The sequence below is a fragment of the Pseudonaja textilis genome, chromosome Z, assembly GCF_049901715.1.
Source record: "Pseudonaja textilis isolate UNSWEBS1 chromosome Z, rPseTex1.2, whole genome shotgun sequence".
In the NCBI taxonomy this organism is placed as follows: Eukaryota; Metazoa; Chordata; class Lepidosauria; order Squamata; family Elapidae; genus Pseudonaja; species Pseudonaja textilis.
In genome coordinates, this window is record NC_142008.1 from 115,401,494 (window position 1) to 115,473,582 (window position 72,089).

Sequence of the window (72,089 nt, forward strand, 5' to 3'; positions counted from 1 at the left end):
AAATAAATTATAAATAAATGGTACCACTTCTGTCTGTAAGCATACAACTGCTTTAGTATCTGGAGATCAAAATGGGTCTTCCGGTGTGTCTCCTCTTCTATGCCATTGTTTAATTACATTATAATTTGGGTGTTTTTTTTAAAGAACTCCTGAATTTTAGGAATACTGAGAGAAGCTCTCCCTCCCCTGGAAAAATTAAGGAGAAATGATGAACTCACTTTCTATCTCAACATATAAAGTAAATAATTTTGAAATGATATTTGTGCATTCAAGTTAGATGCATAACTATGAGTGGGAAGTAAAGGACAAAATGTTGGTGGTTTCAGGCTCTGAGAATGAAAATTTCTGGTAATGGAGTCATGTGCTTCTAGGTGGTAAAAAAAATGAAATGAGGGTTGTTAGGCTACCTTAGCAGATCCCTCTTTCTTTTCATGAAACTTCTGGCAGTTGCCAATGACAGTGATCAATTCACACTGTTACAAGTAGTCCTTGACTAACAACCATTTAGTCACAACAGCAGTGAAAAAAGTGACTAATTGCCATTTTACTTAAGACTGAAGCACTGCAGCATCCCCATGGTCACATGATCAAAATTCAGACACTTGGCAACTGGTATGTGTTTATGACAGTTACCAGGGCTGGGCTGCTACTTGTTCACACCAGTTAGGCAAACTAAAAGTTAATTTTAATCTGGTTTAGTAAACCGGTAGTTCTGGCAACCAGCTGGCTCCACAAACCCTGCCCTGCCCCTCCCAGGAGTCCCCACAGGGCCCATTTTGGATCACAGGTAAGTGCAGGGACTGTGTGAAGGCTTGGGGAGGGCAAAAATGGAACTCCCAGAAGTTCCAGGAAATGAGCCTGTTTCCGGCCTCTAGAGAGCCTTCAGAACCTGGGAAAGGTGAATACCCCCCGTGGCTTGTTTTCACTCCCAGGGTGGTGCAGGAGTCTAAGCCACACCTGCCATGGCCACACCCTCCCAGCAACCGGGCAGAGAACAAATTGCTAAATTATTTTAAGCCCACCCCTGACAGTTACAGTGTTCTAGGATAATGTAATCAACTTCTGCAACTTTCTGACAAGCAAAGTCAACAGGGAAGCCAAATTCACTTAGCAACCATGTTACTAACTTAACACCTGCAGTGATTCACTTAACAACTCCTGCAAGAAAGGTGACAAAATGGGGCAAAACTCACTTAATAACTATCTTGCTTAGCAATGAATATTTTGGACACAATTGTGATCATATGTTGAGGAAAACCTGTATTTAGGAGTGCAATAATATCTTACAAAATAACATTGCTGTATATGTTTGCTATTCATGCATATTAATTACTGCCATGTTCCTCCCCTGAGGAAAGTCTCATTTAACAACAGTGCTGGAGAAAATATTTTCTTTGACCAGAATGGGAAGGTTGCAACTGGCTTTGATATTATTAACTGGATCATCTTCCCAAATCAATCCTTTTGTAGAGTCAAGGTTGGAAAAGTAAATCCATCAGCTCAACTAGAAAGCCCCCTCTCTCTCTATCAACAGATACAATTGTTTGGCCCAGTCTTTTTAACCAGGTACCTTTTATTCATTTTTAAAGGAGTGATTCACTGCTCAGGCTAAAGCTGCAGTCTGAATAGTTTTCAAAGAATTACACAAATTAATGAATCAAGAAATAAAAAGCAATATGTTTGATGCACAGGACCTTTGCATAAGAAAAAGGAACTGAATTTATTTCTACCTCTGAGTTAAATAACTCTAATCTTTGAGATCTATATGATGAATAAGAGACTTTTCTATTTGCATGACTTATAATGCAGGACGCGTATATAAATAGGACGTGGGGGTTAGTGACTAAAACGCTGAGCTTGTTGATCAGAAAGGTTGGCAGTTTGGCAGTTTGAATCCCTAGTGCCACATACCAGACTGAATTCCCATTACTTATCTCAGCTTCTGCCAACCTAGCAGTTCGAAAGCATTTTTAAAATGCAAGTAGAAAAGTAGGGACCACTTTGGTGGGAAGGTAACAGTGATCCATGCCCTTTCGGCATTTAGTCATGCTGGCCACATGACCATGGAGGCATCTTCAGCTTTGTAACAGAGATGAGCACTGCCTCCTAGAGTCAGAAACAACTAGCACATATGTGCAAGGGAAACCTTTACCTTTTAAATTTTGAGCAATAAACCAAAAAACATGCTAGTATAGAATGTTTTACAACTGAGCAAAAAAGGAAAGATTCCTCAAAGATAAAAAATTTCTTAAATTCTTAACATCTAAATTCTAAATGTATTGCAGTTTCATTTATTAACAGACTCAACCTCTTTCCTTTTGCAATAATCATTGCTCCTTGGGTTATATCAAGATCACAATAGAGGGGAAGCCATTTGCTGTTACAAATGCCTTCGTTGCCAAGAAGGGAAAATTACCAACCAGACAGGTAACAATTACCATGCAAGGAGTGTTGATATTTGTTAACTCTGAAGGACAATAGGTTCAAAACACTATCTAGGCTTGCTGATATTGATGCACTGATCCATACCATCCAGGAGAAGTGGGATGATTATGATGTAACCAATTGTAACATGTCCAAAAGTTGCTTCGCCCCCCCAAAAGGCAACTGGATTTTCTTTGTTTTTCCTTGAGGATGTTTCACTTCTCATCCAAGAAGTTTCTTCAGTTCTGACTGAATGGTGGTGAATAGAAGGATTCATATTCCATACAGTCATCTAATTATTGGCACTCTTTCTGAGAATCATTAAGGCCGCTTGGAAGTTTAACTGTGCTCTAAGGGTAACTGAATAGTGCAAATGGGTGTGGAAGTTTCTTGGAACTGCTGAAAGGACTATGTTGTAAACAGGAGATAGATGGTGATATATCCCTCCCCTTCTGTAGAGAGAGGGCTGTTCAATCTTAATGTAGATGAGAGAAAGAAAACAAAAGTAGACAATTTAAAAGTGAAAAAAGATCAGTGTTTTTAGGATAGTCATTGGACAAATTCTCCCTTCCTACCACCTTTCAGCTTGCACTCATCTGAGACTTAAAAACCTCTCATCCCAATGAGTCAACAAGCTGTCTGAAAGTTTTTTGGGTGATTCTGAGAAGCTTTCTTCCAAATTAAGAGCTTTGGCTTCTCAAAAACCAGTTTGACAGTAAAAAAAAGCTGTTTACCAGTAGAGAATGTTATGTCTGGGAGGACAGTTCAAGAACGGAGGCAAGACTCAGACAGTAACTAAAGCTCTTTATTTGTGACTTCAGATCTGAGCAACTATCCCAGCCTAAGCAGCCCCTTATATAGGGCTGGCTGCGGCTAGGCAGCCAATGAAGGCGATTTGAGTTTGCCGCTCTTGGCAGGGCCAATCGCGGCAGCCCGTTTACTGGCCAATCGCATCAGTCTATGGCAACCAATAACGATCGACTATTCGCAGGCCAATCAGAGTTGCAGGCTTTCGAGCATGCTAGTCCAGAACACCCCTCCCCTCTCGGTTCCGTTTAAGGGGTGGAGTAATATAGTCTCGCAGGTAAGCAGGTCTTCGCATCTGTCTGCCCGACTTACGCAGTTCCGCTTGACCCTGTTCAAACAGTTCAGATGAACTGCTTGCTGGATCAAACAGGAACGGTGAACCGGTGTCATGGTTAGGGCTCTCCTCTGGTGCCCCTGGGGTGATGAAGTCCTCAGCCTCGCTGTTACCGTCATGGCTCCTGGGGCTCGCTGAACCTGCCTGGTTGCTGCTTCCTGGCAAAGCGTTTGACTGTCCGTCTCAGTTGCAGCTGGTGAGTGTTGCCAACCATGGTGCGGTGATCTCGGTGATAGCTCAGAATAAACAGGTGTTGGTTCTAATTCTGAGTTCACTGCTTCCCCTCCCCCCCTAGTGTCAAAGTTAGGGTCAGTGGTGGAAGATGTGGTTAGTCTGGAGCGCAGTTGGTCAATATGGTGTTTCCATGGTCTGCCATCAGTGGTGAGTAGACGGTAGGAGTGGGGGCCTGTAACTTGAGTTAGCTGGGCAGGAATACAAAGGGGATCCCCAGAAATTTTTTTTGCAAAAACAAGGTCTCCTACCTTGAAAACACGGTGCTTGCTGCTGGAACCTAGGGGCTTTTCCGGGGTGTAGGCAGGGTGCAAACAAGCTAGAGGCGATCTGAGTTTCCTGGCCATCAGGAGTTCAGCTGGGCACTTGTTGGTCATGCTGTTTGGTGTGATGTGTTGTAGGAGCAGCATTCTAGTGACTTTGTCATGGATGTTGCCTTGATCCATTTTCTGTAGGGTTTTTTTCGTAAACTGAACCATTCGTTCAGCCCGGCCATTTGTTGCAGGATGAGCCGGCGATGTGAGTGCGTGTCGGATGCCCCGTTCTGCTAAATACTGTTCAAAGGCTAAGGCAGTAAATTGGGGCCCATTGTCAGAGACCAGGACATCTGGTAACCCGTGTGTGGCAAAGAGTCTGTTCAGTTTTTTAATGACCGCCTCAGTAGTGGTTGCTTTCATTTTATTGACCTCAAGCCAGTTTGAGTAGGCATCAACAGTTATTAAGAAGGTGTGGCCTCTCGTAGGTCCCGTAAAGTCAATATGAATGTGAGACCAAGGACCCCTGGGTGTTTCCCATTCTGTTGGTGGGGCTTTAGGTGGAGCTGAGTGATTTTCCTGGCATTTGTTACAAGAGGCGACCCAGATTTCGATTTGTTTATCTATACCTGGCCACCAGGTGTAACTTCTTGCCAGCGCTTTTATACGTACGATGCCCGGGTGTCCATCGTGTAGCATTTGCAAGACCCTTTTTTGTAACTTAGTTGGTACAACAACTCGGTCTCCCCACAAAACGCACCCTTTTTGTGAAAAAAGTTCCGTTTGTCTGTTTTTAAATGGCTTAAACATTTCCTTAGTGTCGTAATCTGGCCATCCCCTCTCCACCCAGCCAAGAACTCATGCCAAACAAGAGCCTCTTTTGGTTTCAAAGGCGATATCTTGAGCCGTTAGTGGAGGCGATGGCAGTGTCTCTATTTGCAGTACCGGGAGTGTGGGAGCTGGGTCTTCCTGTGGCTCGGGTAGCGGTGAGTGGCTCAAGGCATCTGCATGGGGAATAGATTTCCCCGGGCAGGACTTTAATTGATAGTCGTAGGCAGTGAGAAATTCTGACCATTGCATTATTCTGGGGGAGAGAATGTGTGGAGTAGGTTTGTCACCTGCCAGGATCCCAAGTAGTGGCTTATGATCTGTTATAATAGAAAATGGTCCCCCATAAACATATTCGTGAAATCGTTTTATTGCAGAGACAATAGCAAGGGCTTCCTTATCTAATTGGCTATAGTTTCTTTCTGTCTTTGATAGAGTTCTGGAAAAAAATGCAATTGGTAGGATGTGGCTCAGGATGGCCCCTACCCCAAATGGTGAGGTATCACACGTGACAGTCAAAGGTAGTGTCTCGTTATACTGAATTAGTACTGCCTTTGAGGTAAGGTGGTCTTTTACTTGCTGGAAGGCGTGTTCCTCCCGACGTCCCCAAATCCAGGATGCCTTTTTATTGAGTAGTCTATGAAGGGGCTCAGCAACAGTTGCCTTCTGGGGTAGGAAGATGTTATAAAAGTTAATAAGTCCCAGGAAGGCTTGGAGGTAGGTTTTGTTTTTGGGTCTTGGGGCGTTTTTTATAGCTGCCAATTTTTTTTCTGTGGGGTGGATTCCTTGCTTGTCAAGGAGGTAGCCAAGAAACTCCACCCTTTCTGTGCAAAGCTGGCCCTTTTCCTTCTCAACCTTGAGGCCAGCGTTTTTGAACCTCTGTAGGACTGTTCTGAGACGTTTTTCTAATTGGTTTTTTTGTGGGTGCTGCTATTAATACATCATCAAAATAGGGCACGACCCTTTTTATACCTTGTAATAGTCTCTCCATCAGGCTTTGGAAGATGCCTGGGGCTACGCTTACACCAAACTGGAGCCTGTTGCATTTGAATGCACCATGATGTGTGACTATAGTTTGGGCTTCTGCAGTCTCAGGATCAACTGGTAGCTGTTGATATGCTTGGGCCAGATCTAATTTTGCGAATATTTTGCCACCCCCAAGTGAATGCAGGAGATGTTGAACAACTGGCACTGGGTAGGCACTCTGCTGTAGCGCGTGATTGAGGGTGGCCTTGTAGTCACCGCAGATTCTTATGGACCCATCAGGCTTTATGGGGGTGACAATTGGTGTCTCCCATCGGGCGTGGTCAATAGGTTCTAACACGCCCTGCGCAATTAATTTGTCCAGTTGCTCGTCAATTTTGGATTTAAGAGCAAAGGGAACTCGGCGTGGCTTTAGACGAATGGGTGCTATGTCGGGGCAAAGATTAAATGAAATAGGGGACCCCTTGTACTTGCCTAGGCTTTTGTTGAACACTTCTCGGAAATCGTGGACGAGAGCCACCTCCCAGTCATTGTCTTCAGTATGATGGATGCCAGCCATTCCGATTCCTAATGGAGCGAACCACTGAAGACCCGATAGACTTGGCCGGTCTCGGTCTACGACGGTGAGTGGTAGAATTGCCTTATGTCCCTTGAACGAGACCTGCACATGGCGGGTACCTGCGATTGGAATCCGGTTGCCTTGATAGTCTTTCAGTATGAGTCTCTGGCTGCTGAGGTCTTGGCGTCGGATGTTGGGGATTAGCTGCTTGAGTGTTCTCCGGGATACCATGGATAGTGATGACCCAGAGTCAACTTCCATGTTGCATGGTTTGTTTTCAATTGTGACCTCTACTCGGATCTTTTTAGCATCAAGTGATGATGCATGGCCGATGGCGATGGTTTGATGAGCCTCCTTTCGTCTGGGGGCGTCATTAAACCTTCGGGGTCTGCTGTACCGGTTCCACTGGTTGCTAGGGCGGTCCCTCTGCGTGGTGGCATTGCCATCGTTTCTCGTTGGACTGCTCCCTCTCCGTCTGGGGCTGGAATTTCTCTTGTTTCTGCATACCTTCGCGATGTGTCCCCATTTTTCGCAAAAACGGCATATGGCATCTAAGAATCTGCATTCGGATCGGGGATGGTTTCCCCCGCATCCGGCGCATTGGTAGTTGGATTTGCGACCCCGCTGTTCTCATTGCTCACGTTCTGACCGGAGCCTGTGGACTTCTTCTTCCTCGCTGTCTGAGGATGACTCGACGTCTTCGTGATGGGTGGTTGATGTGTACTTGTCTGAAGGTTTCCCAGCATCATTGGTGGGTTGGCGGTTTGTCCCGCTGGTTTGATGCATTCGTGCTGCTGATTTACGCATGGCTTTGGCTGCTGTGGCATCTGCTATGGCATCTGCAAGAGAGATGTCTCCCTTGGCCATGATCTTGCTCTGGATGGTTGGGTCTCTGAGGCCAAGGACGATGCGATCTCTCATGGCTTCTTCGAGGTTGGCGAAGCCACACAAACCACCCAGGTTCCTCAGGTCTGCCACAAAATCCCCAACGCTCTCACCTTCACGTTGGTCCCTCTGGTAGAACTCGTGCCTGAGAATGAGAGTTGGCACGGCTGGGGCGTAATGGTTGCGCAGGATGGGAGCAAGGGTGTCCCAATCCATGGTTTTAACTTCAGCTGGCTTGGCTAAGGCTTTAGCCATCTTGAAAACGGCTGGTCCACAATGGGTTAGAAAAACGGCTCATTTGAAATCTGTCCATGTATGAGTCCCAATCTTCGCTAGCTGGATCGAATGGTGTGGGTGGTATAGCACTGCTGGCCATGTCGCCGTCGTTGCGCTCTGTCAGCCACGTGCTCCTTCGGCTAGCTCAATTTAATAGCTTCTGTTGCCCCCAACAAGGATGGGTCCTTGTTGCCAGTGTCTGGGAGGATGGTTCAAGAACGGAGGCAAGACTCAGATAGTAACTAAAGCTCTTTATTTGTGACTTCAGATCTGAGCAACTAACCCCAGCTGCAGCAGCCCCTTATATAGGGCTGGCTGCGGCTAGGCAGCCAATGAAGGCGATTTGAATTTGCCGCTCTTGGCAGGGCCAATCGCGGCAGCCCGTTTACTAGCCAATCGCATCAGCCTATGGCGACCAATCATGATCGGCTTTCAGCAGGCCAATCAGATTTGCAGGCTACGAGCCTGCTAGTCCGGAACAGAGAAAAAACAACTTGCTATTCAAGATGTCATTTTCTAGAGGGTTCCAAGAATGGCCTGTATTGTGATGACTCCTTCTCTGTGGAACCTCATCCCTGTAGAAATACAACTGGCTAACACTGCAATACTCTTTTAAAAGGTCATGAAGATATGGTTTTCTCAACATGCATAGGGATTCAAGGGAGTTGTGGAGTTCATCAAGTGGTTTATTTAAATATTAGGAAAATGTAAAATATAAAGTTGTGTATATGGAATCTTATTTTTATAAGTAACTCAGCAATGTTGTGAAGTGGACAGACACATAATTTTTTCTAGTAAACAAATGACTAAGTAAAGTAAAGTAATAGTAATTTTAAGAGTCTATTCTCAAGCAATTTGGTTTTAGAGCTTTCCTGGCCTGCAGCCTTTAATATAAGTTAGATTTTAAATTTCCAAATACTCAGACTTGAAATTGAAGTCATGGAAATATGTTATTTCTAAACATTGGGAAAAGCTGAACTAACCTGAATATTTAACTGCTTAACAACTTTCCTTCCTCTTCCAGATTTAGATGACTGTTTGTCTTGTCCTTAAGAACATTATCCTAATAAGGACCAAGTGCTTTGCATTAAAAAACACACAACCTTCTTATCTTACAAAGAACCCTTGGGAATCACCTTAACTAGTATTGCTTTCCTCTTTTCTTTCATCTCAGTTGTGCTGCTGGGGATCTTCATTAAATACCAGGATACTCCCATAGTCAAAGCCAACAACAGGAGTCTCAGTTATATTCTTCTCCTTGCTCTCCTGCTTTCCCTCCTTTGCACTTTGCTTTTCATTGGACAACCTGACCAAATAAAATGTCTCATGCGACAAACTACTTTTACCACCATCTTTTTCTGTAGCCCTTTCTTGTGTATTGGGTAAAACAACCATAGTGCTCCTTGCCTTCAGGGTCACTAAGCCAGGCTCCAAAACTAGGAAATGGGTTGGGAAAAGGCTGACCAACACCATTGTCCTGTCTTGCTCCCTGGTGCAAGCCACCATTTGTAGTGCGTGGCTGGTGATTTCTCTCCCATTTCCAGAATCAGACATGCAATCCATGGTTGAAGAAATTGTCCTGGAATGTAATGAAGGTTCATCCATCATGTTTTACATTGTCCTTGGCTTTATGGGCTTCTTGGCTGCTGTCAGTTTCACAGTGGCCTTCCTATCCAGGAAGTTACAAGAAAGCTTTAACGAAGCCAAATTTATCACCTTCAGTATGTTTGTCTTTTGTAGTGTCTGGATGTTGTTTATTCCTTTATTCCATCTTTTTCCCCAAATGTTACATTATTGTGCTGAGGCCTGATCTGAACCAAAATAAACAGTTGATAAAGAAACAAAACTGAACTATCTATCTATCTATCATCTATCTATCTATCATCTATCTATCTATCATCTATCTATCATCTCTGTCTATCTATTTATCATCTATCTATCATCTATCCAGTGGTGGAATTCAAATATTTACTACCAGTTTTTGTGGGCATGGCTTGATGGGCTTGGCATAGCTTAGTGGGTGTGGTTTGGTGGGTGTGGCAGGGGAAAGATACTGTAAAATCTCCATTCCCTTCCCACTTTTGGAGGAAGGTTATTGCAAAATTCCATTCCCTCCCCACTCCACTAGCCTGATTTCCAGCTCTGTTCTCCTGTCCAGGGCAAAAAAAGAAGGCCCAGCTAATCAGCTGGGACTCGGGAGGCAGAGAATAGATGAGGGTGGGGCCAGTCATAGATGGTATTTGCCAGTTCTCTGAACTACTCAAAATTTCCGTTACCGGTTCTCCAGAACTGGTCAGAACCTGCTAATACCACATCTGCATCTATCTATCCATCTATCCATCTATCTATCTATTTAAAATTTATCTATTATCTATCATTTATCTATCTGTCTATCTATCTATCGTCTATCATATATATTGAGAACAATCAACCAATGGAACAGCTTACCTTTGGAAGTTGTGGGAGCAGAATCACTTGAGACTTTCAAGAAGAGATTGGACTTCCATCTTTCAGAAATGGTGTAGGGTTTCCTGCTTGGGCAGGTAGTTGGACTAGATGACCTACAAGGTCCCTTCCAACTCTGATTATCTGTATCTGTATCTATCATCTATCTCTATCTATCATCTATCATCTATCTGTCTATCATCTATCTACAATCTCTCTAATCAAGCTTCTTTCTCAGAAAGCTCAAACTGCCCAAGCAGCTGCTGATACAGTTCTACAGAGGAATAATTGAGCCTGTCATCTGTACCTCTATAACTGTCTGGTTTGGTTCTGCATCCCAACAGGACAGACACAGACTTCAGAGAGTAATTAGGACTGCAGAAAAAACAATTACTACCAACCTGCCTTCCGTTGAGGACCTGTATATTGCACGAGTCAAAAACAGGGCTGTGAAAAAATTTACAGACACCTCATATCCCGAACATAAACTGTTTCAACTCCTTCCCTCAAAATGATGCCATAGAGCACTGCACACCAGAACAACTAGACACAAGGACAGTTTTTTCCTGAATGCCATCACTCTGCTAAACAAATAATTCTCTCAACAATGTCCAACTATTTACAAAGTCTGCATTACTATTACTATCACCTCCCACTTGTGACTATATGACTGTAACTTTGTTGCTTGTATCCTTATGATTTATATTGACTATTTCCTAGTATGATTTGATTGCTTATTGTACACTATGACTATCATTAAATATTGTACCTTATGAATCTTGACTAATGTATCTTTTATGTACACTGAAAGCATTTGCACCAAGACAAATTCCTTGTGTGTCCAATCACCCTTGACCAATAAAGTATTTTATTCTATCTATTCTATTGCTTCTTTGTGCAGCTCAGTTTCTGGCAAGCCGTGGTTTGATGCCAGTTCATGGACCAGGGGTTGGGGTCCATACAGTAGACAATATGATAATAGGTCCTGCCAATTCAGATTTAAAAAAAAAGAACACAAAACCCCAAACAACTTTGGTCCCCTAAGTATAAGAGATAAGGACAAGAAAAAAGACTGTTTCAATTCTGCACCTTTCTTCTTGTATCTTTTCTCCAACTTATTTTAACCCATCTTTTTCACTCCTTTCCCACACATATTGTTTCCTACATCCTACTTGCTCTTTTTTGTTGTATGCCAACTAACTTTAACCCTGCTTGCATTTCCAACACTTCTACCTACAATTCCTGTTCTGATCCCAAAATTAAAAACTTCCAGTTTCCAAACAATCAAGCCCTTCTAACATTTCTCCCCATTAGTGACATTCCTTAAATTAATATCCCTTTGACTGTAACCCATTTCTTCTCTTGTTGCTACATAGAAATGACAGATTGTTTTCTCCTAGATGAGATCAATTATCTTCTGCTGCAATATCAAAAGAACAAGAGATAGTGTGCCCCATAATTGACATTGTTTAATTCTACTCCTCTGGTCTCCAGAGAGTTTCAAAGAACAGAGCAAATCAGACACTCAACCAAGAGTGATGTTATTAATATTTCTTGTTCCTAAACACATTCAAATATGGAGCAAGGCTGTGTGATTCTGATTGTTTTTCCTATACATTTTTGCATTTAAATGATCCCTGAAAAGAAATGTTAGATTGTCCTATATTGAGGAGCCATATCAATTATCATTTCAGCAACACACATTTGTGATTTGCTATGTTACTCTTCAGGCTATGGGTGATAAAACTGCTTTCTCAGGTTATATGCCATGATACCAAATGCACTATCAGCAACCCTACTATTAAATACAGGTCTTACCATTCAGGTGATCTCATCATTGGTGGCATTATTTCTCTGATTTATATGATGTCTAACCTAATCACTTTCAAAACAATCCCATCTGAGGAACTTCTTGATGATCCCTTGTATGTAGTTCCTATTTTAAACTATATCAGCTTCCAAATCTGGTTGGCTATTTTGGAGATTGAATAAATTATTGAAATATAAATTTTATTTCCTTTCAGTTAATCTTCCTACACTCTGTTTTTTTATATTATTCCTAATGATTGGGTTAACAGTAAAATAGTGCTTTTTTCTCACTTTGCTTCATCTTCATATTTTTTTTTACCACTGCACTTGGTCTTGCTTAATATATCTGAGTTTTCTCCAATGTTCTGCTTTCTAGTTTTCCAATGCTTCTGTCCCAAACACCAGTTCCACTATAGTATTGTGTATGTAACTGCTCAGATCACATTCTGCATGAAAAATAATTTTCTCTGAGGTAAAAGCAAAGTTTATTTTGAGACTAAATAGGCTAAATAGAAGCTTTTATACTATGTCTATTATGTGGATATGGTTCTACTCTGTTGTTCCATGTCAATTTTTTTGATCAATTAAGTCTGGCAAAAATTCATCAGTGAAGAATTGGAATAGAGGTAACAGTTGCCTGACCAATTTGCTTTCTTCTGAGAGCAGAGTCTAGTTTGTTTTATGGCAACATTAATCAAAGCACCCTTTTATTCCATACACATTTCCAGTCTACATCACATTCTCACAGATATACGAAATAAGGTCCTGATAGAGGATTTTGGATGGAGGAGAGGGAAGATATAGCACTAGAGCACTAGAGAATAATCTAGAATAATTTTTAAGGGCAGATCAGGAAAAAAAACATGGAATAGTTTCAGAGATGGGAGACAAGCAGGGTTATATTACACAATTGTAAGGATCTCTTGAATCAATATTTTATAAGAAATACTAGGTAACTCAAAGAGAAGTTAATCATTTCTTGAATGAACTTATCTTGAGAAAGGAGTTCAATCACACTGGTATAGAGAGGGAGGAGAATGGGAACTAATCATGTAAAGGAAGGTGAAAGGCAGAATTGTTTTAAATGTGAATAAATAGAAAGCATTAGCATGGAAGCACAGCATTTTGGCCTTTAACAAATATGTAGAAAGAATGTTGCATCTTTCATTGAATTTCCTAAGCAGTTTAGCAGTCAAACCTATCTGTGTAATTTTTTTTTCTCTAAGTCAACTTCTTTGACATCACAGAGAGGATTTCTTAAGAAATGTTGCTTTCTAGGTTTTAAGATATCACCATTTCTAATGTTCCCCAGTATACAACATTTCATCTTTCAAAATGAGATAGTAACATCCCAATGCTATAAAAAAACATTTTAAAAGAGATAATTTAGACTACTGAAAGATATGGATACCAAAGAGGATATCTGCAAATAGCTGGTTCTATACTGATTTTTATGGAATAGAGAGGACAAGTATTTTCTACAGACACTCTGGCCTTGGGAGCTCAGAGTCTATTTCTGAAAGGTTAACGAAGATTATAAAATTGAAATGCAATATTTTGTGTGTGTGTAGAAATGCCATTGTGGTGACCTAGGCACTACCCTCCCTTAAAGTTTGTTTTTACAGACATACCAGCATATCTTGTCCTTGATCTTTGCTGTAAAGGAAATCAATGAAAATTCTCACATCTTATCAAACATCACTTTGGGCTTTGGTATATCTAATAGCTATTTCATAGCTATTATTTCATGGCGACATGGACCTACCTTGCTTCTATGGAGCTTCTTTTTTCACATGACAGATTTGTTCCTAACTATAAATGCAGCACCAACCAAAACTCAATTTGTGTTATTGCTGGACCCAATTCTCATATCTCTCAGGTTATGGCAGACATCCTGAATATTTATAAGATTCCACATGTAAGACTGGCTGAACAAAGCAAACAAACACCTATTGGTATGTGTTGTAGTTGAGCAATGAGAGGCTAGACCAGGGCTTGGATGCAACAAGACTTTATTGGAACAATAAAGGACTGAACGTGTTAGCCCTGCCTGGAGCAGGCTTCCAGCGATCAGCGGCTGGCCGGACCCTGCAGCTGGCTTTTATAGCTGGCTGTCGAGGGAGGCCAGCCAATGAGGGGCAACAAACGCCCCCGCAGCATGAACGGACCTGGGTGGGGACTTTGGCAAGTTCCAGGGACATAACACCCCTTCCCCCCAGATGCGAACACGCATAGTCACTTAAATAAGCGGGCGGTCTGTGCTGGCGCCCCGAGCGTCGTAACTCCAGTGAGTTACCAAGTGTCTCAGAGTCCAAGGAACCTGGTAGGGTTGGTGATGGGGTGCAGCCTCGCTCTGGGGTTTGCACTGGCACCGGTGTTGTGCTTCTGGTTGGCGATGTTGTGGTCCCGTCTACTGGTGCCGGTGGTGGACCCATCGGGCAGTCCCGGTCTACTGCCAACTCTCCTGGTCCTGGTGTAGGTGGCGCGGTGGCCTCGGCATGGTCTCCGATGGGAGCTTGGTGTGGCACCTGGGGGTCGACCTGAGCCCACGATCCGACACTGGCGAAGGTACCCTGTCGCTTCCTTAGCTGATCCAGGTGTCTTCTCCAGATGCGGCCGTCTTCCAGCTGGACTCGGTACGACCGGGGGCCGGTGATGGCTACTATCACTCCTGGAATCCACAGCGGGTCTCCGGCATAGTTCCTCGCAAATACATGTTCTTGCAAGACAAAATCTCTGACCCCCGTCATTGAAGCGAGAGGGGTGTCAGGACAATAGTGAGGGTGGAGCCTATCCAACACAGTTCTTAGGCGCCTACCCATTAGAAGTTCTGCAGGGGATTTGTTGGTGACTGTGCAAGGGGTCGAGTGTTGGCTCAGCAAGAAGCGGGAGAGCCTGTGATGCCAATCTTCTTTGCTGAATCTGGCTAATGCTTCTTTTGTGGATCTAACGGCTTGTTCTGCCAATCCGTTGCTGGCAGGATGGAAGGGAGCCGTGAAGATATGTCGGATGCCAAGATTTGTGGCAAAACGGCTAAATTCTGTTGAGGCAAACTGGGGGCCGTTATCTGAAACAATGGTGTCTGGTAACCCGTGTGTTACGAACAAGCGAGTTAGAGCCTTGGTAACTGCTAGCGTGGTGGTTGCAGATAGTTGGGCCACATTGATCCATTTTGAGTATGAATCTATGACCACCAAGAAGGTCTTGCCGTGTATTGGACCCGCTAAGTCAATGTGTAGCCTTGACCAAGGTGCGTTGGCGCTCTCCCACTTTGTGGGGTGGTGACTGGAGGATGGTCTGGATTCCTGGCAGGGCTGGCATGAGCTTACCCACTTGACGATGTCGTCGTCCAGGCCAGGCCACCAGACGTAGCTTCGTGCCAACGCCTTCATCCGGACGATGCCCGGGTGACCTCGTGCAGTGCCTCTAAGACTGGAGTGCGAAGTGAGGCCGGAATAACCACCGGTGCCCCACAGCAGGCAGCCCTGTATGCTAGACAGCTCCTGTTGACGGGTCTTAAAAGGTGTGAATTCGGCTGAAAGGTTTGAGCCCGCCACCCCCTCACCCAGTCCAGTACCTGGGCGATGGTTTTGTCCGTCTTGGATTTGGTGGCGATGTCGAGAGTGGTGACAGGGAGGTCGAGCTCGGTGACATCGAAGATGGCGTGGACCGGGGCCGGGTCTTCTGCTGGAGCTGGCAGGGGGCAGCGGCTGAGGGCGTCTGCGTGACTTAACATTTTTCCTGGGTGGTGGATGAGCTTGTACGAATAAGCCGCCAGGAACAAGGTCCACCTCGTCATTCTGGGGGACAACACTTGGGAGTCTGCTTGTCCCCGGAAAGAAGACCCAGGAGAGGCTTGTGGTCCGTGATTAGTTCAAAGTTGTAGCCAAACAGGAATTCATGAAATTTCTTAACGGCGGCCACTGCGGCTAAAAGCCTCTTTGTCGATCTGACTATAGTTACGCTCTGTTGCTGAGAGCGTTCTGGAAAAGAAGGCAATCGGTGCCTCAGAGCCATTGGGTAGTCTATGGCTTAATACGGCGCCAATCCCAAAAGGGGAAGCATCTGCGGCTAGTACCAGTGGAAGGTGTGGGTCAAATTGAATAAGGACCGCGTCAGATGTGAGCAGTGTTTTGACTGCTGTGCGGCGTCTTCCTTGTGTCCCCAGTGCCAAGGTGCTTTTTATCTAAGAGCCTGTGTAAAGGCTCTGCTACTGATGCTTTGTGAGGTAGAAATGATGCATAAAAGTTCAATAATCCCAAAAAGGCTTGTAGCTCGGCTTTAGTGGTTGGCGTGGGTGCCTCGTGAATTGCCTTGACCTTGGACTCTAGGGGGTGGATGCCTGAGGCGTCAATCTTATAGCCCAGAAAGTCCACCTGTCTAGTGGCAATGGCACATTTTTCCTTTTTTAATTTGAGGCCATGCTGTCTGAACCTGTCTAACACTGCTCTGACTCTCTGGAAGAGTTGGGGTCTGTCCCTGGCAGAGACCAATATGTCGTCGAAGTATGGTACTACGCCAGGGAGGCCCTGTAGTATACGCTCCATGAGGGATTGGAAAATGCCCGGGGCAACACTTACGCTAAACTGGAGACGCTTGCATCGGAAGGCACCCCTGTGGGTCACAATGGTCTGCAGTTCGGCCATTTGGTTGTCAACGGGGAACTGCTGATACGCTTGTGACATGTCCAATTTGGCAAAAATGTTGCCAGGTTCAAAGGTATGCAGTAAATGTTGAATGACCGGGACAGGGTACGCGCTAACTTGTAGAAAGCGGTTGATTGTTGTTTTGTAATCAGAACAAATTCTCAGACTGCCATCCTTTTTGAGGGGTGTGACAATTGGCGTCTCCCATTTGGCGAAGTCTGTTGGCTCGATGACCCCTTGCTTTAATAATTTATCGAGCTCTGCGTCCAGTTTAGGCCGAATGGCGAATGGGACTCTACGCGGTTTCAGCCGGACTGGAACCGCTTGGGGGTCAACTGCAAATGAGATTGGGGTCCCCTTATAGCACCCCAACTCATTGCTGAATACGTCTGAGTAGTCAGTGAATAAGGAGTCAGTGTCGGAAGCTGAGACAGCATGGACTCCTGTTAACCCTAGGCCGAGGTAGGGGAACCAATCAAGCCCCAGAAGACTGGGGAGGTTGCCGTTAACTACCACTAGAGGCAGGTGGCCTTTAAAAGCTTTAAAATTAACAAGGAACTTGCCTTTGCCGAGCACTGGAATGTCTTTTCCCTGGTAATCCCTCAAGGAGATCTGGCACTTCTGGAGCTGGTTTCTGGATAGTCTGGGCTGGATTTGCTTGAGGGTGCTCCAAGAGATGATTGAGAGCGCTGACCCCGTGTCAACCTCCATACGACAAGGTTTACCTTCTAATAGAACGGAAAGTGATATTTTACTAATAGAGTGACAGGTGTGGTTAGCATGGTAGCAAGTGTGACAATTGAGTACTTGCCTTTGAGACCCAGAATGGGAAAAGGAAGGAACCTTTTGAGCTGAGTTGTGCGCGGCCTGGCAGACTCTAGTGATGTGGCCTTTTTTGTGGCACTGGTTACAGATGGCACCCTTGAATTTGCACGTGGCTCTCGAGTGAGGTCCTCCACAGGATAGGCATAGGATGATGTGTTTGGGTGCGCTGTTAGTTTCTAGCCTGGCTCCTGCCTGTGGTTGTTTGGCATGGGTGAGGCGGTGGATGTCTGTTTGCTCGTTAGGGTCGTCTTCGTTGACTACCTCTTCTGAATGAACGGTGGCGTAGCTTTGTTTGGGAACGGGGCCTTGAATTTCAGTGGCGGACTGGGTTGCCAGCTCTGGTGCCAAGGCTTCCTTGATGGCCTGGGATAGGTTGAGGTCCTTCTTGGCGAGTAGTCGCCTCTGGAGGTGAAGGTCTTTGACCCCGCAGACGAGCTGGTCGAGGAGCATGTCATCAAGATAGTTCCCGAACCCGCAGTGGAGGGCTGCAGTCCTCAAGGCGGCCATATACTGATTGACGGTTTCCTTTTCTGCTTGCTTCCTCATCCGGAAGGTGAAACGCCTCGCGATTTGTGAGGGCCTGGGGGAGTAATGGTTGGTGAGAATTTCTAGCAACTCTGGCCAGGGGACATTTTTTAACTCACGTGGAGCGACGAGTGCTGTGGCCATATCAAAAACGATGGCTCCGCAATAGCTGAGGAAGAATGACTTTTTTCTGTGCTCCCCAGCATCAGCCAGACCGATAGCGTCGATGTAGTGGTTAAAACGATTCTTGTATGACTCCCATTTTTCTTCTTCCGGTTTGAACGGTGGGAAGGCTGGGTTGGAGTTCATGATGAGGACTCCTGCGTGATATGCTGTTGAGAAATCTCTCTGGGACACAAATGGCACTTGTGCTCTTGTTAGTCTAGTGACTTCAGCTCAGGAGAGTCTTCATAGACCTCTCTGCTCTCTCTCTGGGCTACAATTGGGCTTAGCTGCAACGACTGTTGGCAGCGTTTTGAAATTCGCGCTCCTGGAGAGCGTAGGCGGTGCTGGCTTGCCGCCTCTGATAGCGCTTTGAAAATCGCGCCTGCGTGAGTGTCAGTAGCTCGGAATAACAGCACCGCACTGTATTCCGGCTAGAAATCCAAACAACAGCCGTTTGAATTTCGCGCTCTTTTTGTGCTGAGCGGCTGCGGCTCGCAGTGCTTCACTTTCCTCTGTAACTTGCTAACAAGCGGCTACAGACGCTATTACTTTCGCTCTTGCTGACCGAGCTCTCCGGCGGCGCGGCTGCGGCTCAGCGGTTATTTTAGTGATTTCAGCTGTTGCGAATTGCCTCTGGTAGCCATCCCATCCTCGTCGCCAGTGTTGTAGTTGAGCAATGAGAGGCTAGACCAGGGCTTGGATGCAACAAGACTTTATTGGAACAATAAAGGACTGAACGTGTTAGCCCTGCCTGGAGCAGGCTTCCAGCGATCAGCGGCTGGCTGGACCCTGCAGCTGGCTTTTATAGCCGGCTGTCGAGGGAGGCCAGCCAATGAGGGGCAGCAAACGCCCCCGCAGCATGAACAGACCTGGGTGGGGACTTTGGCAAGTTCCAGGGACATAACAGTATGTGAGTTCCTCTTTCATAACATTCTCTTTTTGTAATTAATTGCAAACAACAAATACATAAAGTCTGGCTAGACATTACTTCCATATTTTCCAGTTCTGATTTACTGAAAACTGCTGAATTGGAGGAATTTTTGCTGAATTTTTTCTCCAATTTGAAATTAAATGGAAAGGAGATGAATCTTCTTTCTCTTAAGATTTTTTTTATTTTGAAATATTTTTTGCTACTTTCCATTGAAGTTCCATAGCAATTAAAGTAATAACAAGGACATAATAAGAAAAGGAGGGAAGGAAGGAAGGTTCATCCTTGTTAGTTCTCTGAGAAGTTCAGACAAAAAGCATTAGCAAGGTTATATTAAACAAAATCTTGGATAATTAAAAGAATTTCTTCTTCCCTCCCATTTAGTTTCTGGAAAACTAGTGAGGGTCCCATCTGGAATGCTTCTAATACTTCACCACCTATAGTCTTAGCAACATTTTATCACACCATTGTCTAAACTGTGGCATTTTCTTGTGTCTTCCCAAATACCATCACAAGTCCTTAATTTAGAATTATTCTACAATCTGCCTCTAGAGAAAAACTGTCCGAGCTAAAAAAAAAAAAAAAAGTATGTATCTTCAAAGTTATTAAAGAGTGAAACAGTCTGCCTCTTGGACTTTGAAACACTCCACAATTGGAGATTTTCAGGGAAAGGTTGGAAAACTATCTGTCAGAGTGGGTATGACATTTCCTATCTTGGGCTATGGTCCATAATTTTATAAGGAAATAAATCTAACCAGGTTACTATAACCAAATTTATAGTAACCAGGTTACTATAACCACTAACCAAGTCACTATAATAATGTCTTTTTAATCTTTTTGTTGTTGTTATTGTTCTTCAGCTTGAACTTTTAGCAAAAGTTATCTTATAAACATGTTTGTGTTCTTTAGGAATCTTAAAAAATGTGTTAGCAAGATCTTATGATTTTTTTTTCAAATCATAAGAGAATAATGAAACAGTGCAATAAGATCTTGTTACATTCTTAAATAATGGAAATTCAATATCACAAAACCTCAATAAGCAGTTACATAGATCATCAAATTCTACCATCTAGAATATTTTGCCATAGATTTATATTTATATTTCTTCTGAATAAATATATACATAGATATATTTATACTGATCAGAACCAGCTAAGCTGTGGGAAACTTCCCAAAAAAACTAGTTACTAATTGGTTCAATTAATATTTTTTCTTTACCCAAATTAGATGGAAACTAGTTTTTCAAAGGTCCCAATTACACCATTGATGGTAGAAAAAAAGTTAAACATTACATCAATCTGGAAAATCAATGGTCTCCCTAGATTAGACTTTTCACCATAGAAAGTTTTTTTACTCTTTCCCCAAACCTAATGCATTCCACCTGCACTGAAGGTGATCAAATTCTATCATATCATTTTTAGAAACAATAGATTTCCAAAAATGGTGACTGTTTAGTGCCATTAACTTCACAGAAATTAAAGTACAATCCTCAAGGATTTAGGCATAAGCCTTGAAAAATCAAACCAACAATATGGATCAGTCACATTTAACCATTTGTCAATTATCAAATATATACACATACATCTTATATTTTGATTTTTTTTTCCTAAGCTCACATATGGCTCTGCTCCAGTGATGGATAACATGATTCATATAGCTTTCTTCTATCAAATGTATCCAAATGAACAGCTTCACATTATGGGAATTCTCCACTTGCTGCTTCATTTTAACTGGACTTGGATAGGGATAATATTCCAAGAAAATAAGATTGGTGAACGATTTCTTTTTTTTTTAAACAAATTTTATTGATTTTCCAAAACAATACACAGACAAACAAAACATAAAATATAATGACATAAGAATTTTTTTTTCTAAAAAAACCAATACAACACCTTAAAGACAGAATTATTCCAAGTTATCACATTTCCAAACAAACACAATTTGATATATATATTTACTTTATCTGTTCATCTTCATATCTTATCCCGAACTTCTCTTTATTACTTCCTTTCCTTCTGTTTATTCAAATTATATCTCTTTAATTTTAGATTGCATACATTTTTTATATCCATCTGTCTTATACATTTTCATTTTTCTCTTCCAATACAAAAACAAACAAGACATAAATCATAAAAACCTAAAACATCTTTTCTGAAAGTTGCTTGATCCCGGGTTAAAGCTCATCGTACAGACGCCCCTTCAAAAATCATGTTCCTTTTATATATCATTCCATATCTTATTACCGTTTTCCATTTTCTATATAGCTTCTTCCTTTTTTTTAACTCTCTTAGTTTTATTCTACTTATCTCAGTTCAAGTTATAATACTTATCATTCTTTGTCTGTTCTCAACTATCCATTCATTTTTTCTCTTTAAACAAAACCTCTCCTGTACACTAATTGGAGTATGACGCCTTTAACTCTTTCCCCTAACCTAATAATACTTAATATCACACATAACTTGTATTGGGATTCTGTTTAGCACATCCTAAAGTCACACAATATATTATATAAAGAGAAAAAGAAAAAAGAAAGAACGACAATAACAAAGAGACAAATTTATAAATATATAATATAGCTAGTACCCCTGTCAAAACCATTTTAATCATACCTATTAATACTTATTTATATCTTAAACATTTTGTTCTATAAATGCCTATAATAACACAATCTTATGTACCTTACAGAATCCCTTTTTCAATTAAATTTACCCATTGTCTCTAAATAAATTTTGTTTCTTTAAATCTTGCTTCCCATCATTGAGACTTCTCACCCCTTCCTTTCTCCCTTGCTTATTCTTTTCCTTACCCTTTTTACCCCTTTGTCTCTCCACCTCCCTTTTGTTCTTCTGCTTTCCCCCTTCCTGTTGTTTTCTTTTTTTTATATATAAATTTTTTTTATTGTTTTTTAACACACAAACAAACAGACAAAACATAAAAGCATCAGCTCTCCCGTATTTATATACAAACAGTGAGTCGGTTGGTTCATCAGTTTTGTGCATTCATTTCGTAGTCACAATTACAATTACCTTATATAATAACTCTTATTGTCAATACAAACTTATATATCATCATATCATTATTAAAGAAAAAGAGATTTGACTATACTTTTATTCAATCATGCCTTATGAGATAACTATAATTTAAGTAATTTATTCTATAACAAATCATATAGTCCTACCAGTTCTATCCTAAATAAAAGAAAAAAAAGAAAAAACATTTTATAAATATAATATCAAATACCAAAAAAGAAAAAAGAAAAGTGAAATCAATATCATTCCTTATTGTCTAACATTCTAAATATTCTATTTTTGTATTTCATCATTCAGCCATTGATAGAAAAGATCCCAAATTATATAAAATTGTTTATCTTCTTGCTCTCTAATTTCAAAAGTCAATCTACTCATCTCAGCACATTCCAATATTTTCTTTATAACTTCTTCCTGCAATGGAATTTTCTCATTTTTCCAATTTTTTGCAAATACAATCCTAGCCGCAGTTAATACATTTACAATCAAATATTTCAAATCTTTACTATAAACATCTGGTAAGATTCCCAATAAGAAAAGCTCCGGTTTCAAATCTATATGCTTCTTTGTCATTTTTCCAACCACATGCGGATTTTAGTCCAATATTTTCTAGCATCCTCACAAGTCCACCACATATGGTAGTATGAACCAGGTTTCTGATGACATTTCCAACATTTTTCGGATTTGTTCTTGAACATTCTTGCTATCCTTGTCGGGGGAAAATGCCACCTGTAAAACATCTTATACAAGTTTTCTTTATAGGCTGTAGACATTGTCATTTTATAGTTTTGCAACCATAATTTCTGCCATTTCTCTAAGTCAATCCCATATCCAAAATTCCTCCCCCAGGCAATCATAGTTTCTTTAACTTGTTCTTCCTCTAGCTTAATTTCCAATAAGTAACCATATAATTTTTTAATCACCTTTTCATCAGTACCCATCAAAATCTTATCTAAATCAGTCTGTTTATCATAAAATCCCTCTGTTTTGGAATCCTCATCATACCTTGAATGTATTTGCAAATATGAAAACCAATTCATCTGTATACCTTGTTCCTCTAATTTTTGTATCGATTTAAGTTCACCCTTTTCATCTAGTAATTCCCCATAGCTAACTGTTTGTTCCTTTTTATAAGTTATAGGGTAAGAAAACGCTTCTATCGTCGATAACCAAACTGGAATTTTCAAATAACATTGTTTTTTTGTCTTCTCCCAGTTTAACCACAAAGACTCCCGTATATAATGTCTTCGAAAATAACCCTGTGTTTTGGTTCCCTTATACCATAACTTTTTGATGATTTTTTGATGTTAGGTATTTTGATGTGATATGATAGAACCTAGAAATTTGAAGGTCTCTACTGTTGATACTGTGCTGTCTAAGTGGTGGTAGTATGGGAAGGTTTCTTCTAAAGTTTACCACCATTTCTATGATTTTGAGTGTGTTCAGTTCCAGATTGTTCTGGTTACACCATGAGGCAAATTGTACTACCTCCTGTCTGTATGCTGATTTGTTGTTGTCTTGAATGAGATGTCATGTGATGCCAGCATGATGATGTGAGTAACACTCCTGTGCTAGATAATTGGATTGCTAGAGCTTAGCAGAGAAATTGGGAGCATCATATGAAAAAAGATCCTTATCAGAACAGAATAGCAGAGTTTGAAGTGGCCTCTTCTAGTCCAATCCCTTGCTCGGAATCAGAAGACTCTACACCATACCAGACAAGTGGCTGTCCAGTCATTTCTTAAAAACCTGCAAACCAATATCTATTTGGTTTGTAGCCATACTGAAGAATAAAACAACTTTTGAAATAGTCTTCTCCCTCCCTATCTCCTAGATAAAGAGAAAGGAAAGCCATGTGCAAATCAAATTTGGAAAGGCATTCAGTTTAGGGGTTTAAAGGCCAGTTGATACATCCTACAACATATTGAATCTCCAAAGACCTATGCAAGGGTCCTCTTTGTAGACATCAGCATTCAATACCATCATTCCAGATATTCTTCTAAGTAAACTAAATCAGCTAGCTGTACCTGACCACACTTGTAAATGGATTATAAGCTTCCTAACAAACAGGAAACAGCAGATAAAGCTAGGCAAAATCACATGAGATACCTGTACAATTAGCACAGAAGTCCCCCGGGGCTGTGTGCTCTCTCCATTTCTCTTCTCTCTAAATACCAATGACTGCATCTCAAAAGATCCCTCTGTTAAAGTACTGAAGTTTGCAGATTTTTTTATTTATTTATTTTACTTGATTTGTCAATTGTTTACAAGATATTAAGTATAAGTGTATACGTAGTTATGAATACATGAAATGGGTACATATAAGAAAAATAAAAGAAAAATAAAAGAAACAATAGGACAGGGACGGTAGGCATATTGGTGCGCTTATGCATGCCCCCTAGAGACCTCTTAGGAAAGGGGTGACGTCAATAGTAGACAGTCTAAGGTTAAAGTTTTTGGTGTTTGCGGAAGAAACTACAGAGTCTGGTAGAGTATTCCAAACATTGACCACTTTGTTGCTGAAGTCGTATTTCCTGCAATCAAGTTTGGTGCGGTTAACCTTGAGTTTGTATCTATTGTGTGCTCTTGTGTTGTTATGATTGGAGCTAAAGTATTCATTGACAGATAGGACATTGCAATGTATGATTTTATATATGATACTTAGATCGGACCGAAGATGGCATAGTTGTCTGTGGTGTTGAATAGTTTTACATCATCAGCTAAGAGAATGCAGTTGCTCTTGATATGATCACAGAAGTCATTTATGTAGAGTATGAAAAGAGTTGGTCCTAGTACACTGCCTTGGGAGACACCACTGTTGACAGTACAGAATTTGATAGGATGCTCCTAACTTTGACCATTTGTTGTCTATTTGACTGGAATGCTTCTATCCAGTTTTGCAGGTGTCCAGAGATACCATAAGATTTTAGTTTTAGGGACTTCCAGCTTGAAGGGCTTCAGCGGCAGAAAGGAATCCGTGATTGTGCACAGTTTCTGCCTGGGCTCACCACTGGAGCTCCCCAAGCCAGCTGGCTTCAGGGCTAAACCACCCCGTAGAGGTGGTGAAGAGGGGGGAGGCCACTAGCAGGGTCGAGGAGAGCCACATCTCTCCTCCTCAGCTGGCCAAACTTCCTTTCCTGAAGGCGGTAGGAGCAGTGGTCAGAAATGGCCACCTCAAAGAAACTCAACCAGAAAAGAAAGTGCAGGAGGAAGATAAGAAGTGAAAGTTTTGGCTGACCACGTTATAAAGCAACAACTAAAATACCCTGGAATTTAAATTTTATAAAAGATAACATTGCTCCCAAAAGGAGAGTCGGAAGCAGCAAATGAAAGTGAAAAGGGAAAGTTTTTTTTTCTTCTCTCTCCTTCCTTACATTGACAACTAAGAGATCTGAATAAGAAATCAGAAAAACCGGCTTTGGCATCAATAGGCAATCAAGCTGAAAATATAATTAAATGCCAAAGGGATAATAAAGATTTCTGGACACTAATTTTTTTTTCCTATAAGCAGGAAGGGAGAGGAAAAGAATAAGGGCAGGATCTGGAGGAAGAAGACTGCCTGGACTTCAAAAGAATCTAAAGTAAAATCTCAATAAGACTTCTAAAAGATACATTTTAACTGGAACTTTGCAACTAAATAATAACCCCAGGAAGAGAAAGTGAAAAAAGAAGAAAGTGTAAAAAAGAAACAGCTTGTGTGTATTTGGATTGCTTGGTGACTTTTGGATTTTTGGTTATTATATTTGAATGACTAAAAACAATTGGGTGGTTGTTTAAAAATTACTACAATGGTATCACTCCTGAATGAATTGAAAATGGAACTTAAAAAATATGAAGAAGATGCACAAGAAGGGAAGGGCTCTTTTGGCTTCATTTTTCAATTCTTAGAAATGGAGATCTGTAACTATGAGAAACAATAAGAAAAGACTGCGCAACAAGAAGATTGGGACAAAGAAGAAGCCATCTTAAATGAACAAGTAACTCTATGTGGGGAAGAAAGGGGAAAGGGGGGGAAAGAGAATGGAGAATTTAAGACTTAAAAAAACAGCCAAAAAAGGGAAAAATAATTTGAAAAGTGGATGTAATGTTGGAAAGCAACAGAAAAGGGGAATACAGAAGAGGGAAATGGAGGTGGAGAAACAGGGGAGTAAAAAGGGGAAAGAGAAGAAGAGAGGGAAGAAGGAAAGGAAGAGAAGTTACAAAGGTTTGGAGCAAGATGTAAAGAAACAGGACCTATTTAGAGATAATGGGTGAAAATCTAATTGAAAAAGGGATTCTGTGAAGGTACATAAGATTGTATTGTTATATTTGTAATAGAAATAATGTTAGAAAATTGGAAACAACATATGATTAAAAAGAGGGATAAAATAGTGTAATTTAGTGAAATGCTTGTGAATAAAATAAATGAAATAAAATAAATGTGAAAATTGAATTAGGAAGGAACGGGAACATTTTAGTTAGTCAATGTTTTATAAAACATAAGTGAAGAGGGGGGGATTAACTATGGAAACTTTATAATTGTTCCCATAGAAGTATGATATTTATTTGAAAAGTAATGTGCAAAATGTTAAGATTTAAATGAATATTAATATTAAGGATAGAATTGAATTGGAATATAATGATTTGAATTGAGATGAAATAAATAAAATAAAATTAAGAAAGTTAAAAGAGGGGAGAAGCGATATAGAAAATGTAGAATAGTAATAAGATATGGAATGGAATATAAAAAGGAGCATGAACTTGAATTTGTGTCTGTACGAAGAGATGTAACCCGGGATTATGCTGCTTTCAAAAAAGATGTTTTATGTTTTTATGTTTCATGTTTTGTTTTAAAAACCAATAAAATTTACCAAAAAATATATATATTTAGTTTTAGGAGTAGTTTGTCATGTACCACCAAATCAAAGTCTATGTTGAGTGCGTCTATTGCTTTGCCCTGATCGAGTTGTGTAGTCCATATGTTTTTGCAGTGTAAGAGTTGCAGATTTCCTCTGTAGAACTATCTGTCTGTCTGTCTGTCTGTCTGTCTGTCTATCTATCTATCTATCCATCCATCCATCCATTTCTATCATCTATCTGTCCATCCTCTCTCTTTCTCTTTCTATCTCTCTCTCTCCTATCTACCTATCATTATCATTTGTCTGTCTTCCTGCCTCTGCCTCTGTCTGCCTCTGCCTCTGCCTCTGCCTCTATATCTCTAGTCTATATCTCTAATTTTTACCATTTTTTTAGTATTTATTTGATTTGTCAATTGCTTACAAGATACAGGTATAAGAATAAATATAGTTTGAATATATATTGAAGCATTTGTTCTATTGAAGCTAGGAGATTTTTTCCTGATTCATTGTTCTACCTTTTCTTCAATGGAATCTGAAACAAGAGTTCATCTGAAAAGATGTTCTCTTCTGTTGATAAAAAGTAATAATCCAAACCTAGCTGTACCTCAGATAATCTCAATTAATAGTTTCTTCCATGAAAAAATATGATCAGTTCAAGCAATGCATTCATTCCATAGTACTTACAGTCTATATGTCTATATTCAAGTATATAGCTGCATTGATATAGGAAGGGAGGGAGGGTGACTCAGCCTTGTTAGTTATCTGAGAAGTCTAGATATGGTTACATTAAACAGAACCTTGGATAACTGAAAGTATTTTCCCCCTCCTCACTTTTAGTCTCTGGAAAAGTAGGAAGGTTCCTGTCTGGGAGTCAGAACACTAATGGAGGTCCAAATAGTCAAGAGATTGATAAGAAAACACCGATATGCTTTGAGTGAGTTCAAATATCCAGAACAAGATGGTTTTCATCCCGAATTATTGAAGGAGCTGGCAGGCATGATCTTGGAATCACTAAATGAAATCTTTCAAAAGTCCTGGAGCATGGGTGAACTGCCAGAGGACTGGAAAAGGACTGGTGTGGTTCCAATACTAATATAAGGTAAAAAAAAGTGGATCCAGGAAAATACAGGTCAATTAGCTTGACATCAGTATATGGGAAAATCCTAGAAAAGATAATCAAGCAGCAAGTTTGTGAGCATCTAGAAATGAACAAGGTGACTACTGGAAGCCAACATGGGTTTATTAAAAGCCAACCATGCCAGACAAATATTATTGCCTTTTTTGATAAAGTGGATAAATTAGTGGATCAAGAAAATGCTATTAAAAACATTTGGATTGCAATGAGGCATTTGATAAAGTAGACCACAGCTTATTTCTTTTATATATATATATAAAGTTTTATTTGGGTTTTCACACACACAATACAAGTAAAACATCTTTTTTGAAAATAGCATGGTCCTGGGTTACACTTCTTTATACAGACACAAACTCAATTTCATGCTTTTTGTCTTCTATGCCATATCTTATTACTATTCTGTATTTTCTATATAGTTTTTTCCCTCTTTTAATTTTCTCAACTTTATTTTGATTATCTCATCTCAATTCAAATCATTATATTTATACTTTTGTCTGTCCTGTTTCAATTTCATATTATCTTTCTCATTAAACAAATTTTCTCCTGTAGTTCCTAATTGGAGTGTGACACCTTTATATCTTTTAATTTTATCCATTCAACTCTTATTTAAACTTCAATGTATACCTCAAGGTTATAACATTCAATATAATACATAATACATAACTTCCAATCGAATTCTGCTTGGTACATTCTTAAAATACACACTATATTCTTTTTTTTAAAAGTATTATAAATATATGTAATTAAAACCCTCATTCCATTCCAATTCAGTTCTATCATTAATATTCATTAAAGTCTTAACATCTTTAACATTTCTTTTCAATTAAATATCATACTTCCTTGGGGACACGTATAATCTTTCTATAATTAATTTTCCCCTATTTCTCTTCACTTATGTTTTATAAATCATTAAATATTCATTTTATTACATTTATTTATTAATAAACATTCCACTAAATTATGATAACTATTTTATCCATCATTTTAATCATACATTGTTTCATATTTTCTGAAATTATGTCTATTTCTAATATAACAATACTATCTTATGTACCTTTTCAGAATCCCTTTTTCAATTAGATTTTCACCCATTATCTCTAAATAGGCCCTGTTTCTCTATATTTTGTTTCTGTCTTTTAAATCTTCTTTTCCTTTCTTTCTTCCCTCTCTTCTTCTTCCTCCCCTTTTTACCCCCTTGTCTATCTACTTCTAATTCTCTCTTCTGCATTTCCCTCTTCTGTTGCTGTCTAATTTTATACTTATTTTTCAAACTATTCTTTTTTGGGGGGTTTTTTCCAAATCTTAAACTTTTCATTTTCTTCCCCCCCTTTCCTTTTTTCCCCCACATAAAATTACTTGTTCGTTAAAGTTGGCTTCTTCTTTGTCCCAATCTTCTTGTTCTGCAGGCGTTTCTTGTTGTTTCTCATAGTTCCAAATCTCCATTTCCAAGAATTGAAATATGAAGCCAAAAAAACCCTCTTCCTTCTTGTGCATCTACTTTGTACTTTTTAAGTTCCATTTTCAGTTCTTCTAAACGTGGTGCCATTCTAGACACTTTTAAACAACCACCCGATTGATTTTAGTTATTCAAATGCAATAACCAAAAATCCAGAAGTCACCAAGTAATCCAAATACTCCCAAGCTGTTTCTTCTTACTTCTTTTTTCACTTTCTCTTCCTGGGGTTTTACTATTTTGTTGCCATGTTTCAGTTAAAATGTATTTTTTAGAAGTCTTGTTGAGATTTTACTGTAAGTTCTTTTTAATTCCAGGCAGTCTCCCTTCCAGATCCTGTCCTTTTATTCTTTTTCTCTCCTTTCCTGCTTTCAAAAGCTTTTGAGTATCCAGAAAGCTTTATTATCCCTTTGACATTTTATATTCACCTTAAATGCCTATTGATGTCAAAGTGATTTTTTTTTCAATTTCTTGCTTAAGTCTCTTAGCTGTCAGTATAGGGGAAGGAAGAAGAGAGGGGAAAAAACCAAATCCTTTCCCTTTTCTCTCTCCTTCGCTACTTGAAAATCTTCTTTGGGAACAGTGTTATTTTTTTTATAGTTTAAATTCCAGGGTACCTTATTTGTTGCGTTTGCTGTTTGACCCGGTCAACCAAAATTTTCTCTACTTATCTTCCTCCTACACATTCTTTTCTAGTCAAGTTCTTCTTTGGGGTAGCCATTTCTGACCACCACTATAACCGCCTTCGGGAAAGAGAGTAATAGCCAGCTGAGGAGGAGAGATGCGGCTCTCCTCAACCCTGCAGGCAGTCTTCTCCCCCTCTTCCCCACCTCTATGGGGTTGCTTAGCCCTGAAATCAGCCGGCTCTGGATGCTCCAGCAGTGAGCATAGATCGAAACTGTGCAGAGTTGTGGTTTTGGTCTGTTGCCGAAGAAGCTCAAACCAGCTTATTTCTCAATAAGATAGAACAATGTGAAATAGACAGTACCATCACCAAAATGTATTCACAATTAGCTGACCAACCACACTTACCATATAGTCCTCAACAGAGCTGCATCTACCAGGAGGAAAGCATACAGTACCTCAATTGGACCCAAAGCTCTTCAACTTTTTCATAAATTATTTAGATGAGGGCATAGAAGGGGAACTCATAAAATTTGGAGATGATACTAAGCTGGGTGGTGGTGGTGGTTGGAAGATAGAAGGCTCTTGACTAATATGAGCAATGGGCCTTTTTCAACAAGATGCAGTTCAGTGGTGAGAAAAATAAGATTCTGCACTTAGGAAGGAAAAATCAGATGCATAGGTATAGAATAGGAAGTATCTGATTCAACAGTAGTAACTTGAGAGGGATCTAGATGCCTGATGGATCACTGCTTAAATATGAATCAGCAGGTGCTACAGCTGCCAAAAAAGGTCAATACGTTCTAGGCTGTATCAACAGAGGGATAACATCAAAATCTCAGGTACTGCTTTTTCCTGCAATGGTGAAACCACATTCGCAATACTGCATCCAGTTCTGGTCACCATGATACAAAAGAGATGCTGAGGCCCTAGAAAGAGTGCAAAGAAGAGCAACAAAGATGATAATGGGTTTGGAAACTAAATCATATGATGAATGGCTACTGGAACTAGGCATTCTTCAAATTGAATCTTATACTAACTATTAAAAATTCCACTTCATTCTGGATAAATACACAGCAAGGTTGCATCCATCAGATCCAACTATGGGGGGACACTTCACAGAGAACTAGATACTAAATGGCTTAATTAGGCTTTTGTTCCTATATCCAAAATAGATAAAAATTAATTGTTCAAACATTCCAAGTACTCCCTTGGTGGTAGAAATGAAGTAAAAACATTATATCAATTCTGAACATCTACTGTATCAATAGGTTAGACTTCTCTGATGTCCCATATAGGCTTTCTACAGTACATAATATTTTACTATTTCCCAAACATTATGTATTATAGCCAAATTGAATATGATCAAATTGCATCATAATATTTGGTGACAGTTTAGTTCCATTAACTTCATAGAAATTAAAGGAAGATATTCAATGAGTTATGAAAAGTCTTGAAAATCAAAGCAACAAAATAAAGCTGTCAAATTTAACCATTTATCACTTATATCAAACACATATACATACATTTTGTATTTTCTTTTTTCTTAAGCTCACGTACGGCTCTGCTCCAGCGATGGATAACATGATTCATACAGCATTCTTCTACCAAATGTATCCAAATGAACAACTTCATGTTATGGGGATTCTCCAGCTGCTGCTTCATTTTAAGTGGACCTGGATTGGGATAATTTTTCAAGAAAATGAGATTGGTGAATGATTTCTGAGGAAAGAGCTTTTTGTTTTATCTCAAAATGGAATCTGCTTTGAATACATTTCAGAGCTTCCAACAGTAGCTTTTTCAGATGAGATAGGAGAACAAATCAATACTTTCATTAAATTATACAAAGTCATTATGAAAAGTACCTCCAGTGTTGCGATTGTATACTCTGAAAAACAGGCCATGTCATGTTTCAGAACAATCTCCTAAGTTTCAGATTATTTAGACAGAACAGTTGAGAGAAAAGACAAAGTTTGGATTTTCCCAGCCCAGATGGAATACACTTCAGTTCCTTTTCAAAGAGATTGGAGTATGGATTTTATCCATGGTGCTCTTTCTTTTGCAGTATCATCAAAAGAATTATTAGGATTCAATAGATTTCTCCAGATGAGAATCAGTGTTCCAGAAAATGAAGACAGTTTTTCAAGAGTCTTTTGGGAAAAAGCTTTTGAATGTTCTTTCTCTTTTTCCACTTTAAACCCAAAGGCAGAGAAAAGGTGCACTGGGAGAGAAAAGCTGGAAACTCTTCCAGACTCTGTTTTTGAATTGAGCACGACTGGGCAAAGCTACAGTATCTACAATGCAGTCTGTGCTGTGGCACATGCTCTCGAGGCCAAGCTTACATTCCATTCCAAAAACAGAGCAATGGCTGGTAGTGGGAACAGAAACTTTTCAATTATCAAGTGTGGCAGGTAATCTTCTATTTTTATTAGTATACCAGGGCATATTGCTTCTATATCTACAATTATCCACAAGTTATATAGAAACCAATTTAAACATAATGCTGGAGAAATTATTTAGGTGGATGAGAATGTCTGCACATTTCTATTCCATCTTCCTTAATTGCAAAAAGATATGTTTATATGAATATTTAATGGAGAATATTGGAATAATCCGGCCATTATGGACAGCAGAGGTATCAAACTCATGGCTGCATGCATCATGCACTGGCCACCCCCACCCCCGGTTTAGCAAAGCGGGGAAAAGTTGTGATACATCATGTGATGACAGGTTGTCATTATGATGCTATACATCAGATGTATCAAACTTGTGATGACAGGTTGTCATCACAAGTTTGATACATCTGATGTATAGCATCATAATGCTCTCCCTCACTCCTTCAGGTTCATTGTATTGGGAGAATTCTTCTCAACCAGAAAGGAGAGTTCAGTGTCTCTTAGGTTAGTGAGAGAGCATTTGATGCTGCAGGTTGGATGTACCATATCTTCATAGGAGAACTTTAAAATTATTCTTATGGTCCATTGAATTCTAGGATTGACATCTTACCAAATAAAGTATATTTGATATAGGCTAAATCTCCTAATGAAATAAAATACAAAAATAATTGTCCGCATCATGATTACCAATGAAATAAAAACTGTGAAACTCTACATACAAATTGCTGATGATAGAGTATCCTACTACTACTGGTCACTTATCTTCCTCTCTGTAATGTAGCTGCATCCCTGACTTTACTGTTGGACTCTGACTGAGCTGCAGATGGGTGGAAATCCCCAGGCTGAGAAATTTGGACCTGTTCTCTCTAGCCTGGGATTTCAGGTAGCATAGGAGTTCACAGCCACCATAGTAGCCATATACCTAATTCAAAGTATTCATGGCCCAACTCACACACAGAGTTCACTCTTTGGATTTGTTGTTTGTCAGGAATGGTTGCCAAATGACAGGAAGGAAGAGAACATGCTGATTTTGGGCAGTGGTGGGATTCAAATAATTTAACAACCAGTTCTCTGCCCTAATAATTGATTCCAACCAGTTCTCCAAACTGCTCAGAATGTTAACAACTGGTTCTCCCGAATTGGTGTAAACTGGCTGAATCCCACCACTGCTTCTGGGTGATAGGCATGAAAAGAGACCTGTTGGCCTATCTTTAGCTGTTTTTTGTATCTCATAGAGAGTCTCCTGCTGCTTGCTAATAGAAGTGACAAATTAAGGTTATTATCATCATATATTGAAAGTGCAACAACATCTTCTGAAATAATACTGCTGCATATTTTGTAATCATTTTACACCTTTGTTAATTACTCTCATGTTCTTCTCTTGAGCTTCATCATTACCTGAGAAAAGTCTCATTTAACAACAGTGCTGGAGAAAATATTTTCTTTGACCAGAATGGGAAGATTGCATCTGGCTTTGATATAATCAACTGGATCACCTTCCAAATCAATCCTTTCTTAGGATTAAAATTGGAAAAGTAAATCTATCAGCTCAACTTGAAAACCTTCTCTCTCTATCGGCAGATAATATTGTCTGGCCTAACATTTTTAACCAAGTAGCTTTTTTTTTAAGGGATGGTTCTGTGAACATGCTGCAGTAGATGTCCATATAATTTCTTTGAACAATTGCACAAATTAATGAATCAAGTACATGAAAAGCAATATTCTTTTTTTAAAATACATTTTTATTGTTTACATATAAATATATTGAGTAGAGTATAACTGGCCATGAAATAGAAGTAAAAACAAAATAACATATATATCAACTCTTTTTTCATTCTAATACTTAATTCCTCTATCAATAATATAAACAGTGTCTCTTTCCAAGCCCCCTCACCTGATTCTTTTATCTTCCAACTTCTACCTCATTTTTCTAAAAGCAATATTCTTGATGCACAGATTTTGAAGAGGGTTTTCCTTACTATAAATCAATATCTTTTATCCTTACATCTCAATCTTCTCCATGGTATATTTACTTATTTACATATTCTCTCATTCTTTTCCTAATTGCCATTTTCTTTTCTTTTTATTTCTAAACCACTCATCCCAGGCATCCCAGGCCCTATAATAAATTGAATCTTTGCTGTCTTTTATTTTCATCGTTAGCCTGTCCATCTCTATACAATCTATTATTTTTTTAATAACCATGCCTTCCGGTGGAACCCTTTTTTCCTTCGAGAGTTGTGCGTACAAAATCCTTGCAGCTGTTAATATATGTAACATAATATATCTATCTGTTTTATTGCATTTTTGTGTTATTATAGCTAATAAAAAAGTTTCTGGATTAAATTCAATTTTCTGATTCATGATTTCTTCTATCAATTCTCTAATTTTATTCCAATATTTTTTCACTTCCTGGCATGTTCACCAAGTATAAAAATAAGTTCCTTTTTCTTTTCCACATTTCCAACAATTTGGATCTGAATTAAACATTTTTGTCAATCTAGCAGGAGGAAGGTGCCATCCGTAGAACATTTTGTATTGATTTTCCTTGTATGCTGTGGATGTAATTAGTTTGTAATTTGATCCCCACATTCTCTCTCCCAATTTTCCAGGTCTATATTATGGCCAACATTTTTCGCCCATACCACCATCGTCTCTTTGACCACCTCCTCTTTCATTTTAAAATCTGGTAGGAAGTTATATATTCTTGAAATCATTTTCTTTTCCATTCTTGTAGAATTTTATCTAATTGATGCTTTTCCATGCAGAAACCAAATTGTTCTTTGTCCTTCTGATATCTCGCCTGGATTTGCATGTATGGCCACCGATCTATCTTTATATTTTGTTGCTATAATTCTTGTCTCATTTTTAATCTTCCTTGTGGGTCTAATAGGTCTTTATAACTTCTCTTTTTTTCCCAGATCCATTGCGTTTGGGTATATTTGTGCTTCCATAGTTGACAACCAGTTCAATAGTTTAGTATAATGATTCTTTTTAATCTTGTTCCATGTCCGAATTAATGAATCTCTAATCATGTGTCTCTGAAAATATGCATGCTGATTACATTTCCCATCCCATAGGAAACTATGCCACCCTCTCTGCAAGCCATGACCCTCTATTGACAATACTCTTCTATTTTCCAGATTGATCCAATCTTTAATCCATACTATAGCCGCAGCCTGATGATACATTTCCCAGACCGGGAGTCTAAAGCCACCCCTTTCTCTTTTGTCCTATAATAATTTCATTTTTATCCTAGCTTTTTTCCCATCCCAAACAAATTTACTTATTATTCGATCTAATTCTCTAAAATGGTTTTATCCAAACTTATTGGTACAGTTTGAAAAAGATATAGTATTTTTGGTAGGGTAGACATTTTAATTGCCACAATTTTCCCCAGTAGTGATCATTGTAATTTCCCCCACCTTTCCAATTCTTTTTTGATTTGTATTATTAATTTATTATAGTTATCTTTTTTAATTGAAGAGCATCTTGCTGTTAACCAAATGCCTAAATATTTTACCTTTTTCACACTTTGCATTCCAAATTTTCCTTCTAATTCTTTTTTTTTGTGCTTATCTTTTAAATTTTTAGTCAATAATTTTGTTTTGTTTTTATTAATCTTAAGATCTGCAACCTTGCCAAATTTCTCTGTTTCCTTTATTGATTTCACTTCTGTATCCTCTGGATCTTCCAGAAAAAATACTATATCATTGGCAAATGCCTGTACCTTATAATGCTCCTTTTTAATTAAAGCCCCTTTGAGTTCTTTCCATTTTTCATAAGTTTTCTAAGGTAAGAATAAAGAGAAGGGGTGACAGTGGGCATCCCTGCCTTACTCCCTTGTTGATCTTGAATGTTTCTGTTCTGTCACCATTCATTATTACACTGGCCATCTGTGTCGTATAAATTGTCGAAATCAATTTAATAAATTTATTGCCAAATTGCATGCTTTATAATTGTTGTATTATGAACTGCCAATTAACATTGTCAAATGCCTTTGCGCATCAAGGAAGACCATTACCAATTGTTTTCCTGGGTTTGCTTCATAATATTCTATTATATTCAGTACCATTCTGGTATTATTTTTAATTTGTCTATTTGGTAAGAATCCGTTTTGGTCGCTATGAATGATCTGATTAAGGGTGGTTTTTTTTTCAATCTTTCTGCCATTAGGGACATAAATATTTTATTTATAATCAACATTTAAAAGGGATATGGGCCTGTAATTTTGAATTAATTGATGGTCCGAATCTTCTTTTGGGATCAATGTTATATATGTGACTTAGGTAATTTTGCTGTCATCAGTACCTCATTATAGAGTTCTAATAATTGCATTTCTAATTTTCCTTGGAGCGTTTTATACAGTTCCCCAGGGAGACCATCCAGTCCCGGAGTCTTATTGTTTTTCTGTTTCAGGATTGCCTTTGCGGTTCTCTTAATGTTATTTCCCTGTTTATCTCTTCTTTGTCCTCTTCCGGGATCACAGGTAGCCCTTTTCCTTCTAAGTAATGTTGGATATTTCCCTCTGGTACATCTTCCCTACTATATAGTTCCTCAAAAAAACTTTTAACAATATGCTTTTTCTTCTCAGTTTGATGTTATAGTGTACCATCAGCATCCTTCAATTGTTGGATTGCTCTTTTTTCTTTTTCTTTCTTAAGTCTATAATCTAGCCACCTTCCCGGCTTATTCATATGTTCAAAGTAATTCTGTTTTATCTTTTTCATGTCCTGTAACCATTCATCTTGTGCTAACATATTCAGTTTGTATCTAATCATTATCCTCTCCATATTTGCTGTCTTATTAAGTGGTGTTTTTTTGCTAGTGTTTTTTTTCTAACTCCTTAAGAGTATCTAGTAGTTTAGATTGTTCTCCTTTTTTCCCCTTGTATCTACATGTATTATATGAAATTTCTAGGCCCCTAATATATGCTTTAGTCATATCCCATAGGTTTGGAATTGATGTTTGTTGTTTTTTGTTTTCCTTCAGAAAGAACTCCAATTCTTTTTCCATCATCTTGACACATTCTTTTTTCTTTTAGGATCTCTTTGTTTAGCGTCCATCTTCAGGTTTTTTTTTCAATCCTTTCCAAATTATTTTAATGGGATTATGGTCCACCCATGTGTCTATTTCTATTTCTATTATATTATGTTCCATTTCCCCATTTGTCCATAACATATCCAATCTTGACCATGATGTATGTGGTGCTGAATAGTAAGTATGTTGTTTTTTGTCTGGATTTCTTTCTCTCCATATATCTTTTAATCCTAATTCTTTCGCCATTTGATAAAATACTTTTGGTAATGTTTTCCTTTTCCTTTTTTTCCCTTGATTTTCATTACTATAGTCTTTTCCTAAATTTGCTATTGCATTGAAATCACCTAGCAGGCACATGTTCTCATATTCCTGTTCTACTAATTTTCTGTATAGTTTGGTATAAAATATTTCTTGTTTCTAGTTTGGCGTATATATCACTATCAATAACATTTTCTTATGATTTATATAAACTTCTAACATCAAAATCCTATCCTCCTCATCTGCATATACCTGTTTTGCTTGTAAATGTTTCCTAATATATATTGCTATCCCCCTCTTTTTTTTTGATGGGCAAGAGATAAGTATAAATCTCCTAACTCTGGTGCTTCTAACAGTTTACTTTGATGTTTCTGGATATGTGTTTTTTGAAGGCATATAATATCTAAGTTGAATTTCTGTAGTTTAGTTATCGTTTTTTTCCTCTTAATTTGTGAATTTAAACCGTTGATGTTAATGGAAATCAATTTGATTTCTTCCGCCATCTTACTCTGTAGTTGTTTCTTGTTGAAGCTTATTTGCTCTCATTTGGTGTCTCATTCTTACGCCTTCTCTTTCCACTTCTTCCTGCCCTCTTTCCTCTTGTTCTGTTTCTCTTTCCTCGACCCAATTTTCTTCTTGGCTCCTACTTTCCACATCCTCTTTGCTGTTCTGGTCTCCTTCTGATACCACATACAGTTCAAAGAATTCCCTCGCTTTTTCTATACTGTCTATTTTAATTTTTTTTTATCCTGCCATGATACTAACATTCCCTCTGGGATGAGCCATTTGAACAGAATGTTATTCTTATTCAGTTGGGAGGCCAGGAATCTGTATTTCTTTCTATGTTCCATTATTCTTCTTGGAATTTGTTTCAACGTTATAATTTCTGTTCCCTTGAATATCAGCGGTTCATCTCTTGTCACTTTGTATGTCTCATCTCTCAGTTGTTTCTTTGAGAATCATATATGAACTTCTCTTGGAAGTCTAAAATTGACTGATTTAGATAAGATTTTGACAGGTACTGATGAAAAGGTGATTTAAAAACTGTATGGATATTTATTAGAAATTAAACTGGAAGAAGAACAAGTTAAAGAAACTATGCTTGCTTGGGGAAAGAATTTTGGATATAGGATTGATTTAGAGAAATGGCAAAAATTGTGGTCTCAAAATTTTAAAATGACAATGTCAACAGCATATAAAGAAAATCTGTACAAGATGTTTTACAGGTGGCATTTCCCCCTGAGCAGAATAGCAAGAATGTTCAAGAACAAATCCAAAAAATGTTTGAGATATCATCAGATACCTGGCTCATATCACCATATGTGGTGGTGCTGTGCGGACACTAGAAAATACTGGACTAAAATCCACATGTGGTTGGAAAAAATGACAAAAAAACATATAGATTTGGAACCAGGGATATTTTTATTGGGAATTTTACCTGATACATATAGCAAAGATTTGAAATACCCGATTGTAAATGTATTAACAACAACTAGGATTGTATTTTCTAAAAACTGGAAAAATGAGAAAATACCATTACAGGAGGAAATTATTAAGAAAATATTGGAATGTGCTAAAATGAATAGATTGACATTTGAAATTAGAGAACAAGAAGATAAACAATTTTATAAAATTTGGGACCTTTTCTATCAATGGTTAGATAATAAAATACAATAATGAAATATGTAGAATTTTAGAATAATAAATATATAAAGATGTATTTTTTTTCTTTTTTACTATATCTACAAAATGTTTTTAGGATAGATTTGGGAGGATTATATGAATTGTTACAAAATAATACTAAATAAATTATAGTTATCTCACAAAATATGAATGAATAAAATTATTGTCAAATGATTGATTAATAATGATACTAGGGTATTCAATTTCTGATTGATAATATGAGCTGTTATGTAATGTAACTGTTATTGAAGACTATGAAATGGATGCACAAAAAAATTTGTAAATCAACCGGCACGCTGCTTGTATACTTATGGAAGAAAAGTTGATGTTTTTATGTTTTGTTTGTTTATGTTTGTCTTTAAAAACCAATAAAAATTTACAAAAAAAAAAGAATGTAGCAATCTATGAAATAGGATACATAAATTAATTCTTCTTGTAAGCAAATATATATATGGATCTTTGGTTATTCGGGTTTTCTCCCGCATAAAATTGGGAAAGAAAAACTGAACAACTTCCTCACACACTTCAACAGCCTACACCCCAAAATACAATTCACCATGGAAACAGAAGCTAACAATCAACTTCCCTTCCTAGATGTCTTAGTATAAAAAAAAATCCAATGGCTCCCTAGGACACACCATCTACCAGAAGAAAAGACATACAAACTGCTATCTACATGCACTCTCACACCACCACCCAGCACAGAACAATTCCATAGCCAAGACGTTCATTTCCAGAACAAAATGCTTAGCCGACGAACAACACCTAAAAAATGAATTACACACTCTCACTAACATACTAACAGCCAATGGATTCCAAAGAAAGAAGATTACCCACCTAATGCAAAAAAAAAACCCAAAAATTTTACGCGGGAGAAAACCCGAATAACCAAAGATCCACATAGAAATACCCATGAGAACCTCAGAAAAAACACACACACACACACACACACACACACATATTGCTTTAGTTTTTTTTCAATATACACTTTTGAATTTAATACTTAGAAATTATTCAGCTTTCTTCTTCTTTCTTCTTCTTTTCTTTCTTCTGTCACATTACTTTCCTCATTTCCTGTTTCCTCAGTCCTCTTTAACTACTTAGTCACTTTCACTCTGAAATTGCACAGTCACAGCTTTCTATCAAAATGGTTCCACTCTGCGTTCAACTACAGTTCTCCATTAAAGTTCCAATTGTTCTCTCTAATGTCTCTTTTTTGCTCTACCATTAATCAATCCAAATCGTAGAAATTTTGAGTTTTTATTCACAGAGTCTCGATCTTTTCTTCTGTGGTACTCTCTCTCAGCTGTTAAACTGTTGTTTCCTTCTCTCCCTTTCGCTCCGCTATCCCCCACCAATTAGCCGCTGTATTCACTCTCTCCGGAGGCTCCCTTTGTCAGTCTTTCACAGGGCTCTCTCACCTCTCAAAAACTGTCCCAGTCTGCTGTTCTCCTTCTGATGTCTTGCATTGATCCACTTTCCTGCTTCCCAATTGCAGCTGGCTGTCACAGCTTCAGATCTGCCAAGGATGCCAGGTTGCTTTTGTGCTGGATTCAAAGGGCTTCTCCTTGTTGCAGTGGGAGGTTGCTTTCCTCCACTCTGCTCCTAGGTTTCCCCTTGAAGAGGGTTTTCCACAAGGAAGAGTCATTCAATGTACTTCTGAACTAACTAGTCTTAATTTTTGATGTCTACCAGATGAATAGGAGATTTTTCCATTAACATGGTTTATTGTATCAGAAGGATATTTTAAGGAATAATCCAAACCTTGTATTCTAGCAAAAAATGTTGATATATCTAACCAAAAAAGGAAAGTATTCCTCTAATTTCTTAGATTCTCAGTGTTTAACTTCTAAATTAATTGCATTTTCATTTATAACAGACACAACCTCTTTCTTTGTGCAATGATTATTGCTCCTTGGGGTAGAGCAAGATCAAAGTAGAAGGGAAACAATTTTGCTGTTACAAATGCCTCCGTTGCCCAGAAGGGGTAAGAGATATAATTGAAGAAGAATTGGTGTCGGTCAGTTCTGAAGGTCAATAAATTCAAAGCATTACCCAGGATTTTGATGTTGGGTCATTTATCCCTGCTGATGCTTAAAAAGAATGATTGTAACTACAGCAACCATGGTATAGTTCCAAATGTGTACTTTAAAAAGAGAGAAAAAGATTATTATACTTGCAACTTGCAAATGACCACTGGCACTTGAACTAGTTTTTATATACAAATCTATATATAAGTCTAATTGCTGTTGCTATTTCAGAACCACTAGAACGTCATCTAAATGTTTCCAGGATTAGGGTTAGGATGGTTGGTGTGTAAAGCATGACATTTTTGTTGAACAGATTCACCATCCTCCTTTCCATTCTATACTTCCTTTTTTCATTTCATATTCATTCTGTTTTCATGCTGTAAACCATTTAAAATCAGCAATGACAAAATAAAACAAATATATAAATGGTAAATGATAAGTGAAGGATATCAAACATCACTGATATAGACAGATTTTTTCCAGTCATCCTGAGTCTCATTGAAAGTGCCATGTAGATGGACCTAAAAATATGTCCATCCCAGACATTTATGTATACAAAGGACTAGCAACATGGAAATAATCTTTGTGCTTAGGTCCTCCACCTAAAGAACTCTAAACCAGCTCTTCATTGTATGCCACTTCCCTGAAGGAGCATGTGATTCAGCCCTTGTTAACTCCTGTTTAGCCTACTATGATTCCTTTCCAAGGAAGAGAATACAATCTATGTAGCTCAGGTTTGAACTGTGGAGTTATTGGTGCTAAGCTTAGTTGTTTGCTTGCAGATATTTCATAACACGATAGATAACATCATCAAAGCTAGTGGGTGAAGGGTTTACTCCCTATTTATATACATTAGCTTTGCCTGCCAGTGTTGGGGAAAATTTGGTTTTCACCTTAGTTGTTCTTTGATTAGATTATCATTTTCTTGTCTGATTTTAATTCCTGCTTATCTGGATATTGGTTGCTAAATGGGATGTGTTCTGCTCTTTCTGTTTCCTTCCTAGCTTTTTTATTGTCTCTTTTGAATGCTCTATCAGTCTAGTTTATTTTCATAGTCCTGATCGGTAGGGTATCGTGGGCTCCATAGTATAAAACAACAATGTACTAAATATAACTTGATAAATATTGCCATAATAATCCCTATTAAAATCTTCTTACACAAAGAGCATGGAATATAGATAACTTTTTTGCAATTCATGAGCTCATTAAGAGGAAGGCTATTCTGTTTTTGTTTTCCCCTCCCATTTTAAAAGGAGGAGGACCTTTTGAGAGAGTGCATTGGTTTCAGATTTGAGCTAATTGCCTTTAATTGTGCCTTTTTTACATTGACATGTACTTTAAAAAGAGAGAAAAAGATTATTATACTCTTCACACAGTGTAATATCAAGACTTGCTTCCTCTAAAGCAAGGTGTCAAACTGGATTTCTTCAAGGGCTGGATCAGCATTACAATTATCCTCTATGGGCCGGTGGGGTGGAGGAGGGGGAGGCAGAACATATGCCATCTGCAGCACTCTGCAGGCCAAAAACGGGCCATGCAGCTCATTTCCAGCCCATTTCCTGGCCCATTTTGTCCCATTTTGAGCCCTTTTTTCAGCCCATTTTTTGGTCATTTTCTGCCCACTTTGCAGCATTTTTCAGTTGTTTTCCAGCCCATTTTTAGCTCATTTTCTGGCTATTTTTCAGACTGTTTTGGGGTCTATTTTCAGGCCATTTTTGGCCAGCAGAGTGCTGCAAGAGACATGGAGGGTGAGAAAGAGGTGTGAGGAGCCACATGCAGCCCATTTTAGCCACCAGAGGCACTGCAGGCCAGTCCTTTAATATTTCCACAGTTAAGCACCCCACTTCAAAGCAATAGCATGGGTTGAAGATTCAATTCAATTTCAACTGTACAAATAGAATGAAATGACATATGAGTGATTTTCAAGGATTTGTTCTCAGATAAGTTAGATTTAAAACTATCCCAGCCCAAGCTTAAATAAATTAGATCCTAACTTTTCAAATTCCCAGACTAATTGGTAAATGTCTAGAAAATTCAGGCTCTGAAATATATTACTTCTGAAAGTTGTGGATGACAGAATTAACTTGACAGCATTGTTTCCTCTTCCAGGTTTAGATGACTGTTTCCCATGTCTTGAAGAAAACTACCCTAACAAGAACCAGACTCTGTGCATTAAGAAACATACAACATTCTTATCTTACAAAGAACCCTTGGGAACCACTTTAGCCAGTATTGCTTTCTTCTTTTCTTTCATCTCGGTTGTGGTGCTGGGGATCTTCATTAAAAGCCAGGAGACTCCCATTGTCAAAGCCAACAACAAAAACCTCACCTACATTCTCCTCATTGCCCTTCTGTTCTCTTTCCTTTTATGTTTACTCTTCATTGGGCAACCTGACCAAGTAAAATGTCTTATGCGACTAACTGCTTTTGGCATCATCTTCTCTGTAGCTCTGTCTTGCATATTGGGGAAAACAACCATAGTGGTTCTTGCTTTCACGGCCACTAAGCCAGGTTCCAAAACAAGGAAATGGGTTGGGAAAAGGCTGGCTTATTCTATTGTCTTGTCTTGCTCCTTGTTTCAAATCACAATTTGTAGCGTGTGGCTAGCAAATTCTCCCCCATTCCCAGATTCTGACATCCACTCCATGATTGAAGAAACTGTTCTAGAATGTAATGAAGGTTCAACCACCATGTTTTATACTGCCCTTGGTTTTCTGGGTTTCTTGACTGCTATCAGTTTCATAGTGGCTTTCCTTGCTAGGAAACTACCTAACAGTTTTAATGAACCCAAATTTCTCACTTTCAGCATGTTGCTCTTTTGTAGTGTCTGGGTGTCATTTGTTCCAACTTATCTGAGCACCAAGGGGAAGTTTCTGGTGGCTGTGGAAATCTTCTCTATTTTGGCTTCTGCAGCAGGATTACTGGGCTGCATTTTCCCCCAAATGCTATATTATTGTTCTGAGGCCCGAATTAAATAAAAAGGAGCAATTAACCAAGAACCAAAAGTAAAACTATCATTCTCCGACTTTCATAAAATGCTGTACTTGCCTCTAAAGAGGGTCTTTTTACCTTTCTATTTCTGTTCTGTCCAACTCTTCTTTTTTTTTTCTGTTGGTGTCTTCCTGGCTGGACTTCTAGGTTTTCTTTCACTTCTGAATGTTGCCTTAATGTGATGAAAATTGCTTGAAGAACTTTTCCCTCAGGCCAATCTGAGGAGAGGAAATAAATGCCTCTCCCTCCCCAGTTTTCTCACCTTCTGCCTTATTTCTAATTTTCTCCCTCAACAGGACATTCTGTCTTTCAGTTTGCCCTTTCAGTTTGCCTTTTGGGCTTCAGATTTGTATATTAAGCCTCTTTTTCATAAAGAACGAGAGCTGCCAAACTGCCACCTTGACTTTTATCCTCCTTCTCACCTTCTGCTTGATGCTGTCATTTGATGGGCAACGCCTGCTGATTGGCTGATTGTGAGATTTAAAAACATTCCAAATTTTATTTTATACTCACAAATTCAACAGACAACTCTGATGTACATAAAAATGCATTTGCAAATGCAGGCCTCCACATCTCTTCCCAAAATGGATTGAAATCATGAAGTGCGCCTTTGGGGTTTCCAACAATACTTTTAAACAGTCCCAATCAATATAGACCATGGCCAAGATCCCTCCCAGTTCCCTTTGTCTGTGTACTTGACAAACACATCCTGTGTATGTGACAAACACATATTTGACAAACAAATAACACATCTCTGCATACATGACAAACGTGACTTCCTTTTGTCCCATTACAACAGGATTCATCTTATCTTGTTTTCTACAGTTTGTTTAGAGCAAGGCCACATTTCCTTGCACATTCCAGTCAAGCTGATACACAATGGTTCTTCCTTTACAGTTTGTAGCCTTGCTGTTGAATCTTGCGATAAAAGTCATTAACATTTTATAATACAGTTAAATTTTTTTTATAAAAGAGTAACTTTCTACCCATTCTCACAGCAGGTAGGGTGTCCTAACAATGGGGGTGGGCCAAGAAGAGAGGAAGGATGAAGGGGCACACCTGTCAGATCATTTACCTTTTCACACCATTGTTTTAGTGTTGTTTTAGAATAGAATAAAACACTTTATTGGCCAAGTGTGATTGGACACACAAGGAATTTGTCTTGGTGTAAATACTCTTAGTATACATAAACAAAAAGATACATTCATTAAGAATCAAGAATCATAATGTACAACATTTAATGATAGTCATAGGGTACAATCAGCAATCAAATCATACAAGAAAACAGTCAATATAAATCATAAGGATACAAGTGACAAAGTTACAGTTCTATAATCACAAGTGGGAGGGGATGGGTGATAAGGAGTGATGAGAAGATTAACAGTAATAGTAGTGTAGACTTTGTAAGAGTTGAATAGTGTTGAGGGAATTATTTGTTTAGCAGAGTGATGGCTTTCAGGGAAAAACTGTTCTTGTGTCTAGTTGTTCTGGTGTGCAGTGTTTAGTCTAATATCCAGAGATCTTATTCAGTTAGTTTATTTACAGGAACCAGCAAGAACTTTGAATTTCTGTTTTTGATTTTTGATAATATCTGTTTTTGATAACAACCTACTTCTTGATAAGTTAGAAAAATCTGGGTTAGACAGCATCATCACCACATGGATTTATAACTGGCTGACCAAGATAATAGGTAATAAAGATAATAAAAACAGATCTGTAAACAACTAGAAGCAAATAAAGTTATAACTAGTAGCTAGCATGGTTTTGTTGAAAACAGATCATGCCAAACCAGTCTTAATTCATTTTTTGATAAAGTGACTAAATTAGTAGACCAGAGAAATGTTATGGATATAGTATACTTAGATTTCAGTAAAACATTTAGTATAGATGGGATTGTTACCCATAAAGCCAGGTTAGTAGCACAAGGATTCAATCAGACTGCAAATGACTATGATGAGGTGTTTGCACCTAGTCTGAAGGCTACTACATTAAGGGCAGCATTAGTGTGGGCAGCTAAATAGAAATATATTGTAAATCATTTGGATGTAGAGACAGCATATCTCATGCACCATTGCAACACACTATATATTTAAAGAAACCTTTAGATATCAAAAATGATAACACTGATGATAATAATGATTGCTGGAGATTAAAAAAGAGTCTTTATGGTTTAATGCAATGAGGATATGAGTGGAATCAATGTATAGTTAAAAATTAACTAAGATAGGTTTTGTAATTGCAATGGCTGATCCACGTTTGTTTAAAAAGGAAACTAATGGTATAATTTCATTATTGCTATTGTTTACTGATGACATAGCATTAATCACTAAAACTGAACAAGAAGCTACTGAGATAATTTCACTATTGGAAAAATTTTTTAAGACAAAACAATTAGGAGAAATCAAACAATATCTTGGTTTAAAGATAGATAGAACTAAGGGAGGATACAAGATCTCACAGGCAGATAAAATTAACCAATTACTAAAAAGTTTTTAAATGGAACTTTGTAAACCGGCTAAAACACCGATGAGCCAGGAGTTTAGCCACAGTGATGTTCAAAGTCCTGTTTTTGATAAGAACATTTATCAGTCCTTGATTGGTAGTTTATCTTATCTCAGTAATTGGTCAAGGCCAGATATCGCATACAGTGTTAACCAATTAGCGAGGTTTTTTACTGAGACAACTGAAAGACACTGGCAAGCTGCTAAGCATGTGTTAAGATATCTGAAACAAACAATGCATTATGCATTGTATTTGGAGCCTGAGGATGAACTAAGTCTAACTGCATATGCTGAAGCAAGTTTTGCTACAGACATAAATACACAAAAATCTACATCGGGTACTGCAGTATTATTGGGAAAGGCATTGATTGGATGGAGGTTTATTAGAAACATCTAAGTTTGTCAACAATGGAGGCTGAATTCTCATGTTTATCTTTACTATGCACAGATTTAGTTTTGTATAAGCAACTACTAATTGACATGGGAATTGATGTAATTGATGTAAATATTCTATTACTGTATACGAAGATAACCAATCAGCAATACAGATAGCTTCAAATATTGCTGTTAAAACAAGAATGAAACACACAGATTTAAGATATTTAAATGTGGGACAATGTGTGCAAAGTAACATGATTAAGCTAGAATACTGTATGTCAGAAAACAATATAGCAGATCATTTTACAACAGCCCAAGGCTCTATAAAGCATAAGGCTAGCTGTGAAAATTATGGACTTAGAATGTAAGGTTGTATATATTGTCTTACCCAAAAGGGGAGAATGTTAAGAATATAAGTCACCTAACAGGTATTTGGGTTAGAAATATATAAACCAGGATAAACATTTTAGTACTATATCTTTAAGGGAATGCAAGAGCATGCAATTGGATGTGGTTTCTCAAGCATGTTTGAAAAGTAGAGCAAAGCCAGAGGTCAGTAATTTTTGCTGCAAAGAATCACAAAAGCTTCTGGGCTGTGCACAAGAAGGGACACACATGTCAATGCAATTCAGCAACATAAAATAAAGAAATACAAATAAAACAAATCAACAAGAATCAGCAAAGCATCTCTGATTAGATTTTAATCACTACTAGAATCTAATCGGAGATGCTTTGCCGATTCTAGTCCAATTACCTGCTCCAGCAGGGTTAGAAGGGAATATGTGTGAATGTGTGTGTATTGCTGTCAAAACTTCAAAAACAGGACAAATAGCTCTGGGGAGGTCAGTCATAAATTAGAATACTTGCTAAACAACTGACCATTAAGTGAGGACCACTTCTATTTGGTTTGCCAGTCACTTGGCCACGCCCACCCAGTCACATGATGATCAAACCACACCTACCTGGTCATGTAACCAGCAAGCCATGCCCAGCCAGAAAGCAATACCAGCCAGTCACATGATCAGCAAGCCATGCCCACTCAGTCATGTGACCAGCAAGCCACACCCTCAAATTAGGTCACACCCACAGAAATTTGAATCCCACTCCTGGGTGGGGGGCACTGAGGATGAGTTTGTAGCACCAAGGAGGTGGTGGACTGAAAAAGTTTGTGAACCACTGATTTATACCTATTAGTCAACAAATAACCAGACTCAAATCATCATATATGGATAAATTTATAATTTTAGAATAGGTGGAAGGAACAGTAAAAAGAAGGCTACTAGAAGCAAGATTATTGGGCTTCATTATAATAGTGATGGGTGCCCTGTTGGAACATCTAATAACCATATTGGTGAAGGATCATCCATTGAGAAGGTTTTATATATGTAGCCAATGAGGTTCAACTTCTTCTAGCAGCTAATCAATCAATCGTACAGATTTTGGACTTTGGAGGTTATATTCTGTGTTCTCTCCCCAAACACTGGCTACAAGGAGATAAGTTACTCAATTCTAAAAAGCTTCTCATTAGGCAAAATAAATAAACTGGACAACTGAACAGCATCTTCCATATTAATTCCCTTCGGTTCACATTCCAGAGGTTCTTTAAGATGATTTTATTTATTTTTGTTAGGTATATTACTATTCATGCATGATTCCTCACTTGACTCAAAATCTCTTTAATTGAACAGATGCTGTTGAAGAAAGACACTGGTGGACCATAAGCATGATATCCAAAAATAAATTAATGTCTTCTATAACCCCCATATTGGCACCACCTCATTCAACATTTTCCTTTTCTTTCTTTGCCTTTCAGGTTCAGCCCCTTTCTGTGTGCAATGATCATTGTAGAAAAACCATAAAGAAAGGGAAACTCTTCTGTTGGTATGACTGCCTTCCATGTGCAGAAGGAAAGAGGATAAGATATGCATCAATAGAATTTGTTCATTGAATAAGACATAATGTGTTGGTTGGTTAATTATTCAAGATTCTTTGCCTCCCATTTCACTTGTAAATTACAATTTTCACACCTTAGAATACAATGGAATTGTTTCCTTTACATTCTAATACATAAAGTCTCAGGTATATAATTTTGCATTCAGTTGTAGTAATATAAACAATGTATTATGTTGTTTTCCAGATGCAGATGACTGTGTCCCATGTCCAGAAGAAGAATATGAAAGTTTCCATCAAAATGCATGCATTATCAAAGAGATCTCCTTCTTATCTTACCAAGAAGTTTTAGGAATTAAGCCTTTGGTGTTTTCATTCTCCTTTGCTTTAATGACAGTATTTGTGCTAGCTATCTTCATTAAGCACAATGACACACCTATTGTCAAATCCAACAACCAGAATCTTTCATACCTTCTCCTCACTTCTCTTCTCTTCTCCTTCCTTTCTGCTTTCCTTTTCATTGGTCGGCCTACCGTACTGACATGTCTCCTTTGACAAGTTGCTTTTAGATTCATTTTTTTCTGTAGCAATTTCTTGTGTGCTGGCCAAGACTATCATCGTACTTCTTGCTTTCATGGCCACCAAGCCAGGATCTGGAATAAGGAAATGGGTAGGGAACAGATTGGCTACTTCTATTGTGTTTTCCTGCTCCTTTCTTCAAGCATCTCTTTGTGCAATTTGGCTGACAACCTCTGCCCCATTTCCACATTTTGACATGTATTCCTGCATGAAGAAGTTATGCTAAAATTTAATGAAGGGTCAACTTACATGTTTTACTGTGCCTTGGGCTTCATGAACATTCTTGCCCTAGTCAGTTTCGTGATTGCCTACCTAGCTAGGAACTCGCCTGGCACCTTTAATGAAGTCAAGTTCCTCACCTTCAGCATGCTGATCTTCTGCAGTGTTTGGTTGTCTTTTTTTCCCAGCCTATCTGAGCACCAAGCGCAAATACATGGTAGCTGTGGAAATCTTCTCCATCTTTGGCTCCAGTGCAGGGTTACTGGTATGCATTTTTTTACCCAATTATTTATACCTATTTTTACCCATTTACTGCTAGTGCTTTGCACATATAAGCATAACAAAATAAATTTAACAACATAATCACATCTTAAAATAAGTTGCTAAACTAATCAATAAAATTATATTAATAGCTATGGTATGTGCTGGCAGCAGAGGTGGAAATTGATCTGACCCAAAACAGATGCTGGGGCGGGGTCTTGGTTGGATCAAGTCCTCCCCCACCAGCCCTTGAGAAACCTTAAAACCTCAAAAGGGAGGGATGGTGGCAAAACCCAAGACCATTGCATGCTTCTGATGTGCGAAGGAAGGTCACTGGGCTGCAGACTGCCATGCCAAGCTAGAGCCAAAGGGGCTGCCAGGAGGAGGAAGAAAACCTGAAAAAACCCAGCAAAGCCTTGCGAAACGGTGCCTAAAGTGGAGGAGGTTGTAGAGATCACCCCTTCGAAAGGAGAGGAGCTGGGAACTTCAACCTCTTCTGAAGAGAATGAATCTGAATTGGAAGACAACTCACTGGTAAGTCCAAACAAGGGCCCTATGACCATTCCAGTGAGATTAAGGGTACCCACATCAGGAGCCAAAGGGGAAATGTTGGCCTTGTTAGACTCTGGGTGCACAAGGTATGTAATCAGCTTGGAGGTAGTAGAGAAAATGGGCTTAAGGCTAAGGACTTTAAAAATGCCCATAGCCTTTTGCCAACTGGATGGATCAGTAATTGGGGGTGGCCCTGCACATTTCATAATGGAACCAGTACAAATGACAATGGGGAAGCATAAGGAGACTTTGTGTTTTATTGTGGCTCCTGGGATGGAGCGCCCCCTAATACTGGGTTTGCACTGACTCCAGAAATGGAACCCCCATGTTGACTGGAGGAGGGGATCATTGTGTATATGTACTGACCAACGCCCAGAAGGGGAGGGGCAATCTCAGCTGAAACCCAAGAATCCCACAGAGCTGGCCTCCACTGGTATCAAGAATGTGTGTGTGTGGGGAAATTTCAGAGGAATGTTGGGACTTAAAGGAGGTATTCAGTGAGAAGGCCTCAAATGAGCTCTCCCCCATCACTCAACAGATTGCAGTATTGAAATTTTGCCAGGAGTGAAACTCCCAAACTGAAACTGTACTTGATGACACCGTGGGAGCTTGAGGAGCTGTAGTCATTTATTGATAAAAATTTGGAACGTGGTTTCATCCAACCTGCTAGGCCCTGAGCAGCAGCCCCAGTATTGTTCTGTGAGAAGATGGTTCTCTGCGTTTATGTGTTCACTATAGGAACCTCAATGCCATTTTGGTGGAGAATATGTACCACCGACCCTTGATGAGGGATATGTTAGCCCACTTGGCCAAAGGGAAATTTTTTATGAAACTCGACCTGAGAGAAGCATATTACGGAGTTCGAATTAAGGAAGGGCATGAATGGAAAACTGCTTTAACTGCCCAATGGGCTGTTTCTAATTAAACGTTTTTCCATTTGGCCTACAGAGGGCCCCTGCAGTATTCATACAAATGATAAATCAGGTGTTGCATGAACATTTATACAAGCGGGTGTTGGTTTATCTTGATGATACTCTTATCTACACAGAGACTTGTGTTGAACATGTGAAAGTAGTGTGGGTCAGTTCTGGAAAAACTTCGAGCTGCTGAACTGTACGCAAAGTTGTCCAAGTGTGAATTCCACCAGGAAAAAATTGACTATTTAGGCTATCACATATCACATGATAGCATAGAAATGGATCCAGGGAAAGTTTGGGTCATTTTGGAATGGGCCCCTCCCCACACCAGGAAACAACTTCAAAGTTTCTTGGGATTTGCTAATTTTTACCATCAATTTATCCCTGCTTTTGTAAAGATTGTAATGCCTATCACAAATCCCCTAAAAAACGAAGGGGAGGTGAAACCAAAGCCTAGTAAACCACTGGAGTGGTCCATGGAGTGCCAAGCTGCTTTTGAGAAGGTGAAATGACTGTTTGAATGAAATGAAATGACCCAGACATGAATGCCCCTTTTGTAATCCAAGCTGATGCGAGTGACCTAGCAGTCAAAGGGATGTTATTACAAGCAAACAAGACGGGGACTCTGCAACCGTAAACTAACTGACTCTGCAACCGTAAACTAACTGTGCATATACTTCCCGTAAACTAACTGAAACCGAAAGAAGATGGACCATCTGGGAAAAAGAAGCTTTTGAAGTTCACTGGGCTCTGTTAGTGTGGAGGCATTTCCTAGAAGGGGCAAAAAAAACATTCCAGGTGTGGACGGAACATAACAATTTGGACGCTTTGAAAACACCTCAAAAGCTGTCTCCCAAGCAAGTTCGCTGGGCACAGAACTTTAAACACTTTAATTTTTCATTGAAGTACATTCCGGGGGGAAGACCTTCATGGTGGATGCTTTATCTATATTACTTCAATATAATAGTGCTTGCCAAAAAGTGGTACGGCCTATTGTCCCAACCAAACAGTTGGCAGCTCCAGTGGTTACCAGAGCCCAGAAAAAGAAGGAAGTTGATTTATCAAATGATTTATCTGCACAATTAAAAGAGGCTTTAAAACTTGAAGATTGGTTCCTTGGTCACTCAAATAACTGTATGGTTAGAGATGGATTGGCATGGGTGGGGGCCAAATTATATATGCCAGCAAAGCTGAGAAACCAAATATTACAGCAAGCTCATGCCTCTAAAGCTGCTGGACATTTTGGATTCGTGAAGACCTTACAAGTAAAAAGGCAATTTTGGTGGCCTACTTTTAAAAAGGACATTGAGACTTATGTGGCTAGCTGTCCTATCTGTGCCTCAGCCAAATGGCCTCCTGGTAAACCAGCAGGCTTACTAGAAAATGTGGCTAGACCAACTGCTCCATGAAAGGAAATCTCTGTGGATTTTATAGTGGAATTACCTGAAAGTGGGGGAAATACAGTTATTTGGGTAGTTACAGATTTGTTTTCCAAACAGGTACATTTCATACCTTGTGCGAAAATCCCATCTGCAAAAATGTTGGCTAAACTGTTTATTTTACATTTCTACAGGTTACATAGGTTTCCTGAACACATAATCTCAGACAGGGGTGTCCAGTTTACCTCAAACTTTTGGAAGGAGTTCCTGAAGTTCTGCCCAGGGCTAAAGCTCCACCCACCACCCAAAACCAATGGGGCCTGTGAGAGAACTAACTCGGTATTGGAACAGTAACTTAGATGTTATATAAAGGAGAAAAGTTGAGAGCTTCCAGTGGCAGGACAGGGTGAACGGAGGTGAAGAAGACTGTTGCAGTCTTTGAATACCTTTTCTGGTGCCAGAAGCAATCCCCCAGGGATACACGAACCCCGGAGAGGTTCGTGTCAACGTGGAGAACCTCGAGTGGCAGAGTGGGGAAGGCAACCCCCCAACAGCGAAGAAGGAAGCTCCCGAGCCCGGCACAAAAGAGTAAGCTGTCATTCTATGGTGGCTTCAAGTCCGGTCTGCCACTTGAGTGAATAAGCCAAGCAGTGAAAGCCTGTGAGGTCGAGAGTAACAGGAACAGAGAAACGCTTTATAACTTGGAACCTTTGAAGACTGAAGATAGCAGAATGACAGAAGAATGACAACGTAAATTCTTCTCTCCTGGTTGTCATTAGCACCTTTCAGAAGTCGGGTGGAAAGCGGCCAGAAAAGCAGTTGGGAAAATGAAAAGACTATAATGGAGAGCAGAAAAGCCTAAGCACAAAAGTGAAAGCGCAGATTTTACCCTGTGAAAGGGAAGCTCTGAGGAAAGAGGGAGATTGCTAAAACCAGGAATTGGAGGTCCGGAATTGGTGAGGGGCTTCATCTGATTTTTGGACCTTTCTTTTTGACTTTACTTGAGAAAAGGGAGGCGACGGAGGTGAAAGAATACTGGCATTGATCGAGTCTGATGAATCCTCAGATCTGAGCACAACACGACTATCACATCTATTTAATATTGTGGAGAAGACAAACTGAGCATTATATTGGACTTTGGAAGATTTGTATGTTGATTTAAAAGTTGGAAGGCAAAGAAAGAAGAAGAAGCAGGAGGAAGAAGGCAGAGACAAACAGAAGGCTGGGAAAGACGGTTTTGGGACTGCAGATTAGTCAGCACATTACACCATTTGCTGATTGGAATGCTGAAAAGAATCCTCTAGCTGGAAGATGGACTTTTAGCTCACCCAACTTGCTTTCTTTATTACGTGGTACTACTTAATATTACTAGTTTGGCACTACTTTCTCCTTAAGATGACTTCCTTGCTTTTTGTTTGTTGATTCTCTGAAGCTGTGGTAATCTCTCTCCTACCCTTTCTCTTATTGTTTTGCCCCCTGCCTCCCTATTGTATCTCCTAAATAGCTTACATAATTCTACTTATTTGGGGGGAAAAAGAGGGGGTATATTATTACTATAGAGTTAAGAGATTACTGTTGTAAGTATTAATAGTAAAGAGGGATAAACTCTGTTGATATAAACTATTTATAAATTATTTAGACTACTTAAAACATTTAAGATTAATTCCTTAAAGTGTTAATTGATGTACTATTGCTGACCAATGAGATGGGGAAACTGAAGACTGAAATGAAAGCTGATATATCGAAGGTGGAGGGTAAGATAGGGTCTCTACAGCAGGCCATGGAGAAAAATGAAGTGAAAATAAAAGATATAGAGAGTAGAACAACACGCATGGAGACTAACTTTGAAAGGATGGATGAGGAATTTAAAAATGTACTTAGAGAAATGGAAGACTCACTGGTCCACCTTGAGATGGACAAAGCAATGGCGTATTTAAGGTTCCAGAATGTGGCTGAAGCAAAAAATGAAGAATTGGAACATTTGATGGCAGAAATATTGGCTGAATGGTTAGGAAAAGAAAAAGATGACCTAATTAAAGAATTTGATGAGGTATATAGGGTCAGCACAAGCTACGCCAGACGCAACAACTGTCCAAGAGAAATCCATATCCGCTTCTCTAGGAGATGTCTGAGAGATTTAATTTTGAAAATGTCTAGGGAGGAAACGATATCATATAAAGGCAGAGAAATTATGATTTTAAAACAAATTCCAAAGAAAGTGAGGACGATAAGACAAGATTATAAATTTCTAGCTAATGATTTAAATTAAAAAAGGAATCCATCCCAGAAGGGATGTTAATTATGTGGAAAGAGAGGAAAATCAAAATAGAATCGATAGAACAGGCCCAAGACTTTTATCAACAGCTCACGGATATGAATGGTCAATCCACTAAAGAAGAACTTAAAAGGAGACCACAGGAGGACTGATATCATCACAGAACCCAAAAGGAATGATTTTCTCCAATTTCAGGAAGTGATAAACCATAACCTGGGAGAGAAGAGCAAATCCCACAACAACAACAACAACAAGAGAACCGAATCATTACTAGGCAAAAATCTAAGCAGATGTAGAAAAATGGTGGAGGGGAAGAAGTTGCTCTCCATCAATATAAATGGATTAAATTCAATATCAAAAAGAAAAAGGATATTTTCAAAACTTATTCGACATAACGCAGATATAATATGTCTTCAAGAAACACATATTTCGAAAAATGATGAAAGACATCTAATTTGTCCAAAATTAGGGAAACTTTTTACGGCACCGGCCAATAGACACAAGAAAAAAGGAATTGCAATTTACGTAAAACAAGATGTAAAGGCAGAATTAACCTGGTCAGATCCTTGAAGGAAGAACTCTGGTTATACAAGTTTGGATAAACCACATCACATTTTTACTTGTAGCAATCTATGCCCCAAATGAAGACCAAGGGAAATTTTTTTAAACACCTCCACCAAAAAATAGTAGGCTTCGAAAAAAGGAACATTTGCTTGATTGGTGATTTTAACTCCATTGCAGACTACCAAAAAGACCATAGTAATATGGGAAAAAACAAGAAGGGGAAAAGGGAACTTTCTGCGGCATGTAAGGAAATGATGAAAGAGTTAAATTTAAAAGATTTATGGAGGGAACAGAACCTGGAAGAGAAACAATTTACATACTATTCCAATCCACATAAGACTTGGACTGGAATAGATATGGCTTGGATGGATTTGGATTTGGCTAATGAAATAAAAGAAATTAAAATCCTACCAAATGAATGGGCTGACCACAACCCAATACAGCTAATTTGGAGAGACAGGAGAGGAATAAAAAAAAGATGGACACTAAATACCCAAATAGTAAATGAAGAAGAGTATATTAATAAGCTGAAAGAGGAGCTAAACTATTTCCTAAAAGATAATAATAATGAAACAACTTCAAAACAGAATATTTGGGATACTTTGAAAGCAATTATAAGAGGTACAACAATTTCCTATAATGCTATGAGAAACAAGAGAACTTATGCCCGACAAAACGTATTACAACAACAAATCAAAGACTTAGAAATACAATTACAAAAAACCCCTAAGATCCAAGGACTACAAAACCAGTTAATATTAGCCAAACATAAGCTGAATTTAATTGAACAAGATAAAATAGAAGTTAGTTTGAGAAGGTCCAAACAAAATTATTTTGAACATGCTAATAAACCAGGAAGATGGCTATCTTATAAACTTAAAAAAGAAAAAGAAAAGAGACTGATACACCAACTAATAGACGAGAAAGGCATACCACAACATGAGATTGAGAAGAAAAAAGATATTATATTAAACTATTTTCAAAGATTATATAAAAAAGAAGAAATCAATGAAGACAAAATAAGAACTTATCTGGAGAATACGAATGATAAAACAATAGGGGAAGGAGACAAAGAATTATTAAATAAGGATATGACATGGTCTGAGTTGAAATCTGCAATGGAGAACCAAAGTAATAATAAATCCCCTGGTCCAGATGGGATTCCAGTAGAATTGTACAAAGCTACAATAGAGTTAGTAGGGCCACTGATGCTGGAAGTGTTTAATGAAGTACTTTTGGCAGCCAAAATGCCAGACTCATGGAGGGGGGCATTGATTTCATTGTTGATATATCTGTAGATGCCAGATATATCAACAATTATAGACCAATTTCACTTTTAAACGTTGGTTATAAATTATTTACCTCAATTATAGCAAATAGAGTAAAACAAGTTTTAAATTTATACATTCATGAAGATCAAAATGGTTTCCTTCTGTCCCACCAAATCAAAAATAATCTAAGAACCGTTATTGACGTCTTAGAATATTATGAAGTTCATCCAGAGAAACAATTTGCACTCGTGTTTTTAAATGCGGAGAAAGCATTTGATAATCTACATTGGCACTTTTTAATACAAAAAATCTATAACATGAGTCTGGGCACTAAATTCGAGAACATTATCACAACAATTTACAACACCCAACAGGCCAACATACTAATTAATGGTGAACAAACAGGCCCATTAAACATTGAAAAGGGCATTAGACAGGGTTGCTCCCTCTCACCCCTCCTATTTATACTTGCTTTAGAATCACTGTTAACGCGGATAAGACAAAACTCTGAAATCCGAGGAGTAAGGGTCAAAGCAGAGGAATATAAACTACAGGCGTTTGCAGATGATATGGTTTTCTTCCTAGAGGAACACATGGAAAAAGGACATAACCTAATAGAAGAACTAGAACGATTTGGTTCAGTAGCAGAATTAAAGATCAATAGAAATAAGACAAAATTAATGACTAAAAATCTAACAGAGAATCAGAGGAAAGAATTAGAAAAAAACATAGGGATACAGGCAACAAAAAAGGTCAAATATTTAGGCATATGGTTAACACCACATAGTAAATCGCTCAAAGAGAATAATTATGATAAACTATTACAGCAAATTAAGAAAGACCTAGAATCCTGGAATAAGCTGCAGCTTTCTCTACTAGGCAGGATTGCCACGATCAAAATGAACATCTTACCTTTACTTATTCCAGACAATCCCAATTAAATTACCAAAAATTTTTTTTGAAGATATAAATAAGGTAACACTTAAATTTATTTGGCAAGGGAAAAAAGCTAGAATCAATATTAAGGCTTTACAAGATGCAAAAAGTAGAGGGGGGCTAGCGCTCCCAAATTGGGAATTATATTATTGGGCAGCCAACTTATTATGGTTAAAAGACTGGGTTAATTTAATCAACAAAAGAACTTTAGCCTTAGAAGGGCACGATCTTCAGAGAGGGTGGTATGCATTTCTATGGGAAGTGGGGAAAACTAAACAGTTGTATTTTCATAGACACCTTATTAGAAATTCATTATTAAATAATTGGAAAAAATATGCAAAAAACATTATTTAAAAATTCCGATTTGGCTTTCAACAATGGAAGCAATGGTTCATCCCAACAATTTGGATATAACAAAAATGACTAAATATCAAGATTTATTAGACTCTCTAGGAAAATTAAGAACTCGACAGGATTTACAGGAACAGGGATTTAAAATTGACCAGTGGTTATATATACAAATCCATAGCAGATACAAACAAGATATCAAAGAGTTTGGAATCTATAGCAAATTACAATATTTAGATAAAATCTTATTAGGATCAAATAAAAACAATATCTCCAAATTTTATAAATATTTATTGGAGGTAGAATTAGAGCAAGAGATAGTGAAAGGGAACATGAAAATGTGGAGTAGGAATATTGGAAGAAGCATTACATTAACAGAATGGGAAAAGATCTGGAATAGAAACATCAAGATTACGAAATCGGCGGCGTACAAAGAAAATATGTATAAAATGTTATATAGATGGCACTTACCCCCTTCGAGGTTAGCGAAGATGAACCCTAACATGAGCTCAAGGTATTGGAAATGCAAAAGCACTGAAGGAACATTTTTCCACACGTGGTGGTCTTGTAAAACTACCCAAAAATTTTGGCAAAAAATCAGAAAATGGTTGGAGGAGATAACTAAAGAACAAATAGACTATAAACCAGAGTTCTTCCTGTTAGGGATCTCTGATAGACAAAAATACGTAATAATCCATATTCTAACTGCAGCTAGATTAGCGTTTGCTCAATGTTGGAAATCACCTCATACACCTTCAGAGCAAATGGTTATTCAGAAAATTTGTGAGTGTGCTGAAATGGATAAACTAATGATAGCGTTAAAAAACAAAGAGTCCTCAATATTTTACCACAACTGGGACTCATGGTATAATTGGCTTACACAGAGACAAATTATGTAAATGATAAAAAGTAACTTAAACATAATGGAAAAGAGGAGTAGATTGGATATGATGAAGAGAAATGATTCTTACAGACTGTCACAAAAAGATATCATTCGTTTTTAATTGTATTTTCTACCCTATTCTCCCTCCCCTTCCCTTCCCCTCTCTCCCTCTATATCTTTTCTCTTCCCCCCAACCGGCCTTTATCCGGTGTGTTAGGCCGGGTGTTTTCCTTCTTTCCCCCTAGCCGTTTTCTTTCTATTTTGTAAATGTACTGTCGATGTGTTTTTAAATTGTAAATTCAATAAAATCTTTAAAAAAAAAAGATGTTATATAAATTATCATCAAGATGATTGAGCTGACCTACTGCCATTCACTGAGGTGGCATATAACAATTCAGTACATAGTAGTACTGTGTTTACTCCATTTAACATGTCTTCAGGACAAGACTTTGTATCCATACCCAAGCTTCCACAGGAGAAACCTAACATTCAGATGAATGGACAACACAGCTCCAGCTTACCAGGCCGGTTATTCGTAAAGGATTAGATGATGCTCATCAAGCCCATAAAAATTTTGCAGACAAAAAGAGAACTTCACAAAAACCATATCAAGTTGGTGACAAGGTCTTTTTATCCACCAGATATTTGCAGACCACACAAAAGTCAAAAAAGCTTGGGCCTAAGTCTGTTGGACCTTTCCCAATTGAACAAATTGTGAACCCTGTGGAAGTCCAACTGAAATTACCTAAAACCCTCTGATGGATCCACCCTGTTTTCCATGTTAGTTTATTAAAACCTGAACATACCTCCGACTTGAGACCAACTCAGGTTAATACCCCCATGCCATTGCTAATTGAAGCTGAACAACATTTTGAAGTTAAAGAAATTTTGGATTCTTGAAAACAAAGATGTTGACTCCAATATTTGGTTGTTTGGAAACATTTTCCTCCTTCCCAGTCTGAATGAGACTGGGTGAATGAGAAGGATGTTAGAGCTCCTAAGCTTGTCAAGGCATTTCATACTAAATATCCTGATAAACCCTAAAATATAGTATTATGGTGTTATATGTATATTTCCTGTTATCTTCTATTTTTTATCTTTTATAGGACTAATGCCTCTTTTGCAGGAGGGCCGAATGTCAGCCATCACGATTTTCTTCCTTTGCTTTGCATCTTTCAGCTGTCATAAGTAACGGGGGGAGGAGGGGGGATATGGTTATGGGAAGCGAGCTGGAGGTGTTACAAAACAGAACTGTATAAGTTGGGAGGGAAGATTCTTGCTTAGGCTTCTATCCTATGCTATTCGCAGCCTCAGCTCTTTATCAAAATATATCAAGGTCAATGGACAGAGGCCTCATCACCACCTGGAGATGCCCACATGATGCTATACACAACTTTTAATTGGATAAGCCAATTGAACTATTGGGGGTGGGAACATTGCCATCACTTTGTATATGTGATTTATGTGCTTATTTTCTCAGATTCAGAATTCTTTTGTTGCTACCAGTTGACTGGTAGCATATATCAAATATATCTTTTCTCTAATTAATGGAGTCTAAGTATTTCTTGGATTTTGAAGGAGCACCATCTGACATTACCCAGGGAAGTCCACATTTGATTTGCCCAGAAACAAGTACGTGACATAATATACAAGATAACACAAGACAAACCATTGGTCTTTAAAGATAAAGAAGTGCAAACCCTGAAGCAGATTCCCAAGAAGGTGCACAAACAGAGAAAAGACTATAAGTGTTTGGCAACACAACTTATCCAGAAGAATATAATCTTTCAATGGATAATTCCAGAAGGCTTGTTGGTAACACAGCAGGAAAAGAGGATCAGGATAGATAACTTTGACAAGGTGAAAGATTTTTATGAGCAGATTGGAGGAACAGAAGGAGAAAATAGAGGTAGAGAGGAACTAGAGACAGAAAGCCAAGAAGAAGAACAGCAAGATACAGGAGGCCTAGAACAAGGAGAGAACAAGGACAAGACTGAAGGAAGAAGATGAAGAACACACTCACAAAGAGAGAGTAGAGAAAGCTATTATCATTAAACATAAATGGTCTAAATTCACCCATTAAAAGGAAACAAATACTATCCAAATTAGCCAAACAGAAATTAGAAATAGTATGCTTGCAAGAAGTCCATATTAAAAAGCAATTTTGGAAATGTTTAGAATATTCTAAATTAGGAAGGATATTTGTAGCCCTGGCAGATCAAAAATGGAAAGGGATAGTGGTATATGTTAAAAAAGAAATTAAGGCAGTAGAAAAATATGTAGACCCACACGGGAGAATTTTGATACTTGAATTAGAATTATGTTACAAGCCAATGTTATTAATTATAATTTATATAATTTAAGAATGACAACCAAAGTCAATTCTATAAGGATTTACATGAGAGAATTGATGAGATGGGACAAGACAATGTATGCATTGTGGGAGATCTTAATTCAGTAATAGATATAAGGAAGGGTTATTTTAGTAATGCAAAAAATAAAAAGAAAAGGAAAATTTTGCCCAGATCTTTTTTCAGTATGACACAGGAACTAAATTTGATAGATCAATGGAAGAGAATAAATTTTGGGAAAAGAATTCACATTCTACTCTAACCCACATAAATCATGGTCTAGATTAGACATGGCATGGATGAATGCAGAACTAGGAAACCAACTAGATATGGTAGAGTTCATGATGAATGTATGGGCTGACCACAACCCACTAAAAATAATTTGGAAAAAAAGGAAAAGGAATAATAGAGGGTGGATACTTAATCCCCACATTTTAAAAGAGAAAAATTTTGTAGAGAAAATTAAGAAAGAAATGGAAATTTTTTAAAGGGAAAATTAAGTTGAGCAAACATCATTACAGACTATATGGGATACAGCAAAGGCAGTCTTGAGGGGGCTGGTAATAGCATATACAGCAAAAAGGAATAAGGAAAGATGGCAAAACCAGAATAAATTACAGGAGGAGATTAAGGATCTAGAATGTAGATTACAAAAAAAACCACAAGATGAAAAAATGAGGAGAGAAATGATTCTTACAAGGCATAAATTGAATGTTATAAATCAGGAAGAGGGAGTTAAAGAGGTGAAAAGGGCAAAACAGAATTTTTTTGAACATGCAAATAAGCCTGGGAGGTGGTTAGCCCATAAATTAAGATTAGAAAAAGAAAGAAGGTTGATACAAGAATTGGAGGATGGTGAAGGAAAATTAGAATATCGAATGGAGGAGAAAAAGAAAATAGTACAAAAATATTTCGAACAATTTTATAGGGAGAATGGAATATAGAACAATATTTGAAAAGGAAGTGTCTCCCAGAAATGAGAGGAACAGAAAGATATTAAATAAAGAAATAACAGTGATGGAATTGAAAAGGGCAGTTGAAAGGCAGAAAAATAATAAGATGCCAGGGCCAGATGGTCTTCCAGTGGAAGTTATAAATGTATTTATGAATGTCTTGAACCAGTGATGTTAGATGTGTACAATGAGGTATTAGACTTTTACCTGACTCATGGAGAGAAGCGAATATCTCACTAATTCCTAAAGAAGATTTATATTATAAACAGATTAAAAATTATGGACAAATTTTGCTCCTGAATGTAGACTACAAAATATTAACAACAATAATGTCAGAAATATTAAAAAATATATTAAATTAACTTATTCATATTGACCAGAATGGCTTCCTACCTTCCAGAGAGATAAGAAATAATACAAGGATAATACTAAGTGTATGAGAATACTATGAGAAAAGCAGGCAGCATTGATTTTCTTGGATGCTCAGAAAGCCTTCAAAAATCTCAGCTGGCAGTTCTTGATTCAGCAGGTCAAAACTATGGGATTTGGATTTAAATTTAAGAAAATGATTAGTACAATTTGTTCAAACCAAAAAGCTAGGGTAATTATAAATAGGGAGATTACTGAAAACTTCAAGATTATGAAAGGTGTTAGGCAGGGGTGTCCAATGTCACCTTTGCTTTTTATTTTGACTATGGAAGTGCTTTCAAATCAGATTAGACAAAGAAAGGAGATAACTGGACTGAAGAGCAAAAAAGAAGAATATAAAGTACAGTGATTTGAGGATGACTTGGTGTTTTTTGTGAAAGATCCAATGGAGGCAGGGACCTATCTAATTCAAGAATTAGAAGAATATGGGGGTAAAAATTACAACTATCGCTATTAGGCTGGATAGTGGCCATAAAAATGAACATACTACCAAAATTATTATACTATTTTCAAACAATACCTATAAAATTGGATAATAATTTTTTTCAGGAATTAGATAGGACGGTAATGAAATTTATATGGATAGAGAAAAAAGCATGAATAAAATTGAAGACGTTACATAATAGTAGAACCAGAGGCGACCTTGGACTCCCAAAATGGGAAACATCAAGCAGAAATTTTATGATAGGTTAAGGAGTGGATAAATTTAAAAAATAAAAGAATTTTGGCGATAGAAGGTGATGACCTCCAAATTGGGTAGCATGCCTTTCTATGGGATAAAAAGAGTAAGATCCACTCCTATTTCCATAGACATTTGATAAGGGACTCACTTTTACAAAAAGGGGAGAGAATAAAAAAAAGCATTATTTGAAAAGACCAAACTGGATCTTACCTATGGAAGCTATATTATATCCAAATACAAGGGACATTAAAAAAATGATTAGATATAAAGAATTTGTAGATGAACAGGGGGAATTAAAAACACTGGATAAACTAAAATAACAAGGGATAATATTAAACTGGTGGGTATATTTGCAAATTCAAACTAAATTTAAGAAAGATGTAAAGGAGTTAGGGATGGATAAAGATTTACAAAAATTGGACCAAATCTTGACAGGCAAGGATATAAAATGTATAACCCAAATGTATAATTATTTACTGGAGGTAGAATTAGAGAAGGAAATTGTTAAGGGATCAATGATCGCCTGGGTGAGAAATATGGGTCATAATATAAATTTGGATGAGTGGGAAAAGACTTGGTCCAAGAACTGGAAGCTGACTTTGTTGACGGCATTCAAAGAAAATCAGTATAAAATGTTTTGTAGGTGGCACTTAGCACCAGCACAACTGGTGAAAATGTATCCAACCTTGAAACCAGAATGCTGGAAGTGGAAACAAAAGAAAGGAACATTTTTCTATATGTGGTGGCAATGTATAGATGTTAAAAAATAGTGGAAGAAAATACAGAGATGGCTTTTTGAGATTACAAAATATAAATTGAAATTGGAACCCGAAACATTTTTATTAGGCATGATTAAAGGGAATTTTAGTAAAGATAAAAGATACCTTATTATCATAACTGCAGCAAGAATCACTTTAGCACAAAATTGGAAGAGTGATAAAATAAAAACTCTTACACTGCAAAAACATATGGACTACACAACTTGATCAGGGAAAAACAATAGATGCAATCTACATAGACTTCTGTAAAGCCTTTGATTCAGTGGTACATGACAAACTACTACTAAAAATAAAATCCTATGGTATCTCTGGACAACTGCATAACTGGATAGAAGCATTCCTGTCAAACAGACAACAAATGGTCAAAATTGGGAGTGTCCTATCAAATTCTGTACCTGTCAATAGTGGTGTCCCCCAAGGCAGTGTTCTAGGACCAACTCTCTTCATACTCTACATAAATGACCTCTGTGATCATATTAAGAGCAACTGCGTTCTTTTCGCTGATGATGTAAAGCTGTTCAATACCACAGACAATACTGCTACCCTTCAAGAAGATCTTGACTGTGTATCAGAATGGTCAAACAAATGGCAACTTCAAATCTCAACAAATAAATGCTCTGTCTTACATATTGGCAAAAAAAATCCGAAAATAAAATACAAGCTGAATAGTCAAGATCTTGTTGATGATCCAAGCTCTGTAAAGGACCTTGGAATACTCACCTCTAATGATCTAAGTGCTAGTGCCCACTGCAACTACATAGCCAAAAAGGCATTAAGAGTTGTTAACCTAATCTTACGTAGCTTTTTCTCTGGTAATATCACACTACTAACTAGAGCATACAAAACATTTGCTAGACCAATACTCGAATACAGCTCATCAGTCTGGAACCCACATTACGTATCTGATATTAGCACAATTGAGAAAGTCCAGAAATATTTCACAAGAAGAGTTCTCCACTCCTCTACTCGTTGTAGAATACCTTATGCCACCAGACTTGAAATTCTAGAACTAGAAAACCTTGAATTACGCCGTCTTCGGTCTGATTTAAGCATGGTATATAAAATCATACATTGCAATGTCCTACCTGTCAATGAATACTTCAGCTTCAACCATAACAACACAAGAGCACACAACAGATACAAACTCAAGGTTAACCGCACCAAGCTTGACTGCAGGAAATACGACTTTAGCAACAGAGTGGTCAATGTCTGGAATACTCTACCCGACTCTGTAGTTTCTTCCCCAAACCCCAAAAACTTTAACCTTAGACTGTCTACTATTGACCTCACCCCTTTCCTAAGAGGTCTGTAGGGGGCGTGCATAAGCGCACCAACGTGCCTACCGTCCCTGTCCTATTGTTTCTTTTATTTTTATTTTATTTTTCTTATATGTACTCATTTCATGTATTCATAATTATGTATACACTTTTACTTATCTCGTAAACAATTGACAAATAAATAAATAAATAAATAAATAAATAAAAAATGCCACTAGATGAAGTTCTGATTCAAAAAATAATGGACTGTGCCGAACTAGATAAATTCACTATGGAACTGAAAGGCAAAGATGATTGAGAATACTATGTAATATGGGAGCGGTGATACGAATGGGTGAAGAATAAAGATAACAATTATGTATAGTCACAAAATGTATATACAATGACACAATAATTGTTAATGGAAATGAGATTTTTGTATTTTTTGTTTTTTAAAGAATAAAAAGTTACTTAAAAAATATGAGCCAGTGGTGTCTGCAGTTGCCAAAAAAAGATAACCAAGTCCTAGATTGCATTAACAGAGGGCTAGAACCAAGATCACCAAGTGTTAATAACACTTTATAATGCTTTAGTAAAATTGCACTGGGAATGTAGGCCCAGTCTGGTTGTCACAAATATGAAAAAAAGATGATTAAAAAAGCAAACTGAGAAGAGTAACAAGGATAATCAAAGGACTATAGACAAAAAAATATAAAGAACAGTTGCAGGAATTGAGTATGTCTACTTTAATGAAAATAAGGGCTTGGGGTATCATAATAGCAGTGTTCCAATATTTAAGAGGCTGCCAAAAAAACAAGGAGGGTCAAACTACAGTATTCTCCAAAGCACAAGAAGGCAGGAGAAGAATCAGTGGATTGAAACTGATCAAGGAGAGATCTAACCTAAAACTAAGGTGGAATTTCCTGACAGTATAAGTAGAACAACTTGCCTCCAGAAGTTGTGAATGCTCCAACGCTGGAGGTTTTTAAGAAGATATTGGAAAACCATAATGTCTGCCAGTTCTTTTAGAACCATGGGGTGTAACCCATCTGGTCTGGGTGATTTCCACTTGTCTAGAGGGGTTAGGTGTTATCTTACCAATTTCTTGCCTTTGATTTGAATTCCTAATCTGTCTTTTACAGAACTATTTGTGATAGGCTGTCTTTTTTCTTGTTTATGTAAAGTCAGGTGCAAAGATGAGTTAAGCAAATCTGCTTTTCCCCTATCACTTATCACCTACTTGTCATTTTCTCCCATTAAACTGAGATGCCTACAGGAATTCCCAGAAATTAGGCTAGATAGGAAAATGAAATAAGCTTCTGAAGGAAGGGAATAGTAAATCACTCCTGCCTCTTGCCAAGAAAAAAAAGAGCCTTAAAGTAGGAGTTGAGCCCAGATTATCAAATTCTTTTCCTTTTCAATATAGTTAACTGACAAAGGGCTCTGAATTGTCTAAGAAAGTTTTCCTCATATATCATAATTATTCCAGTTATGGACTGGTAACTAATCTGTGGTATTAGTTATATCTTAAAGAGGTTTTATAAAAGCAAAAAATAGAAAACCAGTAAAAGACTTTACTAATTTTAAGCATTGATTAAGGTCAGTGTCCAAAAGAAAAGATTTCCATACAGCAAAAAGAAAAAGGTTTTGGTGGATTGATTTCACTTGCACCCATATTTAATACATGGATCTTATTTATTTACCTCAGGGTTTGTTTGTTTTTAAAAATCCCACCTTTATTATGTTTATAATTCAAGGTGGTGAACAGGTCGAATACTATTTCCTCCTCCAATTTCCCTGACAACTATTCAGTTATTCTTATTTTCCCCTGTATATTTATAGGAAATATTAATCTGTGAGGATTGGATTGAGAGAAAGGTTTTGGACAGAGAGAAAGTGACTGGCTCAAAGTCCATTATCAAGACTGGCTCTAAGCTTTTCAAGACCTTCTAAGATGCAGGGGTAAAGAACCAAGTATCATGACCTTGCAAAAAGAAATAGATATCTGGGTGAATATGAATAAGATTGTGAGTAGTCTTCTGTAGAAATATGGTCATCCTTATTCCATCTATCCTAGAAAGATTTATGGGTACAAAGCAGTGGTGGGATTCAAATTCTCTCTCTCTCTCTCTCTCTCTCTCTCTCTCTCTCTCTCTCTCTCTCACACACACACACACACACACACACACACACACACACACACCTGGTCTGCTGACTAGGATGGTGCAAAAAGGAAAGGTGCAGAAAGCAAGTGGTGGGAGTGACAGCACTGCGATTGGAGGCAGCTCTGGAAGTCCCCACCTTTCCTTTCAGAGCACCTCTTACCATGGTGTCAGACAGATGTTCCTCCCACATGGAGTCAGCTCCTGCACAACTCTGCCTCCCAGAAGAGCAGCAAAAAGCCTGCTCAGGTGGGGAGGAAGGAAAGCTCCGGCCCACCCATTTTGGCTGGTAGCTCTGCTCCCCTTGCTCTTCCAGGTTCTGGTGCACTGGCCAACTCAGACATGGAGCAGTTGATACCCCACCAGCAAATGCTGCCCTGCTAGCTGCTCTGCCACTGCTGGAAGCAAAAAGGTGGCAGCAGTTCTTTCCCATCTCTCACTGCTGCTCTTTTGGGGAGGCAGGCCTGCACATATAAACTTGCTGCCCTCTCACCTGAAATGGTGGCAGGAGCAGTGGGCAAGGCCAGGGCAGTGTTTTCTGGCAGGCTGGCCAGCGCACCAGAACCTGGAAGAGAACAAGGGGAATAGAGGCACTGGCACACAGTGTCCAACCCATTGAGCCCGCTGCACTGGGTGGGGAGGAAGGAAAGCCCTGGCCCACCTGTTCTGGCTGGCAGGCATCAGCTGGGAGACTTGCACTGAAGAAAAGAGGCAGTGGTGGCAGGCATCTCATGACAAAGGGGGGTGAGATGCGGGCTCCAGGGGAGCCCAGCAGCTCTCAGCCCTGGCTTGCCTTCCCTGGCTGCCAGCTGCTAGAGGAAGTCACCGCCATGGATGATGTAGGGGAGTAAGTGAGGAGATTAAGGGCCAGGCCAGAGCCTCTGATGGAGGGTAAAAGGGGTGACACATTGCGCTTAAGGGAAGGCAGGTGGCGAGCAGGTAGCAAGCGGGTGGCAGCTCCATGGCAAGGCTGGAGCTGAGGAATCATGCATTCCCCAACCCAGCCAAAGCAGCTGGCAGTTCCAGGGCCTCGGGAAATAGTGCACATCCCTGGGGCCCTGATCCCTGACCCAAGGCGAAGGGTCAGTGGGCAGCATGCATTGCTTACCTTTGGTGAGATGAGCTGACCGGGCATCAATAAGGCAACTGGTGAGGCCATTAGCTGGGCCACATGGTGAAGGCAACATATGTAGGAAGGGGTGGGTGGGACAAGCATTGAGCAGCCAGAAAAGATGAGCAAGCATCAAGCATCGAGCATCTGGAATGGACAAGTGAGCAGTGACCGGGAGACAGGATCGGGGGCATGGCCAGCAAGAAGTCGCTACCAGTTTGGTGACCCACCCCAAATTCTTCCTTCCAGTTCATCCGATCTGGTGCGAACTTGCTGAATACCACCTCTGGTAGAAAGTATTTTGACATGTGGACAGTTTTGCTTTAGAAGAAAGGGAGGAGAGATTGAAGCATCTTTGAGAAAAAGTGCAGAGATCTGTCATTGGGTGTGTCATTGTCTGCATTCAGTGATTCATCTAACTGACAAATGACATCATTCAGATCTTTAATTAACAAAAGCCTTTGAAAGAAAGTGTGATAACATTTTTGGTTCAAAGCAGGGACAGTAAACACAAACAGCATAGTGGTAATAGTAGTGTAGTTGAAGAGCAAAATAGTGGCAGACATAAAGAAAAAAATTAGGGAGTGGGATTGAAAAAGACTTTAGAGGGGGTGACCCTGGTTTGACATTTCTATCCATTTCTGGGCCAATAGTTGAAATCAATCTTAAAATATTTCCTTCTGTATTAGGATTTCTCTTCATTTGGCATATTTTACTGTTCTGAGTAACAAATGCCTCCTGTTAATCTGTAATTGTTTTGGGGCCAAGTTAAATGCTGCTCTGAATAGGAAAGTAGTTGTCATACCCTATTATGTTATCCTGCGACATACTATCCTGTTATAATCCTATCATTATTTAACTTTTCCTCTGAATTCTCAGTGGAATTCTAGATGCTACAGGCAAGAATATAAAGAATAAATGACACAAAGAATCTTAACAAAGAATATGTTAGCAAGACGAAAGAAAGAATTGGAGGAAGTTTTGAGGATCCAGGTCACAAATAAGTATTTAGGGATACATATAACACCAAGATGTAGCACACTTAAGGAGGATAATTATTTTAAATTCAAACAACAGATTGTGACAGACTTGATAAAATGGGAAAATGGACAATTATCACTGATTGGGAGAATATCTACAATTAAGATGAATTTATTGCCTAGAATCTTATACTTATTCCAGACAATTCCAATCAGATTAGGGAAATAATTTTTTGAAGATTTAAACAAAATAGTGCTAAAATACATTTGGCAGGGGAAGAAAGTGAGAATAAAACTTAAATTGTTACAAGATGCAAGAATAAGAGGAAAATTTGCTTTGCCCAATTGGGAATTATATTACCAGACAACGAGTTTGATGTGGGCAAAGGAGTGGATAACATTAAGGAATACTAGACTTTTGAATTTAGAAGGACATGACTTGCTGTTAGGGTGGCATGCCTTCCTCTGGTATAAGGGACCTAAATGCAGAGGTATTTCAGAAGACATTATATTTGAGAAGCATTGTTTCTAAATTGGGAGAAGATAAAAAAGCAATATTATTTAAAAATTCCTCTATAATTATCTACTATTGAAGCTTTTACCTATCCAATAATATATAAAAAGGAACAAACAGTTAGATATGTCGAGATATTGAATGAAAAGGGTGAACTTAAATCTATGCAAGCATCAGAAGAACAGGGTATAAAAATGAATTAGTTTTCATATTTGCAAATACTATCTAGATTTGGTAAAGATGTTAAAACAGAAGGTATTTATGACAAGTTGACTGGTCTAGATAAAATTTTGACAGGTACTGATGAAAAAGTAATTAAAAAACTTTATGAACATTTGCTGGAGTTTAAATTAGAGGAAGAACAAGTAAAAGAAATAATGATTGCATGGGGGAAAATTTTTGGATATGGGATTGATTTAGATAAATGGCAAAAATCGTGGTCTCAAAATTATTAAGACAATGTCAATTGCATATAAAGAAAATTTGTATAAGATATTTTACAAGTGGCACTTACCCCCGACGAGAATTGCGAGAATGTTCCAGAATAAATTGGATAAATGTGGGAAATGTCATCAGATATCTGGTTCATATTACCATATGTGGTGGACATGCTTGGATGCAAAAAGATATTGGATTATATTCCACACATGGTTGGAAAAAATAATGAAACAACACATAGATTTTAAACCTGAGATATTTTTATTGGGAATTATACTGGAAATATATCATAAAGAATTGAAATATTTCATTGTAAATGTTTTAACAGCGGCTAGAATTGTATTTGCTAAGAATTGGAAAAATGAAAAAATACCTATGCAGGAGGAAATTATTAAGAAAATCATGGACTGTGCCGAAATGAGTAAATTGACATTTGAAATTAGAGAACAAGAGGATAAACAATTTTATATGATATGGGATTTATTTTATCAATAGTTAGATTAAAAGACATGGTAAAGAAATAGATTAATAAGCCTGACAATAAAAACATTAATATAGAATACAATATAAAATATATATCTATTGGATATATGTATAGGATTAAATCATAATGAAATTTAGAATATCTTGTATAAAATGATGGAAAAATAGTTTGGTCAAATGAATGTTTAATAATTGATATTACTTAAGTACAAGCTAGATTGATAAGGTGAGAATTTATATATCTTGTGAGTAATGGTAAAAAAAAAGGATAGCACAAAAGATTGTAACCAACTGACACACTGTATGTATATAATTGAAAGAGGGTTTTATGTTTGTTTGTTGTAAAAAATAAAAACTTTGAAAAAAAAAGAATCTTCCCTATATCTTGAAAAGCTGTTACAGCAGAAAGGCAGAAAGGCAATTTTTCATTAGATCTTTTCCTGATATTTTATGCTCTGTCCTCTGTCCTCTCAGAGGCTGCTCAGGGACATTTAAATTAGAGATAGGAAGGGATGAGCAGGAAACCTCTTGAAAGGATGGGTAAGATTCCAGTGCTGGTACTGCTGCAGTCTCAGATAATGTACAGCTTTGCTCTTGTT

General features: G+C 38.2%; 1 pseudogene; it reads left to right on the top strand.

Annotated features, from left to right (window-relative positions):
* Positions 1-9,143: 9,143 nt before the first annotated feature.
* Positions 9,144-44,417, top strand: LOC113449925 (vomeronasal type-2 receptor 26-like; annotated as a pseudogene).
* The last annotated feature ends 27,672 nt before the right edge of the window (positions 44,418-72,089 follow it).